The 72,089-nt window shown below is 37.3% G+C and overlaps 1 protein-coding gene across 1 annotated transcript; it reads right to left on the bottom strand.

The window, feature by feature from the left end:
• Positions 1-27,847: 27,847 nt before the first annotated feature.
• Positions 27,848-68,802, bottom strand: LGSN (lengsin, lens protein with glutamine synthetase domain). The gene is made up of 5 exons (XM_015449259.4): positions 68,726-68,802; positions 43,341-43,467; positions 42,087-42,275; positions 33,963-34,129; positions 27,848-29,581 (listed from the first exon to the last, which is right to left on the bottom strand). The coding sequence occupies exons 1-5, from the start codon at positions 68,753-68,755 to the stop codon at positions 28,382-28,384; spliced, it is 1,713 nt and encodes a 570-aa protein (XP_015304745.2). The 5' UTR covers positions 68,756-68,802; the 3' UTR covers positions 27,848-28,381.
• Positions 68,803-72,089: the final 3,287 nt, after the last annotated feature.

Raw genomic sequence — 72,089 nt, 5'->3', positions numbered from 1 at the left:
ATTTTAATGGGTTACTGGCTGCTAATTTGCCTGCAGCTCCTTTAAGCACTTCAGTTCCTGGCATTAAGGTCCAGGTGTGCCTGGGATGCTTTAAATATTTGTTTTTTTAATTTTGCTATATTCAAAAACAAGTTTGTAGAGTATCCTTCTAGATGCTTTTTTATTCTTTCCCAATTTTTGATCTTATTAAGAGCATTTAATAGTTTTACACAAATCCTTATGTTAAGCTCCTGTTGGAACCGAACTGTCGATTCCCTCCTGGGCAGGGGTCGCCGCGAAGGATCACCGACACGAGATTCACAGCAGAGAGTTATTTATTACTAGCGCGCTAGGGTCCCAAGCTCTAAGTTGGCCCTGGGACCCCAACTGCTTGTTACAGGCTGTTTATATAGGCAAACACAAGTTCAAACACAGCTTATGGCGCGAAATTCAAACAAAGCTTAAGGCGCAAAATGATTGGGTCTAGCTATGGCCTGAGCAAGGTGTCTTATGCTAATTGGTTAGAGCAGGACCTTATGAGGTTTTTTCCTGGAGTTGTTGATTCCGGGAACTTCGAAGCAGGGTGGGACCCCCGGAATTGGCAGGGTGGGACCCCATGAGGTTGTTTCCCGGAATTGGCAGGGTGGGACCCTATCAGGGTGGGTCCTTATCGAGGCAGGGTGGGACCCTATCCAGAGCCACCTGGTGTTAATTTTTTTATATGAGGCCTAGTTTCTAAGTTTTATGAGGCCTAGTTTCACTCCTAGGGTGGGCCATATCATTTGAGGCTGAGGTGTCACTATACCTCCATGGTTCCAGATAATAGGAACTTTTGCCATACTTCTTATTATATCTACCATATGACTGTTTTCTTTAGATCAGCTGAATATAGTGTGACTGTGGCATGCAGACTGAGAGATGCAATTCAAGCTAAACATCCCCTTGGGGGACCAATTAGTAATGATTCCATAGGAATCATTGTGCAGCACCTCTACCTGTTCTGCAAAGCAATCTTCCTAAACAAGTATATTCATTTTTTTCTAACAGGGTCCAATCCTGTTTACAAATAGGTTTTTGAGGGTGGTTTGCCCAATTATAGGAGCAGATTTATTATGGTAAATACTGAGATCAGAAAGCATGTGTAACTCTGTCATAGAGTGATTGCATCCAGGCATTATTACCAGCCCTTATTGAAGGAATACTCATGGCAGTGGTGATAACCGCTATCATAGCTACCATTAAATTATTCATTGTGACTGGTTGTCCCACTTTCCTCAAGTTTTCTTCTGCCATCTGTGACAGCTGCTTGATCTGTCCCCAGGTGGGTGACTGTATTCAATGTGTGTCACTCATGACAGTTGGGGTCCTCCTCAGCATCAGTCTCAACATGGCTGCAATCAGGGGGTCCTCAGGATCCTCCCGGAGTCTCTTCCTCAGCATCTAGCCCATGATAAGGTTTCAGGTGTCTTGATGGTATCCAAATTGGCTGTTGATTTTGGCCTGGAGAAATACAAGCATAACTTCTACCCCAAGTTACTATTTTACCTATTTCCCAACTTTTTGTTATTGGATCTCTCCACCAAATCAGTTGTTCTGTTTCTGTCTTTGCAGCTGGTTTTGTAGATGCTGTTCACCTGCTGATTACATCTGGCCTTTGGGCAGGCTCAAAAAATTTAAAGTTAATAATGCTAGGTTCAGTTGCATCTGTGGGGTTCCATATTCTCTGTCTCCCTTTTGCTTTTGCAACTGCTGTTTTAGGGAGAGATTCATTCTTTCCACTATGGCTTGTCCTTGAGAATTGTATGGGATACCAGTAATGTATTTAATATTCCACATAGAGGAAAATGTAGCTACAGCTTGGCTAGTATAGCCTGGGGCATTATCTGTTTTAATAGAAGCTGAAATGCCCATCACTGCAAAACACTGTAAAAGGTGACATTTAACACAGGCAGAAGACTCTCCTGTTTGGCATGTGGCCCAGACAAAGTGAGAAAAGGGGTCCACACATACACATACATGTACATAAGCTAGTCTCCAAAAGGAGGGAACATATGTGACATCCATTTGTCAAAGAGAGTTAGGTTCCAGTCCTCGAGGATTAATCCCTCCTGTAAAAGATGAGGAATGTACCATTTGGCAAGTTGGGCATCGCTGGATAATAACTTTAGGTTCTTTCCAGGTAATGTTGTGTCTGCGTTTGAGACCAGAGGAATTAACATGGGTTAAATTATGAAAGTGTCTAGCATTAGATATTGCAGTAGCAACTAGGCAATCAGCTGTTTGATTCCCTTCAGTCAAAGGTTCTGGAAGAGGTATATGAGCTCTAATGTGAGTGATGTAAAAAGGATACATTCCACTCCTAACTGCTATTTGCAATTGAGTAAATAAAGTCATCAGTTGTTCATCTGTATGAAATCATACCTGAGCATTTTCAATTAACTGTGTGGAATGAACCACGTGTGAAAAATCAGAAACCACATTAATAGGCATATCAAAAGCAGTCAATACCTCAATTACAGCTACAAGCTCCGCTTTTTGAGCTGAAGTATAGGACATCTGGAAAAATTTACCTTTTGAGCCAAAATAAGAAGTTTTACCATTACTAGACCCATCTGTAAAAACATTCTTAGCAACTTCAATTAATTTAAATTTAGTTATTTTAGGGAGAATCCAATTAGTTAATTTCAAAAACTGAAACAGCTTCATTTTAGAAAAATGATTATCGAGAATACCCACAAAGTCAGCTAAAAGGGTTTGCCAAGTAAGACCATTTATAAAAGCTTGCTGTATTTGTGCCTTCATGAGAGGGACAATAATTTTTCCAGGATCATATCCATGTAATTTAACAATCCAAGTTCTCCCAATCCCTATCATAATAGCGATTTGATCTAAATAAGGAATTAGAGTCCGTGAATTAGCATGTGGAAGAAAAAGCCACTCTACTAAGTCCTGTTCTTGGACAATAACACCAGTAGGTGAATGCTGAGTTGAAAAAATTAGCAAATTTAGAGTCTTCTATGGATCTATTCTATTTATCTGAGCTTTATGGACTTGCTTTTCAATCAGCTGTAACTCGACCTCAGCCTCCTTTGTTAATTGCTGAGGGTTAGTGAGACTAGGATTTCCTCTAAGGATAGAAAACAGATTACTCATGGCATAGGTAGGAATGCCTAGAGCAGGCCGTATCAATTAATATCCCCTAGTAATTTTTGAAAGTCATTTAATGTTTTTAGTTGATCCCTACATGTAGTTACTTTCTGTGGCACAATGGTAGTGTCATTTACTAGGGTCCCCAAGTAGGAGTAGGGAGTAGTAGTCTGAATTTTGTCAGGAGCTATAATTAACCCAGCATGAGAAATTGAATTTTGCAAGTGATCATAACGTTGGAGTAATATTTCTCGAGTGGGGGCAGCACAAAGTATATCATCCATATAGTAAATAATGTAACACTGTGAAAATTTTTTACGAGTAGGTTCAATTGCTTGCCCCACATATGTCTGGCAAATTGTTGAGCTGTTTGATATGCCCTGTGGCAACACTTTCCAATGATAACTTTTAGCAGGCTCCAGCTTGTTTACTGCAGGAATTGTAAATGCAAACCGTTCAGTCTTGCTCAGCTAAAGGGATAGTAAAGAAACAGTCTTTTAAATCTATGACTGTTAAAGGCCAATTTTTTGGAATTATAGCAGGAGAAGGCAATCCTGGCTGTAATGTTCCCATAGGTTGTATAACTGAATTGATGGCTCTTAAGTCAGTTAACACTCTCCATTTTCCTGACTTTTTTCTTAATTACAAAAACTGGAGAATTCGTAGGAGAAAACGTTGGAACTATGTGCCCATTTCCTAATTGTTCAGTAACTAATTTATATAAAGCCTCCAGTTTTTCTTTGATTAGCGGCCATTGTTCTATCCAAATTGGCTTACCTGTTAACCATTTAAAAGGTATAGGTTCTGGAGGCTTAACAATGGCCACCTTCAAAAATTATTTCCTAATCTTTGGCAGGAACTTTGTTTTTCCCTTGAAGTGGTTCTTTCAAACCTTGCAAATTTTTTTCTAGTCCCATACCAGGGACATACCCAGGGCTATATAATTGTTCTGGAATTAGAACTTGTGCTCCCCATTGTTGCAATAAATCTCTTCCCAATACATTTATAGGTACAGAAGTTATAATTGGTGGAATAGTCCCAGGTTGTCCATTGGGCCCCTCACAATGCAAAATATAACTACTTTAATATACTTCAGTGGCTTTACCAACTCCAACTATGTTAAGTTGAGCAGGTTGAATTGGCCACATGGACAGCCAGTGCTGCAGAGAAATGATGAAAATGTCTGCTCCTGTATCTACCAAACATTAAATTTCTTTCCTTAAATAGTTATTTCACAGGTAGGTCGTTTATCAGTAATTTGATTTACCCAATAAGCTGCTTTGCCTTGTTTATTTGTGCTTCCAAATCCTCCTGCTCATTTAATTTCACTTTTTTCCATTCCCACATATGGCACCATCAGGAGCTGTGCTATGCGCTCTCCTGGCTCTGCTTTCCAGGGAACAGAAGCAGATACAACAATTTGAATTTCCCCCACTGTAACCTGAATCATTGACTCCTGTATGTATTTGTACCCCTTTTAAACTCAAACTAGACCATCCTAAAAGTAATCCTATTGTCTCTGCTGGCAAGGGTCCACAGACTACTGTTGGGACCTTTTGCGGGGGTTCCCCAGGCAGAAGGCTCACAGCTTTTGTGCAGCATAAATCTACTGCAGCACTACCTGTTGTGGTAGGAGACAGACATTGTACAGGGGTGAGGGAATGGCCTGAGCTGGAAATGTTCCGGTTTAGAATGGGACCTGAGATGGACCCCTCATGGCATTTCCTGAAATTGGGTTCCCATCTTTATCAAACTTACAGTGACACTGACTAGCCCAGTGTTTTCCTTTTTTACATTTTGGACATATTTCAGGCTGAGCAGTTTTCTTTTTTTCCCTATCTGGTGGCCAGACTCACTGATTTTTTCTACATTCATTTTTAGTATGACCATGCTTTCCACAGTTAAAACAAGCTCCAGGAAATGGAGTATTTCCTTTATCTACTCTCAGTCCTGCCATTGCCTGTGCCAACAAGGTAGCTTTATGCAGATTACCTCCAATACCATCACAGGTCTTGATATAATCAACTAAATGTGCTTTCCCTCTAATAGGTCGCAGGGCAGCCTGGTAATCAGGATTAGCATTGTTGAAAGCTAATAACTGCAGCACTATATCCTGAGCAGCTGAACCTGCAATCATCTTTTTAAGAGACTCCTGTAACCGAGCTATAAAATCAATGTATGGTTCTCTGGGTCCATGCTTTATAGCACTAAAGGAAGGGTATTGTTCTCCACCTGAAGTGATTTTTTCCCCAAGTTCTAATGCACACTCCTCTAAGCTGTTCTATGGCATCATCCTGCATGAGCAGTTGTACATCTAAACCAGCCCAGCTGCCAACCCCCAAAAGTTGGTCTGCAGCTATATTAATTTGAAGTTGGGTGGGCATTGTGAGCAACCTGAATGGAAGTTTCATCTGTCCACCAACTTTTAAACCGTAAGAACTGAGCAAGAATTAGACAAGCTCGATTAAAAGCGTCCCAGTCAGTAGGAATCATCTGACTGGAAATAGTAACATTCTTTAATAGTCCCATTACAAAAGGAGAACCTGGTCCATACTGACTTATTTCTTTTTTTAATTCTTTGAGTTATTTAAAAGGAAAAGGCTCAAATGTAGCTGTAATATTTCCCTGTTGATATGGGGGGTGTATTCTAACAGGAAACTGCCAAGCCTCTAAATCACCCTCTTGTCTAGCTTGCCAAATTCCTGCCTGAATAGAACTAAGAGCGGTTGCTTGAGGTGCTGCTCAAACAGTCACTGGGGCAACTACCTTTCACCCAGTGTCCTCCAGAAAAGAAACATATGGGGGGTCATTTTCTTCAAAATAATGAGGGGGTGCAGAAGGGTATGGATGAACCTCTCCTTCCTTTGCCACTTTAGCTTTAGCTGGTAAACAAACATGTTCTGTAACCTCTTCTGTGACTTTGCTATACTCTTGTTCCTCCTCATTATCAGTGTGGAAAAGTTCCAAGGTGAAACAAACCAGACCCCATACCTGTCCCAATGTTACCCTGACACTTCTGAGCTCCCCTTCTTACTCACCATGGGGATTGCTTTAAGAGTACTCAGGTGTCCTCCAGCTAGTTTTCCATTCCAACCGTCACTCCAGCAACCCTTTGACCTGGATTCGAGCCCCTACGAATGGACGCCACTTGCTGAGACCAGCTCGGTTGGGGAGAGCTTAACCCAGTGGCACTAGAGGAATTAAAGACACACACACAGAAATATACAGGTGTGAAGTGGGAAATCAGGGGTCTCACAGCCTTCAGGGCTAAGAACCCCAAACAGAGATTTATCCACATATTTATTAACCGCAAACCAGTCATTAGCATTGTTTCTACAGATATTAAATTAACTAAAATTATCCCTTATGGGAAACGAAGGGATGGGCCGAATTAAAGGAATAGGTTGAGCTAGTTAACTGCAGCAGGAACACACCCTTAAGGCACAGATAGCTCATGCTATTGTTTGTGGCTTAAGAATACCTTTAAGTGGTTTTCTGCCCTGGGCAGGCCAGATGTTCCTTGCCCTCATTCTCGTAAACCCACGACCTTCCCGCGTGGGCATTAGGGCCGTTATGAACATGTTACAGTGCTGCAGAGATTTTGTTTATGGCCAGTCTTGGGGCCAGTTTATGACCAGATTTTGTGGGGCTTGCTCCTAACACTCCATGTTGGTCAGGCTGGTCCTTTGCCCTGACCAATCTATCTCAGCTTCTTCTGTGGTTTCTAGTTCAAAGTTTTCAGCATAAATAATGCCTTCTCTAGTATCTTACATTTTATTTTCTGGGATAATGAAAGACTATCTGTATCCTGTTTTGTTTTAAAATATTTTACAAATTGTAATTAGGGTATAGTTGAGTAGTTAGAAATGCTTTCATTGCCCTTATCCTATTTTTTTCTGCAGATTTCTTGTTTTCCTTAGATTTATAGACTGAACATGAGGAAAATAAAAAATAAGCAGAATACTTCAGGCATAGATTTCAGGCATTCACCAAAGCCTTATACTAGATCTCAGCAGGATCTTGTACTAGAAGCTTAGCAAGTGCAAATATACTAAGACAAGACATTAAACAATAAGTGCACTAGATGAAATAGCTGAAGAGAAATATCAAAAGTTTCCTCTGCCTGCATCCCCCTCTGGGTCTTTTAATAATGGACTTCATTAAAACCAAGATTAGTAATTTTCTATTTCAGCATATGACAAGGGGGCTGAACTAATAAGACTTTGAAGAAGACATTGTAATGTTGACATGGAAATTGTCTATATTAGATGTGAGAAAATGTTCACTGATTTGAGTCTGACTTAGGATGTTACATCAATTATTCACAAGATCCTGGTTGAGTTTGTGATATTCACAACATCTCCTCCTAATATGCAAGCTAGACCAGAAATTCAAAGCAACACACACACACACACACACACACACACACACACACTCACACACACTTTAAATGGAATGTGTGGCATGAAGGGAATAAAGGATAGAATGGTGATGAAAACATTGTAGCTAGCTTTAGAAGGACACAAGATCTGGACAGATAGAGATGTGGATAAAGGGCAGTTCAGGTGAAAGGAATACCAAGAACAAAAGCAGGTACAGAGATGAGAAATGCCAATTGAAAACAGGATTTGTAAATAGTTCCATTTTTCTGGGCTATGGTTTCTTCAAGGAAAATGCACACTGAATTAAATGTGAAGGAATATAAATATTGTGCTGTAGGCAGTTTTGAGCCATGGTTGTTTTTGTTCAGGATGTGACAGTATCTGAACTATACTTCAAAAAGATTAATCTGTGTGTAAGAAGGATTAATATCCATATTATTTGTGGATATATCAACAGTGAGAAAAAAATATGTGTATAATATGTCACTGCACAAACACAAGAAAACTTACAAGAAGGCATGCACTTATTTTGGCATCCAAGATCCAAAATAGGAAACACAGGACAAGAATTGGGCATTGGTTACCTAAGTTACTGCCCTATCAAAAATGACCAGGTGTACGCTGCCCTGGGAGGCCTCAACTGTAAGTAGACTCTTAGATTACTCATTATTCTGACTGAAAAATTCGAAGAACGCATGCATTGGAAAGACCTAAATCCTCCAGCCTGGAATAATCTGTCCTTTTGTTAATGATATGAATCTAATCTCAGAGCTATATTCTCTTGCACAAATAATGGAAGGCATTTTAATCTTCCACCCAACAAATGCTACTTGGCTATTGTGAAAAATGCCTAGCATTCTTAGCATATCCTAATGCATAATTGCTCTGGTCCATTCCACCCTGGTTGTCATTCAGAAATACTGTGAGAGTCATTAGAGATTGAACCACACATTGAAGCTAATTAGCCTACAATGCCAATAAAACACAAACTACTTTTAATAAACTATTCCCCATCAACATTGTATTAGGCCATTCTTGCAGTGCTGTAAAGAAATACCTAAGACTGGGTAATTTATAAACATAGGAGTTTTAATTGTCTCGTGGTTCTTCAGGCTTTACAGGAAGCATGGTGCTAACATCTGCTTGGTTTCTGGTGAAGCCTCAGGGAGCCTTCAATCACAGCAGAAAGGGAAGGTGGAGTAGGCACATCACATGGCAAAAGCAGGAGCAGATGAGAGAGAGTGGGGGAGAAGGTGCCACACACTTTAAGCCACCAGACCTCATGTGAACTCAGAGAGCTCACTTATTGCCAAGTGATTTATCACCCAAACCATTCATGAGAGATCTGCCCTATGATTCAAACACCTCCTGCCAGGCCCCACCTCCAACACTGGGGCTTGTAATTCAACATGAGATGTGGAACTAACATTGAAAATATATCAAACATTATAATGTAACACAACACTATAAATGTCCTTCATTACAGAGGTCAACTTGGAGTCTTCTTTTCTCCCCTTATCTTTGAAACCAGTTAATTTCTTATGTTTGTTTTGCACTGTAGCTTAAAGCTTGAAGCCCTCACACCATAACCTTAAGCTATTTTATGAAACGCACTGCTTCTGTTCTTTATCCCACTGGAGTTACTCACCTAGAGAACATATGCCTGTGGTTCTCACATCCCTATTACTACTGAGGCCTTGGTGGTCTTCTTTCCCTTATGAATTCTTCTTCTGTGCATTTCTTTATTTATTTATTTATTTATTTATTTATTTTATTTTTTAATTTTTTTCCGAGACGGAGTTTCACTCTTGTTGCTCAGGCTGGAGTGCAGTGGCGCAATCTTGACTCACTGCAACCTCTGCCTCCCGGGTTCAAGCAATTCTCCTGCCTCAGCCTCCAGAGTAGCTGGGATTACAGGCATGCACCACCACGCCTGACTACTTTTTTGTATTTTTAGTAGACACAGGGTTTCTCCCTGTTGGTCAGGATGGTCTTGAACTGCCGACCTCAGGTGATCCGCCCACCTCAGCTTCCCAAAGTTCTGGGATTACAGGCGTGAGCCACCATGCCCGGCCTCTTCTGTGCATTTCTAGGCCTGCGGTAGTAACTAACGATGCTTTAAAAAATAGATCACTAATATATACTGTGTAAAAAGGGATAGTTGTAGCATGACTTGCAAGTCTTAGAGGTATTGTGTGTTGGGGGTCATACTAAGAAAGGAGGAAATTCTGTTATACAGTCAGTGCCATATAAAGGCAATTCTGGCAATGGTCCCATAAGATTATAATATCTCATTTTTACTGTACTTTCTTTTTGTTTGTTTAGATACACAAATACGTGCTAGCACGTTAAAACTGGCAACAGTATTCAGTACTGTAACAAACTGTATGGGTTTGCCACATAGCTATATTGGTATATACACCCAACCATATATTCACAAGATCATGGTTGAATACCAACTAGATTGGTATATAGTCCCTAGGTGTGCAGTAGGCTATATGACCTAGGTTTATGTAAAGACTTAAATGATAAAATCACCTAACAAATAATTTCTCTGACTGTATTCCCATCATTAAGTGATACATTACTGCAGTAGCATACCTTCCTTATTCTTTCTCTCTTTCTCTCTCCCTCTCTTTCTTCTATCTGAAACTAGGCAATGAAGATAGTAGATGAGATTATTTCCTATTGCCAGATCAGGAGATATTTTAAGTCTTTTTGCTGTTTATAATCATAGAAATACAGCCAGTCTCCTGTTCACAAGGACTGTTCAGAGACCTAAATATATTAAAATTGATGTATCATGTCAAATAGATAGCACAGTTAATAAATATCAGAGTCAAATTTCACTTATTTTACTATAATTTGAGAGATTTATAGGGTTTTGGAAAACAGAAAGTAAAATACAGTATAATTAAGCCAAATTCGATCTTCTGGGCTATTTTGCATATCTAAGATCAAAAAATAATAATTGTGTGGATGATAATTATAATACTGGTGATAATTGCAAAGGTTTTTAAACAATTACATAGAAGATGCTAATGATTTTTTAAAGAAAATATTTCAAAATAAAATTGAATTTTTGAGACCAACTACATTTTTAAAATAATGTAATAAAAAGACTAAAATTAAAAACAATCTTGAAGTTTTAGTTTTTCTTTATTGGATAACAATTAAGGTTTTCGATTGTTCCAGGGTTGGTATACATCTGCCTAATTTTCCTTCTCTCCTTATAATCCTCTCTATATGTATTATCACTCAAATGTATGTATACATATATACATATTTATACATATGTATTTTTATAATATGTATATTATAAAAATAATGGCTGCCTCTTACAATCAGCCATATGAAGACTGTACTAGGAACCTTCCATTTGTTATCTCACAACAACCCCAGAGAAGAGACGGTGCTATATCCACTTCATAGCTAGAAACACAGATATCTCAAGTTTACATATTGGTAACTGGCATCTCTGGGATACAAATCCAGCTCTTTCTGCAACACTAGAGAGTTACATGATTGATTTCTACATAAGTCAAAATGAGAGGTGAAGCCAGTTGGGCTTCCTGGTCGGGTGGGGACCTGGAGAACTTTTCTGTCTAGCTAAAGGTTTGTAAACACACCAATCAGCACTCTGCAAAAACGGACCAATCAGCACTCTGTAAAATGAACCAATCAGCAGGACGTGGGTGGGGCCAAATAAGGGAATAAAAGCAGGCAACCCAAGCCAGCAGTGGCAACCAGGTTTGGTCCCCCAGGCTGTGGGAGCTGTGTTCTTTGGTTCTTCACAATAAATCTTGCTGCTGCTCACTCTTTGGGTCCTTACTACCTTTATGAACTATAGCACTCACTGCAAAGGTCTGCAGCTTCACTCCTGAAGTCAGCGAGACCACAAACCTACCAGAAGGAGGAAACTCCCCACACATATGAACATCTGAAAGAACAAACTCCGGACACACGATCTTTGAGAACTGTAACCCTCACCACAAGGGTCTGTGGCTTCATACTTGAAGTCAGTGAGACCAAGAAGCCACCGGAAGGAACCAATTCCAGACACAAAAAGATAGGTTTATAACTAAATAGTATTGAATTTACACAAAAATTTTCTCTTCCTTTTTTATATTCCCCCTATTCTTTTTCACACTTGGAAGGTGTTTTCCAGCATAACTTCCACTTCCCTGCACACTCTCCTCCCTGTCATCAACGAGTAGTACTAACAACTGAAGTTCCTATGAGTGCAACAGACATAAACCAGTAGAAATTAATTTAGTAATTGTCAGATGAGACAAATCTGTTTCTCAATGGTTGGCTGCTAAAATATCATTGAAAATGCATTTTTTAAATGCAAATTTTAGGAGCACCTCCTTCAAGTAATTCTGTTTAGGTGAGCTGGGAAGAAGCCTAGCAATTCTCTGTGAAACCTTCTAAGGTGATTCTCATTCACAGGCAGGTGTGAGAACCACTGGCTAAATCAAAAGCAGAACTGATAGTCAATACTTCATTAAGGCCAAGCTTAAGAATGACTCAGTTGCACATTAGAATCACCTTTTGACATCTTTAAAATCCTGATGTTCAGGCTCTGGCCCAGATCAATCACATCAGGATGTCTGGAGGTGGGGTATTTTTAAAGTTTTTTTAAAGCTCCCCAGGTAACTACAATATGCAGCCAATATTGAGAATCTCTAAGGGTGGAAATAATCAGTCCGAGTTTTGTTATCAGAAGCAAAGCTGTACAGGTCTGCAGCAACCTAAGTTCTTGCCTCCTCAGAAGAAAGAATTTGACTGAGGGGCATAAGGCAGAAGGAGAGACTGAGACAAATTTTAAAGCGAGAGTGAAATTTTATTAAACAACTTTAAACCAGGAATAAAAGGAAGTAAGTTTCACTTGGAAGAGGGTCAACTGGGCAATTTGAGAGAGTAAGTGTACAGTTTAACGGTTGACTTAGGGTTTTATACATTAGCATGATTCCAGGGTCTTGTGTTCCTTATCCCCCATTCTTCCTTTGGGGGGGGGGGGCTGTCCACATGCACAGCAGCCTGCTAGCACTTGGGAGGGGAGTATGTGCAGTGTGTTTACTGGAATTGTACGCATGCTCACTTGAGGTGTTTTTTCCTTACCAGTCCAGTGTTCCTAAAGGAAGGTCATCCGCCATTTTGCCTCTTAGTGCACATGCTTGTGCCCACTCACCCAACTCCTCAGATCTTCTCAGGAAGCTGCTGATCACCAGTTTCAGGTGTTTCTGTCTATTGGAAGACTGCCTTTCCATGGTGCTGCTGCAACCAATTATTATTTTAGAGAGACTGTGTAACAACTGCCTGACCATCACCTGATGGTTGCCTGACATTCCTGGGAGTTGGGGGGCTCTCTCCTGCCCTGCTCCTGTGTGACTAGCTACCTACCATTACAGCCTATTTTGGTTGTTTGTTCTGCAGTTCTCCTCTCTCTTTTCCGTATTCCACTCTCTGGGCTAGAGTTGCAGAGTTGTCACCCTGAATGTGATGACATGTGAACATCCCTCTTCATCTTGACTATAGCTCCAACAGGGAGCAGGGAACTGGGTTTGCAGCTTCTGGGTGGCTTGTCCTCCACTGGATCAAAACATTTAAGTGTTCAAAACTGAAATGTGAAAGAACAATGTATCCTAATTTCATTTATTTATCCAACAGTTATTTAAGCTGAATGTAAATATTACCTTTCACTCACTCAAAGAAACGTAGGTTATACTCTAACTTGCTTACACATATCCACGTACAAACGCTGACACAAACACACACACACAGAGTTATATAATCTCTATTGAAAATTTTTGCTTAAAACTTTGTCTCTGTGTATTTCAGAACCGTGATGGGAAGGCAGAATTGTTAGGCACTCTAGGGTCCTTATAACTGCCTGTTTTGTCTGTGTAAGAATGGACACACAGAAGATAAAATTAAAATCTCAAAGATTATTGATGGTTAGCAGTAAAGGTGCCAAAAACAGATACAACACTTTTTACACAGCATTTCTCTACTACTCCAATTCCCAAAGGGCATTGTTGGTAAAAGCTTTAAGTTGAGTGGGGGATAATTCAGATTCCTCAGAGAAAACAGGAAGCCGGTGTGAGCATCCAGGGTCAGGCAATCAAAGCTAATGAGGTGATAAAGGACTGGCAGGCTATGAGTCATCAACACCTGCTGGCATTTTTTTCTGGAACACGTTTGAATATACTTTTTTATCTAAAATCTACTTCCTGTCCTTTTTTTTCCCTAATGTGTTTGATTCTGGTCCAGTGTGCTCTCAAATCACCCCAAGGGTTGGGATGCTTTCCTCAGTGTCTGTCATAAGAACGTGAAATAAAATAGCAATAGTCTGCTTGGTGATTGGAAAGTAGAGAAAATTTTAAAATTACCTCCAGTTTATATCTAAGTCAATTTAAATCAGGGGATGGGATGGGTCCAAACTCCAGCAGGACAAGCTCAGAATTTTATAAGTCAACAGAAAATAAGTTTGAAAACAAGTTTAGAACCTAAAATACAATTTGATTCAAAATTTCTCTAGAAAATAAAAGACTTTAAAGCACAGCAAAATGCAAATAAAAGGGCAAATTCAAGGCTAAAAATATTTTACAAGTTCCAGTGACCACACACACACACACACACACACAAATCCTATTTAAATATGGGATAGTGGGAAGCTGACATTGTACAACAAGAGCAACAACAAAAAAAGTACCAGGCTGATCCTCATATTGTTTTAACTCTGTCAATAACTACGAGCCCTGAGGAAGTCATATACAATTTTCAGAACCTTAGGTTCTTCATACTTGAAAGAAAGGTTAGGCATAATTAGTATCTTCCACATCTCCAAAACATTTACTTCTTGATGTACTTGGAAACTTCAAACTTCGAACTGTCTAAAAGATCTACATGTTTGCTTTATAAAGAAAATTGCTTTAAAATTGAATTTGGTACTTACATTCCCTCCCCCTTTAGAAAACTAAAACCACCTGAATTCACCCTACTTCAATTTAGTCTATAGAAAATTAATAATGCTCTACTAAAGAGCAGGCATTTTCCATAATGGAGAAAATGTTTCAAGGTAAAACATCTTTATAGAAATTGTTTCCCCTTGAGATCGCGCCTCTGCATTTCAGCCTGACAATGGACTGAGACTCCGTCTCAAAAATAACAAAATTGTTTCCCGTTAATTCTACATCCCACAACTGTTTTAATTAAAGAAGACCGTGGGGCCAGGTGTGGTGGCTCAAACTTGTACTCCCAGCACTTTGGGAGGCCAAAGTGGGCAAATCACTTGAGGTCAGGAGTTCAAAACCAGCATGGCCATCATGGTGAAACCCCCATCTCTACTAAAGATACAAAAATTACCTGGGCATGGTGGCGGGCACCTGTAATCTCATCTACTCAGGAGGCAGAAGAATTGCTTGAATCCAGGAGGCAGAGGTTGCAGTGAGCCAAGATCATGCCACTGCACTCCAGCCTAGGCAACAGAGTAAGACTCCATCTCAAAAAAAAAAAAAAAAAAAAAAAAAAAAAAAAAAAAAGACCATGAAGTCAAGTAACACTCTCTGGAAAGAAAATAGATTTTACTATTTATGGATAGGATTTTTCAGTGTTTGACCAGCATACCATCCTCTTCCCTCTTGCAAGTTCCTTTTTCTTGCTGAATCCTTTTTTCCACCATCATCTTAGCTTCCCAAAACAGAAAGACTTCTCTTAGTTTTCAGTTTCTTCATGAGTTTGGTTCAGAAGATTTTCTTGTTATTTCCAGAAGATTTTACTTCTTCCCTCCAAGTGATTCCAACATTTGACATAATAGAGGTAACTACCTTTATTCTCGAGAAACTCATTAGATATTTTGAGGCAATCTTGCTAATGGGACTTCTTTCTTATCAAAAATGGTCTTCCTTTAGCTTTATTGTCTAATGTGATGGCAACCATCCAGCTTTAAAATGAATAAAGACTTCAGATTTACCATGCAATTCATAGAAGCTAAAAGGTGAATCCTATTGTGAATCTCCATTGATTTAAAGTACAGAGAAGCTTACCATGTAATTCTGTTGTAAAACGCTATTGATTTACTGTATGATATAGAAGCTCATACTGTAGCTTTATTGTGAGACTCCTATTCACTGTGTAATATTATGAAACCAACTGAGTCACTTCATGGTGAAACTCTGATTTAATATGGATCCCAAAGGATTGTATTATGTCGCTGTATGGTAATAAAACTTGAAATTGTGTTAATTCATCGTGAATTTCTCAGTAGAAGCCCTTCTGTAGCCTGAGACATGGCTTTAGCCATGCCTTGGGCAACGGCAAGCACAGTCTTACTATATGGAAGTCGTTAAAAAGCAACCTCAGAACATCTTCTGGCTTAAGACATGTGCATTACTAATCTTCCTCTTGGTAAGAAAGATGAAAGATTTTACCCTCATCAGGAAATTATTAATAACAAAGTTCATAGCATAAATATGCCCAAATCTGAGAGGGGAAATAACAGTGTGATCCTCTTTAGTGTTAATTCACTTTAAGATTAGCTATATTTTATAAATACTTTGAGATGGCTAGTGACTATCTTCATTTGCCCACATTTTATTTTCTATTTAGAAAAGTCTATTATTTGAACTACAAAACTAAATAAGATAGCATAAAATAGATTATTATTTAAGGAGTGATATTTTAAATTTTCAGGAAAAAAAGTGTATTGTGGGAGGATTTTCAAACTTGAAAATTACGTAAAAGAAGCCATAAAGTGTATAAAATTTTATTATATTTCTTGGTGTAAATACCATAGTTAATTGGGAAAGAGTTATTATTTTATAAGATTATAAATCTGTTACTTATTAGAAAAGGCTTACTTTTCTTGAAATTTAATAAAATAAGCTCTTTTTAGAAGAAACTCAGTATCAAACATCATTTTTTGTATATGTTGGGGTTTTGTCCTTTTTATAAATTATTCAAATCTGTCTTTTTCTTAACTCTGCATGTTTCTTCTCTAACTCATAAATATGTACTTAGTAGTAAGAAAATGAGTGAATAGCCCTGTATTTCAGTCCTATTGTTCAAGAAATACATTGTGATTTAGTGTGCTAGAAAGATTCTTTTGAACTTTATAGACAGATACGAATCTGTCAGATGTGTTCCAGAAAGTTTCATTTTTGAATGTTCTCATTTTCTTAAATGTATATAGAATTTAACTGTGAAGAATGATGTTTGAGGGACTGCTTGAATCTGATGTATCATTATATTTTCTGTCAGTCAACAACTAAATACCTCTGCAGTCTATTAAAAGTAATGAAGTAAATTTTTTTTAAAAAAATCACACACACACACACAAAGTACTCCTTTATCCTATCCAAAGCAATGAGAATTATTGAGAATGCAAAGAAGGAAACAAGCCAAGACATCAGAACATATTGAGATTAAAATCCTGAAACTGGTCCCACATTTGCTTCCTCCTCTCCCCACCACGCACACAGCATGTCTGCCCCCAAGGGAACTCCTTCTTTTAAGCTGTAGCTCCCAACTAAAGAGGTCTTAAACCGTATGGACATGGTAAGGAGAAATCCATGTCTTCTCTCTTGTCACAAAAGATTAAAAATTCTGAAGGTCTTTGGCAAATATTTAATTCCTGCTTCCTTCTCCAACTGGAATAGTTAAAAAAAAAAAAGAAAAAAGAAAAGAAAAGAAAAAAGAAAAAAAAGAAAGAAAACAGAAAATTTGAAAAAAAAATTAAATACGTGCTTAACAAATATCAGGCACTATTTTAGTAGTTCTGCATGCAGTAACTGATTGACTCCTCACATTGACTTTCGACGTTTTATTGTACGTCGTTTTATTCTCATTTTACCAATGCAGAAGCTGAGCACAGAAGGTAAAAAACAAAACAAAACAAAAAAAACCTACCGAAGACTCAAGAAATAGTAAGTGGTGGAGCTGAGCCTCCAACTCAGATAGTCTAATTCCAGAGACTACACCATGTAAGACTCCACACTCAACTTCTCCAATAAGCATAGTGACTATACTTTTTCAGGTTGTTCAGTTGTGTGTGTTTCTTTGTAGAGATTTCGATCAATTACAGGTAAATACATTATTTCCTTCTATCCCATTATACTCTCTCTTTCTCTCTCTCTCTCTCTCTCTCTGTGTGTGTGTGTGTGTGTGTGTGTATCTGATGTGAATAATGCATTTCAGAATTCTTTACAGTACTGTGGGCAAAATGCAATGTGTAAAATGTCCTTTCCTGTTGTAAGTACATATCCTGACATAGCTGTTTCTGTCCTATGAAAAACTGTGCTTATTATTAAAGAGAACAAAGAGGTGTTGTATAACACCAACCAGTATCAAACAAAAAGCATGTGATCTCTTGACATTGCAAGAATTTTCCCTCCTGGGAATATCAGATAGCTCAAAAAGGTTAAATGTGCTGCCAAAATTATATTCTTAAAAATATCCCAAAACAAATAAAACAGAAGCCATTCAATCAGGAACTATTTTCTATAGAATCTCTCTCCTTCCTAAAAGAAGTAAGTGATGAAGTGAAATGAGATCATTTACACGTCAAGAAGCTTTTAACTGTCTTCACTGCAAACTTGATTAATAGTCATCACATTGGACCTAATAGCGCAGCAGATAACATACATTTTTAAGCATGTAAAAACCTTCCTTGGATATTAAGAAATATTCTAGGTGTTAGAACACCTGTTTGGCTTCTGTAGCAGTTTAGAATAGCAAACGTTAGCCCGAAGGGCACACGAAACTATAAGCATGGAAGTGGCATCTTGAAAGCAGCAAAAGGCTCTGTGGAATTTTTTGCCCTCAGATTCAGGGCTTATGGAAACCTCCATGAACTATTGGACAGGTCTTGATCTTGCAGGACAGTGCTCCTCAAACTTAAGCATTCAGAGAATATGCCTAGAGCACTTGTGAAAATACATATTTCTGAGCCTGTCAGTTTGCATTTCTAAAAAGCTCAGAGCTAATGCTTCTGCTGCTACAAGGCCTCCAGTTTAAGTTGCTTTGAACAATGCTATTTCAGGGCATCCTGCAACCAGTGTGATTCCTGAAACTGCCACACTTTTTTTACTATTCTTTTCTTTTTTCTCATACCAGTGAGACAGAAAAACAGCTCTGGCAACCATAAGGTCACTGTGCAGCATAGGGCTTCTCTAACTGGGAACATGAGTATGAAAATTGAGTATTTCTAAAATGGGGGATCCGTTCTATCCCACCTTCTCCATGAGCTTCAACTGAGGCAGGTGACCTTGCCAGTTGAATTCTTGGTTGTTGTTTCATTCTATGAAGAGAAGCCATGATGATTTGAAGTACATGTAGCGTCCAATTCAAATGCTTTGTAGATTTCAGTCAAGATGTTTCTTTATTCTCCACTTGGCTTTAGGCTTCTGTTATTCCAACCCATAGCATAGTGGTCAGTTGAAGTGTTGAGTAATTAAATCATGCAATCACTCACTTAGTGTTACCTCTTAAGAGGGATGTCCAAAGAAGCTTAATGTAATACATTTGTGAAGCTTCTTAGCAACAGGATCTGACTTTGTATGTAGTATTTTTATGAAAAAAAAAAAAAGGAAAACAATTAGTGTAACAGACTTGTTATAGGTAAAAAGGACATCCTCATTTACTAGATGGGGGAATTGTGGTTCTAAAAATCAGATTACTTTTTCAAGAACATGTGTCAAGAACATTGACAGACAGACAGCAGGCCTGCTGTGTGCCACAGTATGTGGAATGAGGTGAAACTGTAGCTGAAGCAAGCTGCCCAGCGGGCCTCCTAGGTCCATCATTGGATGAAGGGCACAACTGAGGCTACAGCACCTACAGTGCCAGAAAGAGTTGAAGTAGCACTGAGATGGCAGAAGAGACGGATCTCGAGGATGCCCTCACCATGTGAAGAGAAGAGACTGCATGTCTCACCAGACCTCCTAGTCTGAAACAATAGGCGGCAGCAGATGACTAATTACCAGGTGTGACAAGGGACTTCCTGTAGAGAGAGGCCAGTGAAGACTCTAAAAATTGTAAAGAACCAATATGTAGATTTTTAGGCCAACAGAGTGAGGAAGAGGTCATAAATTAAACACCGATGGGTTGACTTTGAAATACCGGTGGGGCATTCCAGTGGATGTACTTTTTGAGAAACTAATTTGACAATCATTTGCTTATAAGTAAAAACTGAAGGTGTAGGCTTTACCATCACCACCATTGGGTTTTTATGCCATCCCACCAGGACTCCCCTTTTGCCTGTCCCATCCGTATTATAATAGAGAGAACAGCCATATTCACACAATGTGCCATCTCCCTTCCAGGTCATAGTTCACTGGATGAGGAGTGAGTACATTGCCCAAACTGTACTAATGAATTTGGAGTTCAGACTAGAAGAGACTAGCTTCAAACAGGTTGCTTGTTCAACATAAAAGACGTAAATTTGGGAAGTTGTTTCAGTAGGCATTTTCCATCATGTAGAGAAAGAAACAGAGAAAGCCAGTCTAAAGCAGAAGTGAAAGGATGATGTTGGCATGAGGAGAAACACAACAGAGGTGAGAACAGATAGAAAAGATGTCCTGGGTTATCTACAGTACTTCTGTTTCAGGTTAGATTCACTCATAACACCTAGATGCATTGAAGGTCTTAGGGTCCCTGAGGCACTCTTCTATCTCAACTGAAAAAATTCCTTATTTTGTTTAATCGAATTCAATTTGATTTCCATTACTTTTAACCAAGAGTCTTGGCCAGATACAGTGGCTCTTGCCTGTAATCCCAGCACTTTGGGAGGCTGAGGCAGATGGATCACTTGAGGCCAGGAGTTCAAGACCAGACTGGCCAACATGGTGAAACCCCGTTTCTACTAAAAATACAAAAATTAGCCAGGCTTGATGGTGCGTTCCCATCATCCCAGCTACTTGGTAGGCTGAGGCAGGAGATCCATTTGAACCTGGGAGGCAGAGGTTTCAGTGAGCCAAGATCACGCTACTGCATTCCAGCCCGGATGACAGAATGAGACTGTCTCAAAAATAAATAAATAAATAAATAAATAAATAAATAAATAAATAAATATCTTAATCCATAGAAAATAATATTAATAACAAATAGATGTTGTAGGGACAATTTTTAGAGGGAGGAAAGGACCAAGAATGGAAGGATCTTGAATAATAATCAACATCAAATTTCAGGCAGAAAAGAGGAATTCACAAGACATTGAAAAGCTGAGAAGTGGCCAGAGACAGAACATCTAGAACCTCTATTGTCTTGCAAGTCAACAGAAAAGGATTTTGACAAAGAGGTAGAGGTCAGCAGTTTCAAATTCTGTTTACTAGTCATAAAACATGAATCAGAAATATCCCCTGTATTTAACAAGAGGGAGGTTACTATTAATCTTAATGAGAACAGTTGGAGTGGATTGGTGGAGGTAGAAACCAAAATATTTAGGGACAGTGACAGGAAGCTATGGGGAGTAAATAGTAAGAGGAAGTAGAAAGAGCCAGGACATGTAACCTAACAAATAAGTTTGATTTTAAAGAGAAGGAGAGAAGTGAGAAGGGTACTTGGGGTTAATAGATTTTGTCCTTGTGTGTGTGAGCATGTGTGTGTGTTGCATTATGCACCTTGCAACCATGTCAACATGTTAAATTCTGATGGGAAAGAAACGGAGAGGGACATTACTGGAGATACAGTAGAGAGAGGGTATTACTAGCATTAGTGCATGAGAAGGCCAGAGGGGTGGGATTCTGACAACAGTGAGAGGCACCACTTGCACTGGAAGTAGAGAGAAAGTAGAAAGGTGATAAGTCTGATATAAGACGCCTGTTCTTTGTCAGGGAATTAAGGAAGTGTTGCCACGAGACACAGCCCTATTAGAGTTAGTTTTATCTGCCCCTTCCTAGCCACATTTCTTTCCCTTCTTCAAGTGCTGAGGTCATGGGGCCTTATAACCCTTGCCATCCTGTGAGAAAGGTGGTTGGAGCTAAGGAAATCTGTGATCCAGCCCAAGCCTTCGCACTGTTTGATCAGTGTCATCCTCCCCTATGCTGCTTTGTTTTCTCCTCACAACATAAATTCTATCCTCTGTCCATAGACATTTAGAAACACTTCTCTTAATTAAGTTAAAAACTCTTTGTGGGAGTAAAACATGTATTGTCCAGTTTTGTATCTTCCCCTTCAGTAACTTACATACAAATGGCTCTCAAAAGCAATTATTTCAAAAATTGAATAAAAATGCTACCTAGTGTCTAACTTAAACAATTCATTATCTATCTAATAATCGTTTTTCACTTCAAACACTAAAGTATCATAATTTCTGTTTACCTCATAAAAAGTGAATTGATATATATGTTTTCTAGTGATCACAGAAAGAAGACAAACACTTTGTAGCATTTATTTAACTTGTAGATATTGTAGAAGCTCTTATAATGTGATTCATTTTAATGAACCTCCAAAGTAACAAATTACTGGATTTTCTTTTTTTCATAGTTTATTAAAGATTTCTTCTTTAGTTCTTTTCAGATCTATTTATTTCAAATCCATTGCAGAGTCATCCAAAATTTAAGACATTTAGATTAATTTTAGGCATCACAGAATGCAGCTAATGTTTCTGCGGTTTTATATTTCTACATCTCTTGAATATACCCTTAAATATTGGTAATATCATATCCTGCCAACAATCCTTTCCCCCTTCCCCTCTGATATTGAGCCTGTATTTAATATCTATTAACCTAAATATATTCAAATGCAAGTCATGTGGTTGGGAATGCCTTTCTGCTGTTAGTATTTCTAATACATTTTTTCAATTTTCATTTATTCACAGTAACTAGATTTGAAATCCAGTTACTTTTATGTTTAATATTCAGCTTTGCACTGAATTCTGAGCCACCAACACTGACTGTTTAATGGTACGTTGCTGCCCTCTAGCTTATGTTTGAAAACTTTTCTATAATGTAACAATTTATCCAGTAGTCTCTTGGATATGCCCAATAAATTGATATTCATTTGTATATAATGAATCATATATTAGCGGTTTTATAAACATTAAATTTTTATAGTTATTATTTAAAGTGTTGTTTTTCTTTCCAGGTAAAACTGATTGTATTAATCTTAGGGAACATCTTAAAAAGAAAAGAAAAGAAAAAGCTTTGTTATGTCATTGTGTAGCAGGTTCTCAGCCAATTTCTTTTTGCCTTAATTTACACATTTCCCCTCCATGTAGGTTGGCTATTTTCAAAACTCAATGTGTTTTCTTATCTTTTATTTCTTAAGCAGCCAGAGAGAAGTATCAAATCCTTTATGCTCTCAATGAATGCTGAGTTCTTGTCAAATAATATTTCTTAAAATGAAACAAAATAAATGATTGGCACTATTTCAAATTCTAAGGATGGTCAGAAATTTCAGCCAGGTGTTTTTTGGTGTTCAAAAAAATTATGAAACTACTTAAGGCTTGAATTACTATTATCTGACAAAAGTTCTGAAATAATGTTATGGCATCATACTTTTGATAAGATCTTCTGGTCTGGATAGAGATATCAAGCACATATCTACTACCTACGTCTGTTCATTTTAATGCCTAGAAGCCTTAAAATTAAAATGTAATATTCAGCATAATTTTCGGTGTTGTACTCAGCTGAGTCCGTGTAGTGAAGGGCATTTTGGTGTAGCACAGAGACCATGAGACTGAGAGTAGAAACCTGGATTTGATTCCTAGTTCTTTCAACACAACAACTTTTTAGGGTCTTAAATCTCTTGTTTTTAAAAATAATAAGTATACCTTTCTCATAAAATTGTAGACAGCATGAAATAAGGAAATGAATGAGAAAGTGCCCACATGATGTATGTTATGTACTAGGAGCTTAATAAACCTTTGTTTAATCTGTATCTAGTATACACATTCAATTGTTCCTAGTCTTCTGATTAAGGGTAATTCTATCCCTTTCTTTCTTCTTCTCCCTTATCAAAGTTTTCTTGCTCGTTGCTTGTCTTTTTATATACTGTTTTTCAGTCAGGCTTCTTTTTAAAAATTCAAACTACTTTAAGAAAAAGGGAATTTTTTAAAAAAAAATTAGATATTTAATAGAATCTGGGAGGTCCAGAAAATCAGGTTCAGAAGCTATGCTTGACTCTTCCAGAGACCTGACAGCCACTGGCATTGGACAATAGCAAAACCAATGCCCCCCCACAATGCCACCCCAGGATGGCACCCATGGATGCCTGTCGCTGCTGCCTCCTTCAGGCTCAGCAGAGTGGAGTCCCTGAGGGTTTTATGACTGCATCTTGCATGGTCCTTGTACCATGGCAGCAAGAGAAACTGGGAAGGTGAGGTTCTGACTTCTACTTGGGAGACAAGAGCCCAAAGAAGAGGGATTCCACAAATGTAAGAGAGCTACTGAAAGGTTCCCCATGGCTAAAAAACATGACAACTTCACCTTGCTCTCTCTTTTTTTGTTTTGTTTTTGTTGTTGTTGTTGTTGTTCTTGTTCTTGTTCTTTTGATCCCCATCAAGCTAATCAAATGGTGTTTATTCAGGAGTTTCTAGAAGCAGAAAACCTGAAGAAGTTCTTCTAATGGCAGAAATTGTAGGATCAATGAAAAAACACAAACTGTTGGTCTTCTCCACTGTCTCTATTCCTCCCTCTCTCCGGATATGTGAATTTGTGTGTTTTATACTGAACAAGCACAGTATTGTATTATGCTAATAACATATGCATTGATTGATTGATTGATTGATTGATTAAACATTAATTGAATTCCAGAAAATATGCAAGGAACAAGAAGTATTAATGCAAATGTAAGTAAGATCTGTTCCTTTTATTCTTAGAATTCACATCCTAATTAGGAAGTATCATGCAAACCCCTAATTTTAGGCAGCATGAGAAGAGCTTTAATAGGGAAGGCACTGTGCACATAGGTAATGTTTAAAGATACAAATTCTAACCCCTATAATAGAAAACCCAGGGTTAAAGGTATTGTCCATTTATATCTATATCATAAACATATTGGTAAGTATATTTTGTCAAACAGATGACTGGAGATATGTCAATAGACTATTCTGTTTTACTGATAAGCTCAGACTTCACTGTATGCTTTCCATTTTTATTCAGATTAAAGTTTTTTTATCTTTCATTGCCTTCAAATAATCATTTCAAGCTTTGTTGTTATTCAGACACTGTAAAATGAAATTTTAGATTATAGAATGTCCTTGAAAATAGAAACTTGTTACTACAATACTAATGTTTTAGTTTCTAGTCTTAAAACATTATCGCTTTTAATTTACATTTTTTATGTATACTCATTTAATAACCAACTTTAAATTCAGTAATCACATTTTTCCCCTAAGCTTTGATTAGAACAATTATAGTAAATGAAAATAAGAAAGTAATTTTTGTAAAGCTATTAATAAAAAACCCTTTTCGAGCCATAAAGAAGCTTTCCAAATAGTTTTTTTCAGCATTAGGCCTCCAAAAAAAAATTATTTCTGTTCTGCTTAAGACACCCAGATCCAAAACTCTTTCATTGTCTGCTCATCTTTGTTTTGGTCTCCCCTAGTATAATGGCCCCCAGCAAAAGGCCTAGCACACAAATGGTGCTCAATAAGTGCTGCTGAATGAATGTCTGACCCTCTTAACCCAGCCTAAGAAGGTAGAAGCATCAGCAGAAAGTCCCTTCAACAATAGAAAGCCTATGAACAGATGAAAGAAATAGAAAAATAGGTAACTGATTTTGACATGTACCTACCCCAATTTGTCTTTGGCCCTGAACTCTGTTGGCCAATGCCTCTTTTCGGGTTGCCTTAAAGAACAAGAATATACATCAGCACACACCTGACTGAAATCTTGGTGGAGACTGCCACACCAACTTACGTTATCAACTGATTTGTAATCTATGGCTGAATATTTTCTGTTGACTCACTACTGTACACTTAATTCTGAAGATAATATATATAATGTCTTCACATGGCATCCTGAGTACTGTGTTTTAAGTTATGCTATTAATGTGAAAGGGGAAAAAAGGGCTTCAAACACTGTGATTAACAGACTTTTTACAGCATCTTTTACTTATTATGGTAAAATGAAGTCAATGCATTAGACACATTTCATTAAGGCCTATGGACTATAAAGGGATATGCCAGTTTATAGGGATAGGTTAGAGCCAATCCCATTTTTTGCATGTGTGGATCCCTTTGATTAACTCAGATTATCCTCTTTAGAAGTGGGATTATCCTCTTTAGAAGTGGGAATATTGAGGAAGTGGTCTTTCACTGGTTCTTATACCTTTTTTCTTTCATCCCCAAATCCCTCAAATGCCCCACTCATATGCACGCACGCGCACACACACACATACACACATTCAAAACACACATGCAAAAGAGAAAAATTTCATTGCAACTAACAAAGAATCAAAACCATTGTGGCCTAAAGAAGATAGAAGTTTGGTTCTCTCTCAGGTAAATGTCTGGATGTAGGCAAGTCAAACTGCTCTACAAAGCAGAGGTTCCACCTTATTACTGCACCCTGTGGAGCAAACCTTCCTTCCCAAGGACATTATCCTAGCCATATTATCTGTAGGCCAGTCAGCAGGAAGGGTGAAGGTAGCTAGAGAGAAAAGGCAGAGTACACAGCATCTGTCACTTAGAAAAATGTCCTAAAGTGTGGTAGGGCATGATGGCTCACGCTTGTAATCCTAGCACTTTGGGAGGCCAAGGCGGGCTGTTCACCTGAGGTCAGGAGTGCAAGACCAGACTGGCCAACATGGTGAAACCCCATCTCTACTAAAAGGCCAGGCATGGTAGCAGACACCTGTGATCCCAGCCACTTGGGAGGCTGAGGCAGAAGAATTGCTTGAACCCAGGGGGCAGAGATTGTAGTGAGCCAAGACCCGCCATTGCACTTCAGCCTGGGTGACAAAGTGAGACTCCATCTCGAAAAAAAAAAAAAAAAATACAAGAAAAGAAAAGAAAATGTCCTAAAGAACTTACATACAACACTTCTACTTTCACCTCTTTGCACTGAACCTAATAACATGACCACATCCAACCTTAATGAAGGCTCAGAAATATCATTTCATTTTTCATTGCTTTCAATGAACATATTGAGGCTTTATTACTGAGAACAGAGGGGGAAATGAATATAGGCAGACAACTAGAAAATTGGCATGAGAGTCTTCCTTATCCCTCACATGATGTAATGTGTGGGATTTCATTTTGGAGGTTTCAGGACAGATTCCCTTCCTTCCCCCACCTACCCTACACTATCTTTTTCTCTACCCCATATGCATCCATGAATTTTATTCTTTTCCTTTTTTTAAGACAGTGTCTCACTCTGTCCTCCAAGCTGTAGTGCAGTGGTGTGATCATGGCTCACTGCAGCCTCAAATGCTGAGGCTCAAGCGATCCTCCCTTCTCAGCCTCCCAATTAGCTGGGACTACAGGCACATGCCACCATGCCAGGGTTTGTTTTTTTTTGTTTGTTTGTTTGTTTGTTTTTTTTTTAGAAATGGGTTCTCTATGTGGTCCAGGCTGGACTCAAACTCCCGGCCTCAAGCAATCCTCCCGCCTTGGCCTCCCAAAGTGCTGGGAACTTTCTTCTTATGTATCCAAACACACTTCTTTTGTGTGTGGAGAAAAGAAGGGAGTAATTAGTGAAGGACAGACTGACTTTCACTATTTAAGCTACTGAGTACTAAGAATTTTAATAAGAGGATCTGAGCCAAATTCTCATCCTCTCCTTGTGTGTTTGCTATCTAAATTGAAACCACAGTCAGTTTTAATTGAACATAAAATCTGCTGTTTGATCCTAAGCAGTAGAACAACATTTTCATTTGCTAGTAAGTGGATTTTGGACTTCCTCCCAAAAGAAGCTAAACTTTAGTGATAGTTACAATATTATCTCATTCAAACAAAGGCCTGGAACATGTAATATTCTCTGGGGAGGTACCAAGCTCTGTGAGCAGCAGATTTAGTAATTTGAATAACAAACTTAAACTCCAAACAGCCCCGGCTAGCCGGGAAGTTGTTCTGACACTCCACAGAGCACGAGAGGTTTCAGAGGGACATCTAGTTTCAAAGAGTGAAGCAGAGTAGACAGAGCCCGCCTACCCTCACACACAAACTTCTTTCTATCTATACTTTATGTATCAAACTTCTATACGAGGCATTGTTTAAAGAAAGGCTTTAACTACTTTTAAAATCTGACCTCGTTGTTCCCAGCTCCAATTCTATTCCTTAGGGATTTGTTTCTTGAGGACATTATAACCTTGAAATTCATAAGCTTTTCAGGAGCTAGTGGAAAAGCGTGAAAAGAGAAGTGACTTAGGGGAAAACTGCCTACCTGTCATTATTTTGGCAAAAGTTTATTTAACTTGTTTAGAAAGACCATAATGATGCACACAACCTAGATTCACAATATTATTTGATTAGCAAGACTATATTAGTATATTTGTCTCCCTGGAAGTCATAACCTATGTGTACCATTAAAATTTTTCCTCCTTTTATTTTTTTTCTTTTTTAGTCATTTAAATTTGCTTTCTAATGCTTAAGTCTTTTTTTTTAATGTGCAAATATATTTATTGCCCCCCAAAATTGGATATTCCTATCCAGGTCAACATACACATAGGAAATAACTAACTGACAAGATCTGGTAAGTTTGCATATTGTAGCTTCAACACGACTTTGTTGTTTGTTTCTGTTATCAGAATCTTCTCAGCAGTCCTACTTCATCTGTCAAATATTCCATGGAGGAAAAAAAAAAAGTCAAAAGCATTCCTAGTCTTGTTATTGTTACTGTTGTTAATTACAAAAGTTCAGTCTTTGTTTTGGTAGATTAGCTTTAAGTAACAATTACATCTTTAAAGGAGTAGTTATGAGTTCTACTCTAAATAAAATACTCTAAGAATTTATTTCTCTCTGCAGCTATTTCTTCATTCTCCAACTCATATTTCTTCATGGCAACAAAATATCGAATAAAGGTTTCTCCTAGAGCCTGCCTCAGACATTGATCTTCTTCCAGTGCCACAAGGGCATCTTCCAGTTTTAAAGGGATCTCAGAAGTTTCCGCTTGGTAAAAGTCTGTGCTCTCATCTGGACCAGCCAAGACCTCATTACTGCTATGAAGTCCATCTAAGCCTGCAGCAACAGTTGCAGCCAGCACCAAGTAAGGGTTTGCTGTTGCTGAGCCTAGCTTATTTTCTATCCGGGCGCCTTTCTCTCCATGACACTTGATATTAAATATACAGCTGTTGTCATTGTATCCCCACGTTGTAGGCACACTGTCCTTCAGGTCTTTACGGTCCTTGGAATAACGCTTTCGGCAGCTAACAGTAGGCGCCATCAGGCAGCTGAGTGCGGCAGAGTGCTTCAAGAGTCCTGCCAACCATTTTTTCCCAGTGATCGTCAGCTGCTCAGTTCCAGAAGTGCTGCAAAACATGTTCTTCTTCCTATCGACATCCCAGAGACTATGAGACAAAATCCCTGAATTACAAAATCCAGTCTCAATGAAGAAGCTGGAAATGTAATTGTATTTCCTTGCCACTTCTTTGACACCTGTTCTGAGGGTAAATGCATTATCAGCTGAGCTAATGCCAAATTCAGGCAGGAAACAGATTTCCATCTGACCAGGCCTGGTAGAGGAGGAAAAACTCTCGACATTTGCTCCAGTGTGATACAAGCCATCAACAAGTTCCTGCATGAAGGGCTGATCATGGTTATTTAAAAATGTTGAAGCAGGAAATGATATAGTCTTTGAATTTAAAAATTCGGGCACACCAAAAATGCAGAAATCACAGATGAAAGCAGAAAGCAGGGAAAAGCCAGAGGCCTGCAGCTGGCTCAGCTGCCTCTTTGCAATGTACCTTGGGGAAGTCAAAAGAGGCTCACCAGTCACAGTGAAAGTATCACATATCACTCTTGCAGTTCTATCAGCCCATGGCAAAACGCTAAAGGTTGATATCTCTGGCATTAGGACTATGTCACTATTAAAACATGTGGCTCTTATGCGATTCATTTCACTGTCCTTAGGATTCGGTATCACTTCAAGATAACCTCGGGGCATGCAAACTCCATGGCTCACTTTCTCCTAAAGAAGGAAAAAAAATGAAGAAATTAGGTTTTGAAAACAAACAAAAGGGTTGGGGGAGAAAAAGCCTTGCTAATGAAAAAAAAAATATATATATACACACACACACACACACATATATATATATATGTTTAACATTTGTTGGTTAACACTAACTTGGTATCAGATAAATGTCAAATATTTTAAAATAAAACCCCCAAACAATGCAATGTTTTAAGCCTTGAAGGCCTTAAATGCTCTTAGATCTCAAAATAGCAGTTATAAATAAAAGATATAATGATAAAGAAAATCCGTTATAGCGAAAAATAAAGGTAAAGCCTTATGGAATTATTTGAAATTATCATCATCAAAAGTACTTCCTGAAGCACTTTTTATTTTATAGTACAGTTGTTAATTCTTCAGATAAGGCTTTATTTTTGCTTATTTTATTGTAACCCTGAGTTAACTGACCCTCAAAAGTCTACAGTAAACAATTCTCAATCCTTCTCAAATTGCAGACTACGGTCAATACTGTGGCACACAGCACATTTGTCCTAACACCAGGGGAGCCAGGACGCTGACAGCTGCATTCCTCTCTTTATTCACTCTTACAACCCATTTAAGAATTAAAAACCTCACTGTCTCAGAGTCCCAGAACCCTTGTCTGTGAATGTGGACCTGTAACTCCAAAGTTAGAGCTTCCAAAATGTTGTAACCTTCAAGTCAGCATGAACTGGTTGTCAACAGATCTGCCTTCTCATCCTAGCTCTTTCATTAATTGCTTCTGTGAATTTTGGCAAGTCACTGGGTTATGTGCCTCAGCTTCCACATCGGTAAAACACGTGTTAGACTAGACGATTGCTAAGGTACTTTCTAGTCGTTTATTTCTAGGTTTCAGTGAATTTGGTCATTTATTTAACTTTTGCTCTGTGCCAGGCAACAGGGAAGCGATAAGGTTATTAAGTTGAACAGACGCGTAAAACAATTTCTGGAAATTATGTATTAGATATATCAACAAGGTTGAAGGTTACTTTAATAGATGGAGAAAAATCACTGAGTATAAAAGGTTGGTTCCCATGAAGTCAGTGAAGATCATGAGGTTAATAAAACAACCTAGCAATCTGTAAGCCAGATGCTTTCCTTTTCTTTCTTTCTCTTTCTTTCTCTTTTTTTCCGCTTATAAACAACAGAAATTTATTCCTCTTTAGTTCTGGAGACTGAGAAGTACAAGATGAAGGCAACAGCTGATATGGTGTCTGGTGAGGGCTGCTTTCTGGTTCGTATATGGCTTCTTCTCGTGTATCCTCACATGATGGAAGGAAGCCAGATTATTTCTTATGTTACCTCCAGAATCCAAGAAGCATGGCTATCAAAGAGGGGCTGGTATTAGCCAAAGTAATTTACTGGTTCACTCTTCTGCATTTGCCCATGAACCACTGCCTCCTTCACTTTCCACCATCTCTACACACATTTTTGAATGCTATTTGACTGAACTGATCCAAGTCTACTTTCACTAATAATAAAGTTGAGTGAGCCAAGCACTATTTGGTGCCTACCTAATTTTCCAACTCACTCATAGACCTGTACATGTAAACTTTATACACACACACACACACACACACACACACACACACACACACATGCATACTGTGGGATATTTGAATACTATAGCATGGAATCCTTTAATTCATATTTTCACTATAAGCAATAATGTCATTTCCCTGCTTGTCAGTTTTTTAGTTTGAAATTCCGTATATTAGTTCTTTACATAACTAAAATGAGAAATAATATATTTTATTCATGAGACTTCTATGAGTTCCTGCAATTTAAATCTGTGTTTGTATTCACTTGGCTGTGAGTAGTAGAGAACAGCTGGGTTGCCATTTCACTCCAATAGTCCTTCATGAACTCAAAAAATAGTAAAAAGTCACACTTTATTCTTTAGATTATTTAATACGTATTTTTTTGAACACTCTTTTCTGGCACTGTAATTTGCTTTATTCTTTTTTTGGACATAAAGAATGCAAACTACTCTCTATTAGTTATGGGAAATATATGAATATACATGAATATACTCATGATAATATATTGTCTGAAGCAGCGTTTATAGATATAAAGCACTGGAACAACTTCATCTTCAATATAGATCACTATGGGCTCAATAACATGTTTGCAGAATAACTTAAATCCTTATCAAAAATGAAACTTGGACCATAGTAAAGGTTATCTTTTGAAATAAGCCAAGAATTAGTTACGAGTCTATAGCAATGTATCATGTTTTGGCTAGATCAAATATAGAAAGAGCCTACATTATTTGCATATAATTTAAATAAAAATCAACACTTTTGATAGAACAGAGATAATATAAGTTGGTTGTAAGGTTTAAACCTTAAACACCACACACACATGCAATGTTTAGGTTACTTTGCACAAATGAATTTTTTTTTTGAGATGGAATAAAGTACACACACACACGATATTTAGGTTACTTTGCACAGATGAATCTGTTTTTTTCTTTTTTTTTGGAGACGCTGTTTCACTCTTTTTGCCCAGGCTGGAGTGCAATGGCGTGATCTCGGCTCACTGCAACCTTTGCCTTCCAGGTTCAAGTGATTCTCCTGCCTCAGCCTCCCAAGTAACTGGATTACAGGCCCCTGTCATCAGGCCCAGCTAATTTTTGTATTTTTAGTAGAGACGGGGTTTCACCATGTTGGTCAGGCTGGTCTCAAACTCCTGACCTCAGGTGATCCGCCCACCTCAACATCCCAAAGTGCTAGGATTACAGGCATAAGCCACCGCGCCTGGCCTCTTAAACCTATTTTTAATGTCTAGTCACAGCAAATTTTCCAAAATAAATTATTTTGTCTTAAATTACAAATATTCATTGTGCTAATATCATTATTTATACCTTCACAAGTTTCAAAAATGAATTTAAAGTGGCTTCTTAAAAAAATATCGATACTCTATGATCATTAAATGAGAACAAAATAATAATAACGAGGTAATGAAATAGTGAAGTTAGTTATTAGGAAACTGGGACTAAGAATAAATATAGCCATTGAGAAGGTGTATAATGAGTTACATTAAAATTTTCATGATAGACAAACTTTTTCTCTAGCTAAACTCTAGAAAAAAAAGTGTTTTTTATATGTGGGATATTGAACAAAATAGTGAAAAATATTTTCAGTAACAGTTGGATAAAAATAGTATGCAGAATTTTTCTCTTTGTGTCAATTATATCAATCCTTAGCAAGTATAAGCAGCATACTGTTTTATTTTTGTAAAAGGATTCCACTGAGAAACTAGAGTAATGTCCTATATATGGACTTGTAGGTGCCATTAGTAAAATAAATGATTAAAATTTGATAAAAACTGAATAGCAAACAGTTTTATATTGAGGTCTTTGGCAAGTACTTAAAGTGCCAGTTACTTTTCCTTATGATTGGAAGAGATTCATTTGAATTATATTCTGGGCCTGTCCACAAGAAAATCCACATTTTTTATAAAAATTAAACAACATATATTCTTGCCTGGATGAAGAGGAAACAATATCTGCAAGCAGCTCCAAATAATTCCTTAAGAAACAAGTTTGAATCTGTTAGAATTCTTTAAAAAGTGTTTTTGAAGATGTCCAGTTTTTCCCAACATGAAGCAAATTTAACAATTAGAATCTGATATTAATGTGATAAAAGTATAATATTTTAAAATAGTTAAACCTAGAGGATGCTTAACTTTCACACTTTCTTAAATAGTACTGACCTGATGTCCCTTGCTAAGAAATTTGATATTTAATTAACACAACAACTCAGTCATCAAAATAAACACATGACAAAAACTGATACAAAAAATTAAGGAAGTCTCAAAACAACAAAAACACAGTATTTGTTGATATCATCATTTTCAGGAATTTAATAATATTCATTAAGTCATCCAACAACAATGGACTATTTTCTTATCAGAATTTGGAGCCGAAAGGAATATGTTTTTTATCTAGCAAATTATTTCTATTTAATCATTTTTTCCTCTTTATGTTTGCTCTTGGGTCTTCTGTTGCAATTTTCTTGTGTCAAATAAAATACAATCTTCATAATTGCAGTAAGGGAGAAAAAATAATTCTGTAGAGCAAAATTATTCAAGGCAGAAGGACTAAATTTACCAGTCTTAATTAGTTTTGTATTTCTATTGGGTAAAGAAATTGCTGTTTGAGAGCCGAGAGTACACGTTTAGCTCCTTGGGGAGCAATAACATGTTTGGGAGGAACAAGGGAAGAAACAAAATAAGTTATTGATTTTCAGCTTGAATTGCTGTATAGATTACAAGAAAATAAGAAACAGTAATAAGAACCATTTGCCTGCTAATGGTCATGAAATTACATTCAGTCACAACTGTGTGTTAAACTCACTTGAAAAAAGTGTGCAGGGATAGTCTTAGACCTGGACACGCCATGGAGGTCTGTTGCTTCAAATCGTACAAACTGGAGGCGATTTTTGGCCATGGCTTGTCTAATGTGTTTCATTCTAGAAGAGAGTTGAGGTGGGGCCAGAATTTGACTGCTGTCCCTCATGCAATCTGCAAAATAAAAAAAAATAGGTTCTAACTCAGGAGATCATGATGGACTGAGAAGCAAAAGGAGATTACAGAGTAGTGAATTAGTCAATATTATTAATAAAAACATTAATATTCATCATGTCACTGGCTTACAGTTGGATCTCTTACTTTTCTCATTCTACCCTTACCATCTTCCCAAGAATATTGTGTCTAAACAACCTGAGATCATTTATCAGTTAGGACGAGGTCAAAATTGACATTATTTGCATAAGGATATAGCGAAATCTTATGTAGATACTTACTGAAAATCCTTTTGCTTATGGAAATTAGAACATATTTGCATAAGTTCACAGCAAAAAAGGGACCATAAAAGCCTGTCTGTAGGTGACTATTATTGAACATATTTGGGCTTCTTGAACTAACTGTTAATTTCTAAATTTAAATTTCTATGTGATTAAAAGTGAATTTGGTTTTATTTTCTGGGGTTTTGTCTCATTCTGGGAGTTTTTTACCCAAAGGGCTTTATATATTTTTAACGGCATCTAACTCTAAGAAGTCTACACATTTCTGTCAAATTTAAAACTTGCTTAAATAAGCAAACAAATGTGTCTTTTTTTTTTTTTTTAAGAATGAGCATGTAGGAGATTAAAAATCTGGACTGCGTACTCAATTTAAAATTAGAAACATAAAAAATGTTCTTTTCAAGAATTTAAGATAGTTTGCAAATTCCAACTTCAGAGCTAGAAGAGAACCTTGGAGATAAATCATTTAATCTAACCAACTCGTTAGCTTGAGTCCCAAAGTGGCACAATGAGTTACTCCAAACCACACTATCAGTTCACTGCAGAACTGAAACTAGAATGCAGAGTTTTGATTCACGCTGGGTGGTTTATTACCACAAATTAAATTAGTATGTCTATAGCACATAGAATTGTCAGGCAAATAGTATACATTATAAATGTTAGTTGCTGTCAGAACTTTTAGGAGAGGCAGCAGAGTGTAGTTTGGGTTAGCACAAAACACTGAAGCCCATCCACCTCCATTCCAATCCTACCTTTGCCCTAGCAACAATCTTATCCTCTTTATGCCTTGAATTTCTCATCAGTAACATATGACCTACTTCACAGGCTTGTTAGGAGGATTAAACAGGTTATTAACAGTTACTGGCAGACAGTAAGCACCATATAAGTGCTACTTAAATGCATAAAGTGAGTACAAGTACTCTAGCCCTAGTAAATGGTATCATGATCAAGTCTGCAACCAAACACTCATCAATCCGTCACATCATTGATGTTGAGCAGCTATAATTCTAAAGAGATACCTGAGTATTCTTTTGCAAGATATAATTAGGCTTTAAAACTAAGCATAAAGATTGACAGTTTAGAAACATAGATTAAGTAGATTTTAAGTACACGAAGCATGGGAAAAACAAATTACTGGTTCCATATATGCAAATACATTAGTGATAATGTGCTATCACTGATACATTTGGCTACTCTGAAACTCTGGAGGCTTTATAACTACCTTCCATTTAAAACAAACAAACTGTAGCAATTAAAGTGTTTCATGCTAAATTAACACTTGCTGTATTCCCAACCTACTCTGAAATATTAGGTATTCAGCCCAAGATGAATAATGCTCCTTAAAGCAAAATTGATAGGCATTTTAAAATATGGAAATTTGGGTCATGCGCGGTGGCTCACTCCTGTAATACCTGCAGTTTGGCAGGTTGAGGTGGGCAGATCACTTGGGGTCAGGAGTTCAAGACCAGCCTAGGCAACATGGCAAAACCCTATCTTTACTAAAAATACAAAAATGTGCTGGGTGTGGTGTTGTGCTCCCGTAGTCCCAGCTAGTCAGGAGGCTGAAACACAAGAATTGCTTGAGCCTGGGAGGTGGAGGTTGCAGTGAGCCAAGATCGCACCACTGTACTCCAGCCTGGACGACAAAGAGAGACTGTCTTAAAAAATAATAATAATAATATGGAAATTTTTAGATAATGAATATTCTAAACATAATAAGAAATTATACATAAGCTATAAAGAAGACATCCCTTTAAGGAGAAAGGTAATTTTATTGGTTCACCAGTAATAGGATAACAGGTAGTCTTACTAGCTTTTTGCTTTATCTGTGTCTCCTAAACTTTCTACAATGAATACATATTATTTTAAAATAAGAATAATATTCGGCTGGGCACAGTGGCTCAAACCTGTAATCCCAGCACTTTGGGAGGCTGAGGCGGGTGGATCACGAAGTCAGGAGTTCAAGGCCAGCCTGACCAACATGGTGAAACCCCATCTCTATAAAAATAAAAAAAAATTTTTTTAAATAGCCAGGAGGTGGCATTCGCCTGTAATCTCAGTTACTCAGGAGGCTGAGGCAGGAGAATCTCTTGAGTCCAGGAGGCAGAAATTGCAGTGAGCTGAGATGGTGCCATTGTACTCCAGCCTGGGCGACAGAGTGAGACTCCATCTCAAAAAACAAAAATAATCAATAAAAATAATAATAATATTCATTCACTCAACATAGATATTTTTCATCATCACATACTATTCATACTGAACGTGTATCTGGGAATCAGCCAGGAAGAGCCCTACCCTCACAGAACTTTATATTATAAAGTGGGGCAGGTATAGATAATAAACATGCCATCAAATGCAAGGGTGGGATAAGTTCACACAGTAAAAGGGCTGAAAAAAGAACAAAACAAAACCATAATCCCCTGAAGTATTAATTGTATGAGACTTGATCACAACATAGACAGCTCTAACCCTTGATTCATTTTGAAGTCTCTAAGTTGCTCTGTGACTGGACAGTGAGTAGAGTACATGTATTAGTTTGCTAAAGCTACTATGACAAATGCCCCAGACAGGCGGCTTAAACAGAAATTTATTTTCTCATAGTTCTGAAGGCTAGAGGTCGGAAACCAAAGGTGTCAGCAGGATTGCTTCTTCTAAGGTCTCTCTCCCCTTGGCTAATAGACAGCCATCTTCTTCCAGCACCTTCACATGTTCTTTTCTCTGTGCATGTCTGTGACCTAATCTCTTCTTCTTAGGAGGACATGAATTATACTGAATTAGGGGTCACCCTGCTGACCTCATTTAACCTTAATTACCCCTTTAAAGAGTGTACCTCCAAATTCAGCCACATTATCAGGTACCGAAGGTTAGGATATCATTTTAACAATTTTGGAGAAACACCATTCAACACATAACAGTGTATCATTCTGTTTCTATTATCTTCAGTGTCCTTATTGACACCTGCCACACTGTATACTCACATGTTTCTGTCATCCCCCATTGCCTATCAGCTCCTTGAGAGCCAAGGCTTAGTTTTACCCGCTGCTGTTTTCTTGGTACTTGTAGCAGTATAGGCATCTCATAGCCATTGGACAAATATTTTTTAAATAAGTGAGTGAGTGAATGAATGAATACATCCTGTGTGATTTGACCTTGTCTAATTGATAAGTAAAAGTTGTCATCATATATTTTAGTATATATCCTAAGTATCTATTTTTCATTTAAAAGTTTCTTTCACCAAATATGAGAAACCTATCCAATCCCATTTCATTTTCAAGGCATCGACTGATCTTGCTGCATCATTGTCTGAATTTTTCTTCAATAAATCATACTTGTTATTTACAATTAAACCTTTTGGTCAGCCTTTCCCAGTTGCACAAGATGAATAGCTGGCAGATAATTGCCAGTTCAGGAGCTCATTTGTTTTTCCTACAGTGTGGTTCCTGGGAGATTTTCTTCTTTTCTATTCCATCAAGGGATTAATAAATTAAATCAATGTGTTTTTATAGAAGATGTTTTAGTGCTGTGCATGTTTAGGGAAAAAAATAAGAAAACATTTTTTTAAAAAAAGTCAAAGCTCTATAGCACCTAGTAGGCCTTGGAGAAATTTTGTCCGTGTTCAGTGACAATAAGGACATATATCAGTTATACAGAACAAGCCATGGTCACTTATAAAACGGAGATTGAAGAGACGTTTTGGCTTCAGAAACACCAATTCAAAGAAAGGGAAAAGTGCATTTGAGAGAAAACCCTGGAATACATTCAGCTTACTGCACACCTAGTATAATGTACCATGCTGTTTCAAGGTCCAGCCATCTTTCATCATTGTGGCTATGGTGAGAGTCACCCTGTTTGTGCTACCTTCTGCCCACATCATATTAGCGCAGACATTGTTGGAAAGCCCAGGTGGCAGAATAACCAGGTACAAAGCGGGGAAAAAAAGCAATACAATAAAAAGTGGGAGGGAAAGGGGGCTTTTCTTTGAAAAAAACAAAGTATTATTTTTGGAGAAACTCAGAGAAGTTATTCCAAAGAAGCAATACCATATCAAAATTCCTTACACTTATTTTTGGGGTTTATTTTAAAATTTTTTTTTAATTATGTATATGTATTGGTTTGTGTTTTAAATTTTTGGTACTGAGGGCCTATAGAGAACTTAATACACTCTGGGCCAAAAAGGGAACTTCTGAGCTAAAGAAGTTGAGTTAGTAACGGTACCCATGCCCTAAGTCACAACTGACAGTGCAAAGAGAGCTCACGACACAAGATCTTTCTCCAGATTTCTGGCTTAAGACAAAGAAATGGAAAATCCATCTCTCTTTTGCAGCTAAAACTAGAATATATAAAACAATGACCATAAGCTCTGGAGGAGCCAGTGTGGCCAGCAGATGTTATCTGATTAGTCTTCCCAGTGTTCAGAAACTTTTTTGAAATAGTGGACAGCACTTCATTATTAGAAAATTTTATGTAAAAATCTTGAGTTCAAATTTATTTTGAAACTAGATCTGGCAACCCTGGGTAGGTATTTCTCCACAGCAACAACTAGTTGGAACTCTGAGGTAGTCTAGATGGGCAGGCAACCTCTACTTAACGGGGTGGCAAACATTTTCTGTAAAGGAACAGATAGTAAATATTTGAAACCATGTAGGCCATATGGTATTCGTTGCAGCTACTCATTTAGCAAAATGTCATTTCAGCACAAAAGCAGCTATAAACAATTTGTAAACATTACTTAGAAAAACTGACCAGCAAGCTGAATTTGCCTTTGGGCCATAGTTTGTTGCTCTCTGCTCCAGTTTACCCATGACCAGAACCACTCCCTATGTTCTTATACCAGCCCATCTTTTGTATTAACTGTCTGGCCCCTGTGGACATTTGTATCAACAGCTGCCTGATGTTCAGAGGTTGGTAGTGCTCATGCTCTTCACTTTGGATAAATTCATAAAGCCAAAGTAGAGAGAAATTCAGTTATGAAAGATGGTGTGGTAGTGAGATGGGAGAGTTCCCTGACCTCCTCGCGGGGCTTGCCACAGGGACATGACTCATTTACTCGGCCATTGCACTCAAACCACTTATGGGAGGGGGGAACGTGCAGGTGAGCCAAGGTGAGCACTTTCGGGTTGCAGCCCTATGGCAGTGTTTAGGGGTGTTACCATGCTCTTTTAGCTCTACCACCCACGGACGGCTAAGTGTTAACCAGCTCAGTGGAAAGTCCGGGTAACAGCCTTTTACACCCTATTCTCTAGGTACCCGGCTCCTCGTCCGGAGTCCAGGAAGAATCAGGTCACATGGACTAGAAGGACGGCAAATGTAGGGATTTTATTGAGTGATGGAGGTGGCTCTCAGTGGGATGGTTGGGGAGCAGGAAATGGGATGGAGTGGGAATACCATTTTCCCCTGGAGTTTGGCTGTCCCGCGATGGATCTCCTCTCTGACCGTCCCCAGCTAAACTCCTCTCCACCTTCAGATGCTCCTTCTCTGCCATGCTGTTCTGCTGCTCTGTCAGTGGAGCTTGGGGTTTATATGGGCATAGGATAGGGACATGGTGGGCCAGAGTGGTCTTGGAAAAGGCAACATTTTGGAACAAAAACAGAAATGCCTGTTCCTATTCAGGGCCATGGGTTTCCAGGCTTGAGGGTGGGGCCTTTGCCGGGGAACTGCCCTCTTCTACACAGTATTTCCCTGCCTCCTCTTGGTATCAGTAGACAGAATAGCCCTACGAAAATTCCTACCATACCTAATCTCTGGAACATGTGAATATGTTAAATTGCATGGCAAAAGGGACTTTGCAAATGTAATTAAGGTTATGGACTTTAAAATAGGGATATTATCTTGGATTATCCATGTAAGCCCTTGAAATTAGATGGCTTTCTCCAGCTGAAGGCAGAAAAGGGATGTGGAAGAAGGGGAATTCAGAGAATTTCTAAATATGAGAAGGATTTGAGGCATTGTTATCTCTGAGATTAAAAAAAAAAACAAAAAACCGAGAGAGGCTTCTGGGAGATAAGGGTCACCCCAGCTGACAGACAGCCAGGACACAAGAACCTCAATTCTACAGTCACAAAGAACTGGATTCTCTCAACAATCTGAATGAACTTGTAAATGTACTGTTCCCTGGAGTCTCTAGATAAGAACCCAGATGGCAATACCTTGACTTCAGCCTTGGAAAGCCTGAAACAAGGAAACCAGATGAACCAACCTAGACTTCTAACATACAAAACTGTGAGATAGTACACTTGTATTTTCAAAAAGATAGTAAGTTTGTGGTAATTTGTTATGGTGGCAATAGAAGACTAATACATATAGAATTCTGATAGTGTTTATTTTCCAGGCTGTAGCTTCTCCTCAGGCCCTGTGTGTACTAAAGGATTTAACCTTGCCCAAAGAGAGCTGTGGTCTCTGCCCTTGGTCCCTTCCAAACAGTTAGAATGTCTTGCCTGACAAGAGTGTCTTTGTTTACCAAGAGGTTCTAGGCCACGCCAGAAACTCTAACAATGTTATTTATAGTGGTGACTTCAAGTCATGCAGTAACTGCTTGATCCCCAAAGGGGCTGGAGAGTGAGGTCAGCCAAATGCCCAGTTAACCATGAAGCCCCAGTAAAGACTCTGGACACCAAGACTCAAGTGAGCTTCCCTGGTTGGCAATATTCCTCATGTCATTGCCAAGAGAATAATGCTGTCTGTCCGTGTCTCCACTAAGAAAGGACAAGTGAACAAAGAACAAGTGAACATTCTGTGCTTAGAAGTTGCCTGGACTGCCCATGGCAGATTTTAATCTCTATCCTTGTAGTGTAATAAACCATAACCTTGAATATAACAGCTTTCAGTGAGTTCAGTGAGTCCTTCCAGCAAATTATCTAAACTAAGGTTAACTTGGGGAATTCCAAAACTTGTAATTTGTGTCAGAAGTGAGGGTAACATGGTAGACACTATCCCTCTAACTTCCCACTCTGGTATATTCTCATCTTTCCAAATCTTGTATGTTTAACCCTGTCATTATAGATTTCCTTTTTTCTGAGGCGGGTAGTGGGGTAGGGTCTCTCTCTGTTACCCTGGCTGGAATGCAGTAGCACAATCACAACTCACTGTAGCTTCAACCTCCTGGGCTCAAATGATCATCCTACCTCATTCCCCTAAGTAGCTAGGACCACAGGCATGTGCCCACACACACAGCTAATTTTTTTATTGTGTAGAAACGGGGTCTGCCTATGTTGCCCAGGCTGGTCTCGAATTCCACTTCTCAAGTGATCTCCCCACCTCAGCCTCCCAAAGTGCTGGGATTACAGGTGTAAGCCACTGTGCCTGGCTTTTAGATTTCCTTTTATAACCAATTTCCAGCATTTTCATTCAAGTGAGTTTTAATCAATACACTCATGTACCAAAATAGTTACATCACTATCAATCAGCCAGAAACTTAGAATAATAGGATTTTACTTTTAGAAAAGGCAAGACATCTTCCATTGCAACCCCGCTATTTTCCAGATGAACAGCCTAAAGGGTAAAGAAAACTACAAAGCATTTTATAAAAGATAGGTATAAAAATCTTTGTAAGTGTTCTGACTTCCAGGCTAGTATTCCTCAACCAACATTACATTCTCTCTAATTCAAATACAGACTTAGGGTTAGGGGCTAGAACCACATACCAGTTTGTTCCAGAACCCTTACCAGTAAATCCTTACCAGAGTTTGGGTTAAATTCACCTCCAGGAACATTGGTGGTTGTTCTGGGGGGCAATGGTGTTATCACTGTTGTCTCATCCTGAGACTCCTTGTCATGATGTGACAGATGAGACTCATCAGAACCAGGTCCCATGATGGGTTTGCTTGTATTCCCTAATTTGTGGCACACAATTTGGTTTCTGATCCTCTCTGTAGTAATAAGGAAAAATGTTAAAATATGTTCCCATTGTTTTCAGCTGTCTCTTAATATAATATGGAGAGGAATACTTGAGAAAATAGTATATTCCTAGCAGTGACATATTAAATGAGGGGCAATGGGAGTGGTCTACCCTAGTCACTGGCCAAGAAAGTGCATTGCTTGTAGAGAATTTAAAAACAGGCCAGGTGCAGTGGCTCATGTCTGTAGCCTGTAATCCCAGCATTTTGGGAGGCTGAGGCAGGTGGATCATTTGAGGTCAGGAGTTCGAGACCAGACCAGCCAACATGGTGAAACTCCATCTCTACTAAAAATACAAAAAAATTAGCCTGGCGTGGTGGCATGCCCTGTAATCCCATCTACCCAGGAGACTGAGGCAGGAGGATCGCTTGAGCCCGGGAGACAGAGATTGCAGTGAGCCAAGATCATGCCACTGCACTCCAGCCTGGGTGACAGAGTGAGACTGTCTCTAAACAGATAGATAGATAGATAGATAGATAGATAGATAGATAGATAGATAGATAGATAGATAGATTCTACTAAAATCTGATTTCTTTTTATTATAATCATATGCTGGGAATTCCTGGGGACACAGCGATTCCTAGGATTGAGCCTGTCGCCCAAATTAACTTCTAGTTTTAGCAGTGTCTCAGATCTGTTGAGATCTAATTGGAGTTCCAAAATGTGTTATGAAAACACCTTCCATACCATTCTTATGGCCCCTCAAATCCTCTGTAATGATTCTTGTATTCATTTTCAGAGCAGAAAACTGTCTCTCTTCCTACTCATACATTCCTCTGTTTTGTTCTTTTTTTTTTTTCTACTACTATCATCCTAATCCTAACCCTCTTTACATTGTAAATATTTTGATTGGTTATTTTTATATATTCACATTGTAAGCTTATATTTGCCATCTTTTATGACACCTATATAGGAATAAATTTTATTTGTCCTTTTGCTTCTCCCAAAAAAGAAATGAAGATGTTTTATGAAAAGAAAGACCAAATGGAGATTGCCATTGACCACACCATTTCTGAGGGCTCAGAGTAGTTAGATACCATTTGAATTGGACATATCCATTTCTCCGACTTCAGTGGAACAAACACGTGGTTTAGTGACTTTCTTCCTTCTTAATTTATTCATGCTGTTGTCTTCAGTCTCACTGCCTTCATCTCTTGTTGAGTCCTGTTGATAATTAATAAACAAAAAGCCAAATAACAGATTATTCAAACAATGATATCTGGATGTCAAAAGAGTATATTTGAATAGCTCAATTTTTTAATGCGCATAGAAGACTTTTATAATGATGAAAATTTTGTCACTTCCACACTCACCTGAATAACTCAAAATTTAAAAGCCCAACGTTGTGCTGATAGGCCAGATATTCTCTATCTCCTTTTATATGTGGTACAGAAAATATTGTTAAGTTAATTAAAACCTTGTCTAATTACTCAAGATTTCTATGTTTATTTTTTACTTGGGGAATTTTATATTATTTATTCCTAAATATTTTTGCAAAACCTATTTTAACTAAAAAGTTTACTTTTTATGATTTCTATTTTTTAGGATTTCTAACCTTTTTGTCTGAAGGCATAGGCATCTGAAGAATTGTGTTTTCTGCTCTCTTTTTCCTTATGTAAAAGGAAAAATTAATAATGCAATTAATAATTGCATCAATATTTACTTCACTGCAAAAAAGTACTTGAGTTCATGAAGTGCTATTTTGTGACTGTGTTTTATATGTGTAAAACAAACATCATGACCAAACCATTTTATAGCTTAAGAAAATCTAAGGAAATGCATTTAAAACAAAATAACCTAGCTTTCACAATCTAGTTATAATCTTCGACATGAGAGGATGTGCCCAGTGGGGAGCTGGGCAGTGAGGCAAGGGCTGGTGCTGGGAACTCAGGAATCTCAGCACTAACAGTGCACAGAGTCACCCCTGCAGTCCCAAGACACAAAAGCTGTCACTGAAAAAAATATACCAAAAATTTTGAAAAAGCTGACACTGATATTTTTAAGGTTTTTTACAAACCCCTCATAGTGGTTTGAAGAGAGAGGAAAGTGACAGGGTCAGGGTCAAAAAGCATGTCGTAAATGCTTTGAGCTTAGTATCTTCATGAAAAGCAGCCTCCGAGGGGGTTCACCTCTGTAGGCAAGTTATATAAATATATGTTGAGTAGTTGCTGGGGAGCAACTGTATCAGTTTACCTATAAAACCAGTTCATCCTCCCAAGGCTAAAACAGAAAAAGAAAGATTTTCATTTTTTGCTGTTTGTATGTAATTATGATGCATTGCTATTATTGTTATTAACAAAGTTATATTTCCTAGAACAAAGGCTTTTCTGTAATTTTAAAGTTTCACTTATTAGAAAATTGTGGTCTTTTTCACTCCACATAACCTTATATTTGGATAATATGATACTTAATATATGATATAATAAATAATTTTGTAAGTAGTTTAGGATTTAATTTCAATATTTGCATAAATTTTCCCAACACACTTCTGATAGAATCTGGCAGAAATATAAAGATTTATTGTACATGTTCACCATGTCTAAAATTGTTTTGCTAGAAATGCGTAGTCTATAATTTTACTTTTGTTAAATTCGTATGTATATATTTATTTTTATTTATTTATTTATATAGTCTTTTAAAGAAGTATTGTTTAGAAAATGAAATACTTAGCCAGGTATATAATTATCAATGCAATATGAGCAGACTAAATTTGTCTTAGCTTGACCCTTTCTCATATATAATCTTTTCATATATAAATTGAAGGAATCGGGTGAGATAAACTTTAACATCTCTTTGAGTTTCAAACTCTAACCTCCAACTGAATAAACAATTAAATAACAATGTGTTAAAATTGAGCACATTGTCAAGCATGTTTTCTCATGGTACCCCTTAAGTTAATAAAATCTCACCATTTTACAAATAAGAAAAATGAGACTCAGAGTAACTTGCCCCAGGCCACAAGAGTGAATGAAAGATGCAGTTTCTAAAAATACCTTGTTTTTCAACATGCCATTCTGCTTCCTAAAAGCCAGAGATCTAAGACAAAAGAAAGGTATTTTTAGAAACATTCACTTGCCCTCATATAAACCAGATCAAAAGGGAAAGTTTCTTAAGGAAAAAAAAAAAATGTTCCTAGTTACTAACTGAGAATTTTACCAATAAGAGCCCCAAAACGGCCGGGTGTGGTGGTTTACGCCTGTAATCCCAGCACTTTGGGAGGCCAAGGCGGGTGGATCACGAGGTCAGGAGATCGAGACCAGCCTGGTCAACATGGTGAAACCCCATCTCTACTAAAAATACAAAAATTAGCCAGGCGTGGTTGCACGTGCCTGTAATCCCAGCTACTCGGGAGGCTGAGGCAGGAGAATCGCTTGAACCCGGGAGGCGGAGGTTGCAGTGAGCCGAGATGGCGCCATTGCATTCTAGCCTGGGCAAGAAGAGTGAGACTCGGTATCAAAAAAATAAAAAAGCCCAAAAACTAAGTTGTAGTACATACCTTTTACTTCATAAAAATGCTCAAAAAAGGGAGTGGGAGTTTCAAATGAAGAATACATTTCATTCAATCCTTTGGTTTTCTTTTACATACGAGGGTGATCAGCATATAAACATATCTATAATGAAACAAATTTATTGGATCCCTCATTTATCCCACCTCCAGTAGAGTATTTTTATTCTCCTTAATCCTTAATCTTTTAATTGCACTTAGGTGCAATGTGAATGATGCTTCAGTAAAAAACCTACTAGCCCAGATGATTGAGGTTTGTGTTGTAATTCTGACCTTTCCACAAAGTAGCAAGTCCTTCTAGAGCCTTGGCATTCTCATCTGTAAACACTAATATAAATACAATCATATTGTTAAATTTAACTGAGCCTAGAGCTGCCTCCTTACATATTTTAAGCTTGACTTAAGCATTCTAAGCAGACTAGAAACTACTCTTCTACCAATCACAGAGTTTCAGCCAATCACAGGTGGCCAATTGTTCAAAACATATTCAAACACTGTTTCTGTGTCTCATTTCCATCTTCTGCACCAAGATGGAAATCTTCTGTACATCACTTTTCTTTTCCTGTCCATAAATATCATCTGACCATGTGACAGTCTAAGAGTCGCTCTGAATGTATTCTGGTTCTGAGGGCTGCCTGACTCTTGAATTGTTCTTTAATTGAATTTAAAATTTAATTTTTCTAAAGGTTTTCTTTTAACAGATGGCCTCAGAAGTGAGATTTGAAGTAGAGCTTCCAGCAACCCCCAGGAGCACGGAGTGATTAAGCAAGGTATCCACCAGTTCCATCGTGTCCATTGCTCTCTCGAATCAACAGGGGATCGTGGGTAAGTTGTCTCTCCAATTATGGAGATACTTGTGTTTGTGTTTTGATTATTTAAATTTGGATGTGCACATTTTTTATCTTAACTAGGTTCAGAAGTCATGACAGACACTGGACTGGGTTAGACTTAATAATTAACTGGTTTATATCCAGTTAGAAGTCTTAGATAGCTGACTGGTCAGACAAACTGGCAATAAATGGCAATACTGCAGAAGGTGTGAACTCTGGCTTTCAGAAATTCACCAGGATTTTGTGTTCTACAATGCATTAGGTAGGGAAAAACCTTTGGCTTAGTTGATCGAGATGTGAGAGCCAAAACCAATATTCAACATAAAAATGGGATCCTTAATTTCTGAAGAATGGAGCACTCTACTTTTGTCTACCCCATACCTCTACATGTATAATTATTAGGTCCTACGAGCCACAAATACGTACAAAAATGGCAGAATCTTATAATTTAAAATTATAGTGGAATGGTCCAAATAACACCAACACCACACTTTAAGAAGTGCATTTAAAAATGAAGGCTCCCAAATTAGGCATATCCAGGGACGCCTATTGATGTGCAGAACCTTCTAAAAAAGTTAGTATTTCTATTGCCTCTTTAAAAGTCTTTCAAAGGGCAAATAGAAAGCTTAAGCAGCTAATTGACAAGAAAAATTGAATCTGCTAATCTTTTGGCTTAGTTACTATCCTGCCCCAAAGATAAAAAGCGAGTTATATAAAGTGTTCATGGAAGGTAGGCCCTCAAGTAAAGTAGACTTTTTTCTTTTCTGAGCTATCCATGCTGAGACCACACATAGAGAATTGTTTCCTGGCCTTATTAATTAATAGACTCCAACCTGAACTCAGTAATTTTAGCTAAAAAATAGTGGCTAACTTAAAAAGACTGCCTATTGAACTAAATTGGTCTCCAAATTCACCTTTCTGGCATTTAGCTGGCTATTTTGAAACACATTTTTAAAGGAAATTTACATCTGTAAAGGAGACCTCCATTTTTAAGGGTGTCTGCCTCTGTGCAGTAGGAAGAGAGGAAAGACTAAGTTACTAGAGACTCTTATCATTGACTTAGATTTATGTAAGAAGTCTCACCTCTAAAGTACCTTTTCCTATCCATCCTGTCTTTACTGGGCATTTATCCACATCCTCCTTCCTTGATTAGTGCAAAAGATGGTACAACACGTAGGCCTAAAGTCTCAGCTGTATGCATTGAGAGATAAAATTTCTACATTATTTTACCTAAAAGTCATCCCTTTGGAAGTGAAATTTTAGGATTTTCTAGCTAAGAATTGCTTAGAACAATGAAACAGGTAATTGGAATGTTGATAGTCTGAACTGGGGGAAAGAAAAACTATTAGGAAACTAGCAAATGAAAAATTTTTCTGAAAACTTTAACTTCTGCTCTTGTCTGTGTGTCTGTCTATATGTATATATCTGTTATGTGTATCAGATGTTTCTTTCTGATCTTATATAATATTTGGCAAATGAAGCACGCTTTTATATTGTTGGCAAAATAAAATACGAATATCTTCAGAATTGCCAATACTAAATATAATTCAGAATTTTTTTTTCTGAGTCTACTGGTCAGAAAGGTTTATGCTGTTTTGCTATATGTTTTTTTTTTTTTTTTTTTTTTTTTTTTTTTGAGACGGAGTCTTGCTCTGTCACCCAGGCTGGAGTGCAGTGGCCGGATCTCAGTTCACTGCAAGCTCCACCTCCCGGGTTCACGCCATTCTCCTGCCTCAGCCTCCCAAGTAGATGGGACTACAGACGCCCGCCACCTCACCTGGCTAGTTTTTTTGTATTTTTAGTAGAGACGGGGTTTCACCGTGTTAGCCAGGATGGTCTCGATCTCCTGACCTCGTGATCCGCCCGTCTCGGCCTCCCAGCTATATGTTTTAAGGTCATAAAATTGCTGCTTCCGTAAAATTTTGATATGTGCTTGACTTGTCTGTAAGCTGACACTGAAAAGGCTGACTACTGGGCTCCCCTGAGGCCTTTCACACATCTTACTGTGAGCTTATGTCTTTGATTTTGAGCCTTTGAGTTCTGAGGCATGGAGAGGTGGTCATGGTGAGGCCTGGAGACATGTATGTCCACTGTACCTGGGCCACCAGCTGCAGGGCACAGCCAAGCCCAATATTGTCCTGCCCTCCCTCCTCCAGCTTTGCCTCCTGGCCATGTTGAGAGGGGTTGGATCCTCCAGACATCTTTTTCATAGCTCCATCCTCTGTCCTTGACTCTACACTTGGTGTATAAATTAGGGACCCAGATGGGCCCTGGCCTTCCTAGCCATCCTAGGTGCCACTCAGGACCCATGATGACTGGGAAAGACATTAGGGAGAACACTTATGTTATTTTTTCAAAATTATTTTCAGAAACTTAAAATCTTAAAGCCGTGTTAAATTCAGAAATAGGGAAAGGAGCAGTGGTTCACTCCTATAATCCGAGCACTTTGGGAGACTGAGGTGGGAGGATCACTAGAGCCCAGGAATTTGAGACCAGTCTAGGCAACATGGTGAGATGCACTCTACAAAATATATAAAAATTAGCTAGGCATGGTGGTGTGCATCTGTAGTCCCAGCTACTCAGGAGGCTGAGGTGGGAGAAAGACATGAGCCTGGGAGGCAAAAATTGCAGTGAGCAAGATCATGCCACTGCACTCCAATGTGGGTGACAAAGCAAGATCTACCTCAAAAAATAAAAATAAAAAATAAGAATAAATTCAGAAATAAATACTCATTAAATATCTGAGTCATTTCTAAGTAAGTTAAAATACTGAAATATTAATTATTAACATAAATTTATGCTTTAGCATCTTATTTTATATGATATTGAAAAGGTAAATATATTTAGATCTATTAAAAATAATTGAGGAAACGTCTTTCTAAAAAATTATGAAATGGTTTTCATCTGCAGATACTGATATAAAACACTTCAAAATCATTTACTTTCTAGGTTTTACACTGGAAGTTAGAATTATTAAGAGTTAAATTTAAGTTAATATATGTAACTATAACTACTAAAGTAAATAATTTGGCTGGCCATGGTGTCTTATGCCTGTAATCCTAGCACTTTGGGAGGCTAAGCTGGGAGGATCACTTGAGGTCAGGAGTTAGAGACCAGCCTGGCCAACACAGTGAAACCCTGTCTCTACTAAAAATGCAAAAATTAGCCAGGCATGGTGATGCACACCTGTAACCCCAGCTACTAAGGAAGCTGAGGCAGGAGAATGGCTTGAACCCGGGAGGTGGAGATTGTAATGAGCCAAGACTGCACCACTGTGCTTCAGCCTGGGTGACAGAGTGAGACTCTTGTCTTAAAAAAACAAATAAACAAAATAAAATAAATAATTGCATATGCAAAGTGTACAAGAAAAGCAAGATTGTCTTTGACGAGAAAATGAAAATGTGTGTTTTTTGAGAAAAAATAATTTTGTCTAGTTTAGAGGTTTTTTAAAGGTTCTTTCAAAATGAAAAAATGACATATATAAAATTTAATGGATATTCAAGTTTGAGGGAAAATAGAAAAAAATGTAAGAGGCTATAAAAAGGTTTATGGAAATCCTGTGTGTTCAAAAGCTGATTGAAGGTGAATGTATTTGCTTATAAGGTTTTATTAAAATTAGCTGTAGTATTGATTATACACTAATACAAAGTCAAATTCATATTTCTCTGCAGAGTTCACAGGGGAAAAAAGTAAAATTCTGTTTTTTCCTTTGAATAAGAATTTATTGTAGTATTAATAAGAGTGAAAGATTTTCATCCACCTTTTGAGTAAAATGCAAAGAAAAATAGAGGAGAGACAGATTTTGTTTTATGCTGTCTTTATTATGTCTTTTGATTAGGAAAACTGAGTCTCCTCTTCATCAAAGAATAAGGATTTTTGCTTTTGAAAACCTTTTAATTATCAGTTAGGCTAAATGAATTACTATTATTTTGCCATAATCTGCGATTCTATTTTAACAGTGTTTAAAACCTTTGGCATATTTGATAGGCTTCCTAAAATCAAATTTCAAATTCTAAAATTAAGTCTTTTTTACTTCAAACTAACTTTAGGATGTTCCAAAAGGTCCCTGAAGCATCCAAAGAAGAGATAATAAATAAGCTTCTTTGATATGGTAAATAAAATGGAAAGCATTGTAAAATAAATGATACTTAACATTCTCTGAGTTATATTTTTATGAATATATTGTGAATATGTGTTTCAAAATTGTATGTGACTCCTAATATTCTGATATATCTTAATATAGTTATCAGTAATAATTATGTTTATTTATGTCAAATTATTATAGGATACAGAAACAGCCAAATTTCCTTTTAACCATAACCATTTTAAGTCTTATTGACAGTTTATGAATTCTGATGAACTTTCTGAAAGCCCATTACAATCAAGTAAAATCCTAAAATGTTGTGTCCTCAAGGAGGTTCATGGAAAGGTTTGAAAGAATGCTCATAAACACTCTTGAATACAGGTCTCTGATAACTCTAGAATTATATCATTTGGACGGGATAGGAATACTAAAAACTCTAATGAAGAAGTTGACCAGTTTATAAAATTGCTAACTTAAGTAGCACAAGAACTAATTGAATACCAAGGAAATACTTTGGCAGATTACCATGCTAGATCAGCCAGTACTGAAATTGTTAAAATACACCATTTGAATGAGGTTCGTGGTTCAAGTCAAGTTGCCTATAATAACCCATTTAACAAACAGTGCTGTGCACCTGAATTGAAGAAACAAAATTTGTATTTAAGATAATATAAATTCAGTGTCGAGTGTGGACTCATGGAGAGTCTGGAGAGCTGCCTGGTCCTTCTTGTGTGATTAAAACTTCCATCATTGAAAGCTCTACACTTGGCCAGGCATGGTGGCTCTCGCCTGTAATCTCAGCATTTTGGGATGCCAAGGTAGGTGGATCACTCGAGGTCAGGAGTTCAAGACCAGCCTGGCCAATATGGTGATACTCCCATCTCTACTAAAAATGCAAAACTTATTCAGGCATGGTGGCACACACCTGTAATCCCAGCTACTTGGGAATCACTTGAACCCAGGAGGCAGAGGTTGAAGTGAGCCGAGACTGCGTCCAAATTATATTTTTAAAATTTTATTGGTGTCATGACTATTCTAAGTTGCCATATAAAGTGGTTTATAAATAAACCAATAAAGTGGTTTATTTTGTTTTGTCAAATCCATAATCCCAGGAAGACAATAAAAACTTCAGGACATTTTTGCTACTTGATGGGCCATTTGAACATTTACACATGGCTTCTATTCAATTGTTATTTGTAATGCATGTTTTCTAGTTATACACAAGCTTTCTTCATGCAAGAAGGCTAATGCAATAACCATAGCTAAAATAGCTTAACGGTTACCAAGAAATGTGTTTCTGTCATGGGACATTCCTAGAGAAATCTCCAACAATAAAGGTACTTGTTTCACTGGACAAGTTGTAAAACATAAGATGTTACAGATATAATAGAATTAGGCAAATCTAACTGAATGGACTGAATTGTCTTGGTCAAAGGTACTGTAGACTGATGACAATCAGTTCCTCTTCCAATCAAAACATGAGTTGACTATTTATGAAACGGTCACTGCAAGGCCTCTAATAATAGAACCTTATGTATCTTCTGCACCTAAATTCTCATATGACTAAATGCTACAATGCAGGCTTTAATGCATTGTGCCAAAGTGTATTTTCATTAGGTAAAAAGAGCTTTTTATGATCCACTGACCGAGTACAGTCAAACCCTTCATGGTCTAAAACTTAGAGATTGGGCCTTCTGGAAACACCATCAGAGAAAGACTTCCCTTGCCACCCACACTGCAATAAAGTGCTGGGACTTTGAACCTTGAGTCTGTAATATTACAACTCAGAAGGCCCATCCAGCCTCTTGAAACCAAATACTTCTTAGAGACCTTAAGGTAAAGCTAACCAGAGAAATTTCTCCCTAGAAGCAGATGGCATCCTAGACATAGAAAGCTTTCCCAAGATCATGGAACAAGACTTCTCTCCCATCATAAGATTCCTAACCTTTCTTAACTTTTTCCTTGCTTATGCCTCTTTGAACAACAGAGTGGGAAAAGGGGCCTTGTGTGTACCCATGGAGTATATTTTTATTTGTGTTAGATTTCACAGACAACCTTATACATGAGCAACCTTATCTCTTGACGGATGCAGGATGAAGGGCCAGTGTAGGCTAAGAATTTTAATGACACTTTTGTTACTCCATAATCAGTCAGAAATAGAACATCAGTCCACTTCTCTTAACCTACATCCTAGGTTAAATAAAACATTGCCAGGAGCCTTCCACTTTCTTGATGGGCATCATTTGTTAGGTCCCTTTTTCTATGGCTTAGAGTAAATGAGGTAATGATTAGAAATGTATCCCTTACAGTAGTCTCTATAGCAGATTTTACTGCAAACCCTGTGGCTGTGCAGCAGACTTCTTTAAATTCTCTTTCTAAAGTTGTGCTAGATAGCTCTAGATTACCTACAGGCTGAACAGGGAGAAATCTGCACAGTGGCTTACACTTCTTATTGTATATGAACACATTGGATTTTGTAGAGATTCAGTTACAAGAGATTAATGAACAGGATCCTTAATTAAAACATGTAGACTTTTCACCTGGCTTATTCTTTGAGCTATTTAATTTTAGTTGATTAATAGGAACCAATAGGAACCCTGGCTAAGGAGCATACTCCAAATTCTTGGTATGCTCCTGCCAGTCACTATAGTGGTCATTATCATTTTCATTCTGACAGTCACAACAGTATTCTCCCTGGTATGCTATATCTCTCCAAAGTTTTAAATGTTTGCAGACAGCCATGTGTAGAATGTCAGATGGTCTCTTTGACGGGAATGACAAAATCTCAAAGAAATGCCTGATCATGAGGACACTATAACCTAACAATAACAGAAAACCCAAAATAATGGTAATATGAAGTAGCACCAAAGCCCTAAGTTTTGGTCACACTCTCATCTAGGTGAGAACCTGACCAAAAAAAGAGAATTGTTAAAATTATGGAAGACCATTGTTTTGGACTGAACTCTTGCATTAGGCCCCAACAGAACAGACCAAATCAAAACAAAATCACTCATGCTAATACAACATAATCACAGTGAAACTTTAAGGAAGAAGATAGATTCCAAAGCAGAATAGGTTTTTTTTTCTTCTGAAAACAGGAGATACCAGCATAATAAAGAAGTCCCCTCTGCTCTAACCTTTACAAAAAATTAATCTAAAGTAAACAATCAGGTTATTTTTCCCTCATTCTGTTTCCATATTCCCACCTTACAAAATCCACTGTACTGCTATTTCCCAGTGGAATTTGAGACCAAATAAGTCCATTTACAATGGTGTGAGAGTGACGTCAATGCCTAAGGTTTCGGTCAACCTCTCAATCTTAAGAGGTTGACCCAAAGGGAGGAATTATTTACATAAAGCTGCCTCTTTACATATCTTAAGTTTGGCCTAGAACTTTATAAACAGACTATAACTTACTCCTGTACCAATTAGAATTTCAGATGCCTGCCAATCACAGGCAGCCAACTGTTCAAACCATGTTCAAATAAGGGAAACTCCCAGCTGTAACTAATTCAGCTGTTTCTGTGACTCATTTCTGTCTTCTGTACATCACTTTTCTTGTTCTGTCCATAAATGTTATCCAACAATGTGGCAGCTTCAGAGTCTCTCTGAACCTATTTTGGTTCTCAGGGAGGCCCAATTCTCAAATCATTCTTTGCTCAATTAAACTCTGTTAAATTTAATTTGTCTAAAGTCTTTTAAATAATATCCAGCCAAGTGTGGTGGCTCATGCCTGTAATCCCAGAACTTTGGGAGGCTGAGGTAGGCGGATCACTTGAGGCCAGGAGTTCAAGACCAGCCTGGGCAACATGGCAAAACTCCATCTCTACAAAAAATACAAAAATTTAGCCAGATTTCGTGGCACATGTCTGTAGTCCCAGCTACTTGGGAGGCTGAAGCATAAGAATTACTTAAACCCAGGAGGTGGACGTTACAGTGAGCCGAAATTGCACCACTGTACTCCAGCCTGGGTGACAGAGTGAGACTCTGTCTCAACAACAACAACAAAAAAAGTCTTTAAAACAATACCTATAAAAATATTAACATTTTAAAAGCATTGTCATATCAAGACAATATTTTATATTTCATCTAATACCCACAACATACAGGGAGTATTTATTATTACCTATATTTTTTCCAAAGCAGAAATAGGCCCACAGGGGTTAGGTAATTTGTCCAAGGTCATATCTGAGGAAGAATGGGAATTCAAATCCACGTATTTTGTTTGAGGTTCTTCCTACATCACCAAAGCTTGACAATTGACTTAAATGGAATTCTGTTTTTATGATATAATGTTATCTGTGTAACTCATAAAACTTGTTTAACTTCTTCAATTATATATTCTTTTTCAATTGTATTTTTATAACTCTTTTCTATATAAAAGTAAAACCCATTTTAATTCAGATCACCACCAGTTTAAACTTCATTTGTCCCAAGAGTGAGGATGTAACCTAGTATGGATAAGGCAAAATCAAAGACATAAAAATAAATAAAATATAAAACATGATTCACAAAGAATATTACAATCTAGTAGAGGCAATAAAGTGTTGTTGTGGCAGTTAAGGGCCTCCATGTTCTAAAGAAAGAGATATGATTAGGTTAGCCTAGTTCACGGAGAGCAAACTCAAATACCAGACAGATTACAAAAAAACACAGTGGGCTGGAGGGCAGACACAATAGTTGATACCCCTTCCCAAGAAGGAGCCAAAACAGGAGTCCAGCCAATTGTTGCCATATTAAAACGTGGCCCTCATGTCGCCAGTTTTACAAATTTTCAAAAAATGCCAGAAATATGGATTTTTATTTGAAATTTTGTGATTGTTAAATACTGTCAATTGATTTAAAATATAAGGTAAGAAGTAAAGAAATAAACTTTCTCAACTACCACACAACTAGGTCTCAAAACTACTGGAATGCTGTTTAGAATATGGAGCAGCTCTAGAGATATGAGGCACAACTGTATCAGCAGTGACCACCTGTCTTTTCCCCAACAGTGGTATCTAGCGTGGCACTGAAGGGTGATAGTGACAACATTTAGCCATCAGTACATCTAATAAAAATAACCAACACTTACATTGCGCCTATTATGTGCTAGATCTCTTCTAAATGCTTTACATGTCTTAATTTATTTAGTCTGAAAAAGATCCCATGTGATAAATATATTACCATCCTGTTTCAGAGATGAGAAAAATTGAGTCAAAGAAAGACTACTCAACTAACCTAAGCTCACAAGTCTCATAAGTGACAAAGCTAAGATTTGAACCCAGCCAGTTGGCTCCAGAGCACCAAGTACTTGGCACATTCTTGATGAACACTGTCATCAGGATATCCTCCCAACCATTGCTGGGGTGCTGGGAAGCTGTAGCAAGGTCCTGGAGGACCCGTGTAGGGCCAGGTACTAGTTCTTTAACTATTTAACTGATGGGTTGTGGACAAGTCCAAGAGCCCCAGGAAAATGCTAGGACAGGTAGAAAAGTTTGGGTAGAGTAGACCATTAAGAGGCTCTTGTTAGCCACTGTTTACCAATTAGTTTAGAAATATTTGACCATTTATCAAGTACTCAGTGATACAGTTCTCCCTGGTTGCAACATTATGTTGGAAAAGCAATGCCTGATGCATAGTGAGTACTAAATAGAGGTCAGCCAGAATTATTACCTAGGCACCATGCATTACTGAGGACTTCCCATGGAAAGATAACTCATTCTAGATTACCTCACAGGCCCTGAGCAGCCTAGAGGTGATTTTCTTTGGGTCGGGCTCTATTCCCTTATCTAAGAAGTTCTATATTCTAAACACAATAAAATAGGGTAACCGCTCAGGATCCTGAAGGCATATTAAGCAGTCCAAGGATTCTCAGAGTGGAGCAGTGTGACCCAAATAGCCTTGCTTGGATTCTACAGTAATGCTATTACTGCACAGGCAGAATATTTCAGTCTTCAGATAGGCCAAGCTTAAACAGAAGAGGGAGCATTTGAGCTGAAGATAGAGAGAGAGGTAAACCAGCCTGGAAGAATCATGAGCCTAAGTACAGATATGCAATTTCATTTTGATTGCATGGCATACATATACAAATTTAATTTATGCTTAATTTAGACAATCCCAAATTTCTCCTACAACAGGTTGATTTTCATTCTTTTGATATTTTCACCAGAGCAGCTTTTCACAATTTCAAAATGTTTTCACTATTGTTTCGTCAGATGGCTCCTTTTTGTCTCATACATGGGAATGGCCATAAAGAATGTTTCCTTCTTACATTCAAGTTCATTACAAGACATTTTTATAATTCGTGTTTTTCTTACCATGGTGATTCTTTTGAAATGGTGTTTATATGGTTTAATATAAGTTTGTCATTTTGCATTTCAACTCAGTGACTTGATCAAATTAACCAAAAAATGCTTAACCTAAAGGAATACTGCCAAGCATTAAATGTAGACCCTAATTTGACCTAATAAATTTATTTCCAATATAATAATGTGTTATTTAGGTTCTAAATATCACTGATTTTATTGATTTACTTTTAATTTTCTCTAACAGTTACCTTTTTAATGTCAATACTAAAAACAAAAAACAAAAACAAAAACAAAACAAACTTTTTTTGACCCCTGTATAATAGTTATAGTCTGAGGTGTAGCCATTAATGCATTTGCCAAACACTCTGATTTTGTTAATGAGAGAGGTGCATGGAAACGCAAACAAGCAAAACGAAATTTCATCAAGTTTTAACCTCTGTTAGAAATAGTGGAAAAGGGGATCAATAATTATCAAACTTAAAAGAATATGTCAAAGATGAAAGAATGTGCCTTCAGTTACCTTGAAGTATCTTCTTCAAAGAAAAAAGAAAACGTGCTTAAAATATTTAGAGAAGTGTTATTTAAAAGACTACATCACACACTTGTATTAACTACTTTTAAAATACCCATACCTATTAACCTTGTATTCCTACTCCTAGCAACTTGGTTTAAGAAAATAATCCAAGATACATCATGTATGTTCAGTGCCACCTTCATTATAATAGTAAAAATGTGAAAGTAACATACAACAAACTAGAAAGAGTAAATACACATGGCAATTATTTTCAATTGATTTAACATTTAAAAATAAATGTTTCTGGCCAGGCATGGTGGCTCATGTGTGTAATCCCATCACTTTGGAGGCCGAGGCAGGTGGATCACCTGAGGTCAGGAGTTTGTGACCAGCCTGGTCAACATGACGAAACCCCGCCTCTAGTAAAAATACAAAAATTAGCCTGGTGTGGTGGCAAGTGCCTATAATCCCAGCTACTCCAGAGGCTGAAGCAGGAGAATCACTTGAACTCGGGAGGCAGAGTTTCAATGAGCCAAGATCATGCCATTGCACTCCAGCCTGGGCGACAGAGCAAGACTTTGTCTAAAAAAAAAAAAAAAAAAAAAAAAAGCGTTTCCATTTTCCATCTTTTGTCACCTGAATTGACACAACTTTTTTAATATCTTGTTTTTTGATGTGTCTTTTTAAAACTGCCCATTTTTATAGGATTGTCTAATGGGTTTTTTTTTTTTAGCGTTTTCCTTTAATTTTTTAAAGTGACAGATAAAATTCTATGTATGGTATATACCACATAATGTTTTAAAGTATATATACATTACAGAATGGTTACATCTAGCTAATTAAATATGCATTATCTCACATAGTTATCATTTTGGTGATGAGAACACTTAACATCTGCTTTCTTAGCATTTTCAAGAATGTATATTATTAGCTATAGCCACAATGATGTGTAATACATGTCTTGAACTTATTCTTCCTATTTAACTATAATTTTGTATCCTTTGACCAACTCCACAATCTCTAACCATTCTCTGTGCATCCAATGTTACCCTTCTTCTATCCATCCTTCATACTACTGCCATGTTGTTTCTCTATAGCACAGTTTTGGTTTCGTTATTTCTTTGCTGAAAATACCTCCACAATTCTCCCTTCACCTTCAGGGAAACTGGTATTCTCTAAGGCTCTGCATAATCCAGCCTCTCAACAATCTCTCCAGCCTTCACAGCTGGGAATTTTCACGTACAAACCCTATCTCCATCTGTACAAAACTAGTTTTATCATTTCTTGTGGCCACACTGTTTCCTTCTTTCCTAGGCTCCTGTTGATTCTCTAGCCTGTCCTGGTAAGACAGTTACCTACTTTTCTGGCCACAACCAAAAATTAACCTGCAGGGTGGTTTGATGTAGCCATCCATTACAAAATGATTAATTTTCTTATCTGGGGAGAGAAGGGCTGCAAAAGGTGATCTGGATCTCCTTTCCTTTTAAAATGTTTATTAATTTTAATTGACAAGTAAAAATCGTATATATTTATGGTATACAATATAATCTTTTGATATATGTATACATTGTGGAATGGCTAAATCAAGCTATTAGGATATATATTATCTCCCATTTCTTGTGGTGAAAATACTTAAAATCTATTCTCTCAGTAATTTTTACATATACAATATGAGAGTATGTCAAAAAGTTCATGGAAATGGAATTAAAAGATAAAAACATAAAATATAAACGTTATTTCTCAACATAAGCTATATCAAGGTTAATACACTTTTGTAAGCAATCATAGCAGCCATTTAGTGCATCCTTTTAAAAATGAGCATCCTGGAATTTAAACATATTAATGTAGTCTTTTTTACATTATTAACTAAAGAAAAATGAATCCCCTTTACAGATTTTTGTAAGATTAGGAAACAAAAGGAAGACGGAAGGAGCCAAATCAGTGTTGTAAACCGGATGCTTATGATCTCCCATCAAAATGCTCACAAAGTTACCCTTGTTCGATTAAAGGCATGAGCAGGAGCATCATCGTGGTGAAGTAGAACTCTCTGGTTAAGCTTTCCTGGGCATTTTTTTGCTACAGTTTTGGCTAACTTTCTCAAAACACTTTCCTAATAAGTAGGTATCATTCTTTGGCCCTCTAGAAAGTCAACAAGCAAAATGCCTTGAGCATCTCAAAAACAATTGCCATGACTTTTGCTCTTGACTGGTCCACTTTTGCTTTGACTGGACCACTTCCACCTCTTGCTAGCCATTGCTTTGATTAGGCAGTATCTTCAGGATCATACTGGTAAAGCCATGTTTTTCTCCTGTTACAATTCTTTGAAGAAATGCTTCAGAATCTTGATCACACCAGTTTAAAATTTCCACTGAAAGCTCTGCTCTTATCTCCAGTTGATCTGGGTACAATGGTTTTGCCACACATCAAGTAGAAAGTTTGCCGTACTTTAAGTTTTCAGTCAGAATTGTGTAAACTTAACTAATTGAGATGTCTATGGTCTTGGCTATTGTTTCTGCTGTTAAAAGCCAGCCGTCTTCAATCAAGACATGAACAACTAGGGCAAATTGATGTGGAAGGTCTGTCACTTCAAGCTTCATCTTCAACATTGTTTAATCTCTTCTCAAAAAGAGTCATCCATTTCAAACTGCTGATTTATTTGGAGCATTGTCCCCATGAACTTTTTATAAAGCATCAAATATTTCACCATTCTTCCACCCCACCTTCACCATAAATTTGATGTTCATTCTTACTTTGATTTTAGCGGAATTCATACTGCTCTGATAGACGCTCTATTCAAACTGATGTCTTATGCTTAGTGCCTCAAACTATATCCTGTTCAGACACGTTATAACAAATTAGCCTGAACTTACTTTGGTTCAAAAAGATTTTAAAATCCATGTACAGTTTTTTTTTATAATACGCATTTTCCATGAACTTTTTGAGGTCCCCTTATATATTAACTGTAGTCACTATGTGGTACAGTAGATCTCTCAAAACTACTCCTCTTTCTAAATAAAATTTTTTATTCTTTGACCAACATCTCCGCAATCCCTCCACCACCTACCCTCTGTTAACCACATTCTGCTCTCTGCTTCTCTGAGTTCAACCTTTTTACACATCACATGTAAGTGAGATCATGAAGTATTTGTCTTTCTGTGTCTGGCTTATTTCACTTAACATAATGTCCTCTAGGTTCATTCATGTTTTAACAAACAACAGAAAATTTTATTTGGCACTTAAGAGATCATAATGCCTGGGCTAAGCTAATTATTGCCTGTTTAAGGCTTCCTTCCTTTTAAAGGCTGAATACTATCCCATTGTGTATATATATCACTTTTTCTTTATCCATTCATCTATCGCCAGATGCTTAGGTCAATTCTATATCTTGGCTATTGTGAATAATGCTGTAATACACATGGGAGTGCAGATATCTCTTCAACATACTGATTTCACACCCTTTGGATATATATCCAGTAGTGGGATTGCTGAATCATATATAGTAGCTCTATTTTTAATGGATGATTGATGTTCTTAAGTCTCCAATGAAAGTAGAATCCTTATTAAACTTTATGTCCTCTTCAAATAACTCATAGTTATGTTGTCTTCATTATAATTAGTAAATTATATAGTCTCCCTTTGGAGATCTCACCTAATGCTTCATTAAATAACTTTCAGTATCATTAAAGTAGAGCTTTCGTCCATCTATAAGTTTTTTTTCTCCAAACTAAAAGGCATTAATTACTTTAGTCCAGACATTATGATCTCTTAAGTGCCAAATATACAGTTAAGTGTCCCTTGTAGAATTGAGAAACACTACATCTAGGTCAGGATACTATAAACCAAGGAACTTTTTATATCTGTAATACCCACTTGGGTAATCTAGAGTAGAGATTACATTGATCTGAACTAGGAGAATAGCTCTGGAGTAGGGGGCGAAATGAGCATAGTGCAGACATACTTGGGAAGTAGATTTCGCAGTTTGGTATCGGGCTGGATATAGGAAGTGTCAGAGACAGAGGACTGAAAAATGACAGTCACATTTCTACTAGGAAACCCAAAAAGCAAAGACTTGAGAAGGGAAATTATGAGTTCTATTTTGAGCATATGGAATCTAAGGTGATTGTGTCACCTGGAAGTGTCCAGCAAGCATTGACCATAAGGGTCAAAATGCAAAAGCGAAATGTAAGGAAAAAATAGCCCTGACAGTGGTTAGAATTATTAAGGGAAAGAACAGGGACTGAGAAAATAAGAATTCTAAAACAGAACTGAGATGTTCATTTAAATGGTGTATAGTAAAAATAATAAATAAATAAATAGAACTGAAAACCCACCATATTTAATGAGCAAACATAAAAAGGAAGTACCAATGGACCAAGCTACTGAAATGATAAATAAGGTTGGTATTAATACTTGCCCATTGTATTTTGCAACCCAAGTTACTGGAGGCCTTGGTAAGGACAGTCACAGTGGAAGCATGTGAGCAGCAGCAAGATCCAGTGAGTTGAAGAGGAATGTGAGTTGTTTAGCCCAGGATCTATACCCAGTAAGCACACAAGAAATATTAACAAATGAAGATATGAAATATAACTCAAAAGTATGAAGAAGACAGAAAAGATGTGTACTAGCGGAGAATATAGAGGCTCAAGAAAAGTTTACGTTGCTTTTAGGTAGAGAAGACTTGCATATATTTAAATGCTAAGACAGCCAGGCGCAGTGGCTCACACTGTAATCCCAGCACTTTGGGAGGCCGAGGCAGGCAAATCACTTGAGGCCAGGAGTTGGAGATGAGCCTGGCCAATATAACAAGACCCCCGTCTCTACTAAAAATATAAACATTAGCCAGACATGGTGGTGCACACCTGTAATCCCAGCTACTTGGGAGGCTGAGGCACAAGAATCGCTTGAATCCGGGAGGTGGAGGTTGCAGTGAGCCAAGATTGCACCACTGCACTCCAGCCTGGGCAACAGAGTGAGACCCTGTCTCAAAAACAAATAAATAAATAAATACATACATATATAAATACATGCTTAATGAAAGGAACCAAAAAAGGGGATGTAGGATTGAGTAGAAAAAAAATAAATGGAGGTCCTGGGAGGACAGAAAAGATGGAATCTGAGGTTGAAACAACAGAATTAACTTTAATACATTTTCCTCTATCAGAGGAAGAAAAAACGTAGATTGTTAGAAGAAAGAGCAGAGTTAAGAACGGCATGTTTGTGTCCCCCACAGTCCATACAGTAAACCCTAACACCTAATGTGGTGATATTAGGAGGTGGAGCCTTTGAGAGGTGATTAGGTCATGAGGCTACAGCCTTCATGATACAATTAGTACCCTTACTGGGGGGGGAAAAAAATAGAAGAGTGCTTACTTCTCTCTCTCTGTTCTCCACCATATAGGATACAAGAATATGTGCATCTATAAGCCAGAAAGTGAGGCCTTACTAGATACTAGATCTGCCAGATGCTTGAACTTGGACTTACAGCCTCCAGAACTGTGAGAAATAAATGTTTGTAGTTTAAGCCAGCCAACCTATGGCAATTTGTTATAGCAGCCCAAACTGGCTGAAACAAGGAAGAGAAAAAATGAGGAGGAGGAAGAGGACTATTAGGAGGAGAAGGAGAGAAAGAAAAGAATTGTTAACATTTCATGAGTGCCTTTCAGATGAGATAACTGAGTCTCAGGAAGGTTTTCACCCAATAAATGGTAGAATTTCAATCTAAAACTGATCTTAAACCTTAATCTATCTTACCCATTCTGGATAAGAAAAGGTGGAGAGTTGTGGTGCTTCCAGTTGTCCCTTTAGGGTAAGAAGTGCTCAGATAGAGTAGGAATATGGAAGACTAAAGGCTTAAGGAGAATGGAAATTGTTTGACATAGTTATAGTGGAGACTGAGAAAGAGCCGACTCAGGAAAGAAAAATATCAAGGGCCCAGAAAGAATTGGAGGCTTTAAAGTTGTAGCGACACCAATCTGCACAGGTAATTATTTTCTCTAGCAATGCTCAGCTGGAAATGTGAAGACACCATGGTTTAAGATTTTATGAGGTCACAAACTCAGAAGGACAATGGCAAAAATAAGTTGAGGATTTGGGCAAGGAAGATGCTAAAATAATAGGATATGGAGCCGGGGCACGGTGGCTCATGCCTGTAATCCCAGCTCTCAGGGAGGCAGAGGCGGGAGGATAGCTTGAGCCCAGGAGTTCGAGACCTGCCTGGGTAATACAGCGAGACCCTGTTCTCCACAAAAAGGAAAAAAAATAAATAAATAATAGGATATGGAATCCAAGACAGATGGGATAGGAAGTAAAGTCAGGAAAGGCTGACAAGAAGAACATGTCAAAGACTGAAGATTCTTAGAAGGTGGCATTTAGATGTATCCTTGTGCCTAATATATTGCCTAGCATAAAGTAGTAATTGAGTAAATAATTTCTAATTAATTAATTACAAACAAGACCTACCATGTTGAAGTATAAGGCCAGAAAGGACATTTGACTCAGACATCTCCTTTATAAAAGATTCTGAATGAGACTTCTTTGGATGTCAACAAGACCTGATGGTAACCCAGTAGGATGATTCAGTCAAAACAGCTTTCCTAGATAAAATATGGCATGGCATTCTTCAAAGTTTTCTCTAGAAAGGCTTAGACCTGTGCTTCTTCACTTAGATGGGCTTGTGCTGGTGAAAGTCTGCTCTACAATGCCTCTGTAGCTTTACTCTATAAATTTTACCTTTTCTTTAGGGTTTTTTCACTGTAGTTATCCTCAATATCAGCCGTTTTCCCTAGGGTTATGATTACCCCACTTAAGATACTGAGAAAACATTATTTCTCATGCTTTTCTGAAATAGCTAAAACGTTCTCTCTCTCTCTTTCTCTGTCTCTGGTGTGTGTGTGTGTGTGTGTGTGTGTGTGTGTGTGTGTGTATGCATGCCTTCACTCTCTATATATCTATATAGACACATATATACATATATTTATATAAATATATATATATGTATATATATTTCAGTGAGGCAGCTGAGGATCTGATAAATACAGCAACTTGCCTGGCTTCATACCTAAAACATAGCAGAATTAAAATATGTGTGGTTTGCAACTCTTATTTCATTTTTTCATGCTGCTTAAAAACTTTATATGTGACAAAATACTGAAAACTAAGGAAATCCAAGTCTTAAAAAAAAAAAAACTCCACACTTCGAGTGAGAGTTCAATAGTATCTCTATCTTTTGAAGTAAAACAAAGCACAGAAGGAAAATCCAGATAAATTTCTTGGAATTTGCAAGGAATCAGAATTTTACTTAATATAATGGGCCCAAAATGGAATGGGTTATTTGTCAAAGTGTTGAGTTTCTCATCTCCAAGCACATTTGTGGGGAGATTAGATAGCCAAATGTCAGGGTCAACCTGGTTAATTTCCACTCTTACCATCAAATTTTCACTTTCTGACTTTTTAATTCTCATTATTATTACAAGATAATAACCTAGATCTAAGCTGGTGGATTAGGTGGAACATTGACATGTGACCAAGAATGATAGAGCAACAATCATTATTGAGAGCTCTGTGTGAAAGAAGTATCAGAATGTAAATGATATAGCTGCTTCCATATGAAACGCTATGAGTCTCGTTTTTATTCCCAACAAATTGGCAAATAGTCAACAGTGGCATCAACCCATAAACAAATCTCACCTCTATGGGCAAGTTATGCAAAATCTACAATAGAAGTTCTACACAAGAAAAATATACCTAACCAAACATTTTCAGAGAAGGAAAAACATAATTTTTACAAAGGTCTAACACCATGTGATTTTGATAATATGAAGCTAAATAATAAAGAAAACTAAAATAATAAAGGAAGCAAAAAGTTTTGTTTTATTTAGTATGTTCATAAGTATATCAAAAAATTCTCCATATTTTTTAGAGAAATTAAGATTGTATGGCTAAAAATATATTTATCCATGCAGATGGACAAAAATAATTTGTGAAGACTTTGTGGGTGAGCAGAAAAGCAACAAAAATGTTTCAAAGGTAAAAAGACGTGGAAAAAATTTAGATATTCATGTATATATAATATATATTTAAGATAATGGGCTCTGTAATACAGTATGAAAAAGATCCAAGAACGTTATGGAACTGTTAGTGAAGATATCAGCTAATGGGCTGCTGCAGCATATAAAAATACTGTAAATATGAATATAAAAATACTTTAAATATGAGAGGGGAAGGTGTTCTATCCTTTTAAAAAATTATAATATGCCTGTAACTAGATTGTTAAAAATAGTTCTAGTCATTGTGCCTTAGGAAAGCCCTTATAGGCTAGAAGTGGATGGATATATGTTTATGTAAAAAGGTACATTATATATAATTGTTATCATTACTATCATAAGCAAATACATTCCATCATGTAAAGGAAAGCGTAAAACTCTTTAAGTCTGTAAAAATGAAAACAGGAGAGCTATTAGAGGTCAACATAACAAAATAAAGTATATGTAATGAATGACTCCTTTTTAATGAGTTCTCACTATATTGTAAGCACAGTTCTAAGCATTTTGCATGTGTTAACTTATTTAATCTCCACAAAATCTCTTCCTGTGGACACTATTAATGTCCCAGTGAGGTACAGAGAAGTCCAATAATTTGCCCCACATCACACAGCTAGTAAGTAGCAAAGCCGAGATTAAAATGCAGGCATTCTGATTTCAGGAAGTGCGAGCTTAACCCACTGCTCTTGAAACTCTCATCTAATTTTTGTCTTGTCTCTCCATTGAGATTTCTTAAATGGAGAGCTAGTTGATACACTGGAAGTAGGCAGGTTTGAGGTAAATAATTATAAAATGAACTATAAACCTTGAAATCTTCAGAAGACAAATCTTCTGAATTCTAAAAGACAAAACAAATGGAAAATATAAAACAAGAATCAGGTGTTCTCTAGAGTCACACAGACAACAGCATAAAGCAGGGAGAGTTGGGGTAGGTAAACCTCTAGCCTCTTGAAGCAAGCCTCTAGAAGGTCAGGCAGAGCCTCCCATGGGGCTGCACTTCATGCCCCCAACAGATACAGGCTGCAGAGCTGGATGGATCTCTGACTTCACCCCAGATGACATTCATTCCTTCTGTGATATGAAAACGTCAGAACTGTGTCTACCTGTGTCAGTGTTCTCTGTATTGAGTTATAAATATCTGAAGGGCGGAGAACAGATCTTACTCACTTGACATATTACCCAGCTCAGAACCACACACAAGGTTCTTGATAAACAGATTTTAATTGTTATGATATGCTACTCTTTCACTCAACTTCTCAACTTCATACACCCCATAGGGTCTACTATAAGAAATAAGAATGTGTTTTCAATCAATTTTTTGTTTGCCACTGCTAAGAATGTGGCTGAATGCATGACTTTACATCATTGTTTTAAATAGAGAATCTCAGTAAAATATTCTTTAGGGAAATACCAAATCTAAGATTAATAACTGTTCATTTTACTGAAGATTCTAACAAAGAATTTGTTCAGGTTGGGGAAGTAATTATTCTGAGAGATTTTCTCCATACACACTATCTGCCTTTCGGAATCCATTGAGCTTTTGTTCAGGTGCTGTGTTTTGTAGTTTACTTCATGCTGCTCTTGCTCACGTTCCCAGAGCATCTAGTATGAAACACAATCTTCTCCTTTACCAGACATCAGTTAGCTGGAAAAGGAATGTCACATGTCATCTCCCTGCCTCCTTCCATATTCTTTCACTTCCTGAGATTGCGACCCTATACAGGAGAGTATAAAAGAGCTTACTCAGTGGAGTTGGGTCAAGTGGACAGTCAACATTCACCGTTATAACATCTAGTAAATACAATGCTCTATTCCAACTCCAAAGGAACTTTCCTCAAAAGACAGAAAATGTATCTTGCTGTGAGAATTGTGCAGTTTAAAAATCATGTTGTTCATTTTTCTGCCCTCCTAAGAGTAAACAATCAACATTTGGTCTAGACTGGTCTTGAGGAGGGCATGGCTTTTAAGGGCTTTCGTAGGAGCTGCATCACCTGGAATCCTGGGCTAAAATTGTGGGAGCTGAGGAAGAAAGCAGAGTTCTTGCTGTGGGTTCAGAAGTAGTAAGTAAAACCTAGTCCAAGAAGTTACATAGTTAGAAATCGAAAACCCCAAAAGCTAATAATGTACATGCTAATCACCCTTACTTTCTTTCTATAAGCCTTCATTGGCAGCATGAATTTACTTTTAGCTAAATTCTTTATAATCACACAAACCACCATTTGTTGCCTACAACAGTGACATGACAGTACAGGATAAGCCACACCTCCACCTCAGGCAGTCCCTTCTTCACACAGCCTTGCCCAGTTTCCTTATGGAAAGTGCATTTGTTCTTGTCTCTTTCAAAACAACTGCTTGTATTCACTGTACAGATCAGTGAACCCATTCTTAGATGTTAGCGATCTTCTACACTCCATGCATAAGTGGGGACCAGGTTTGTTCTCTATATGCTACTATTTCATACATAATGCACTGGTTTTCACTGCACTCTTCACATAGTAGGTATGCTTCTTGCAATATATTTTCTTAATTTAATAAAGATAACCCACATCCTCCCAAATTTTACCACAACTTGCCTCCAAGTCTGTACTTCAGTCTTTCAAAATGGTCGGTCAGAAATACAAGAGTAAAGGTTGGGTACACACACATTAAGAAGTGAGGAGAAATGCTATATGCTGACAACTGATTATTTTAATATATGCTAGACCCAATGAGTGGCTATCACTATTCATGCTGTGCATTTCAAATATAATTTGAAAACAGGTTTCCACCTTTAGTCATTTAATCTCAAAGCATATTTGTTAGAATGAGGCCAAAGCTTTGAGAAAAACAAAACATTATTCTCTCAATAACAACCAAAATAGAAATAAAATTTTTTATAGCATACGTATTCTTCTGAAACTTGGTGCCTATTGAATCTAAATGACTATTCAAACCAAATGAGCTTTCCTAGATTAATATTTTGAACTGTTTAGTTTTCATTATCTTTATAAACTTACTGTGTAGTAGAGAAGGGCAATTCTTCATTAACTTCTCCAAAGTGGACATATAATAAGTACAATTATGCTACACTTATTCTTACTGGCACTCAAATACTTCACATTTTTTAAAAGATTTGCTGTCAATATTTTAGTTAAAAACATTTTAATGATTAGCTTCATACCTTCTGCAGAAAGTCCTCTTCATTATTCATCTCAATACTTTTTATTTAAGTTCAGCTTTAGAAACCACAATATCCTCAACGAATGCGTTCAACATGTATTTATATATGTACCTACAACAAAGACTGCAGATGATGAATTCCATGGAGGCTTTTCCAGAGAGGTCTGGCAGGTAATAAAAGATAAACATCAGACCCTGATGTGTCATGCCTAAGGCACACTATGCTAGAAATGCACTAGAAGAATCGAATGACAAATGCTTGTTTATGCCTGAATCCCTGCAAACAAAAGACATAGAAAGCTTAAAATTGTGTTGATTGACTTTTTTCTCCAGAATACAGAATCTTTGTTACATAACAATTGTATTCTGGAATGATATCTATTGTCAGATTCAGATGCTGAAACACTTATTAGACAACTATGCTATCAAAGCCCACAGACAAAAGCACAGATGGAAAAATACAGCTATAAGTGACCCAGATTTTTACCAATGGCAAAGATCCACTCATTAGTAATTCTCATTTTTATTTTATTTTCTGGGTCCCTCTGGCCTCCAGATTAATTTTGGACCTTCATTATAAAACTTAAATATCTTTCCTTAGCCTTTTCAATTCTCCAATGTCAGTCTAAGACAAATCCCAGACCATCCCCACTGTCCATAATGAATATGGAATAATACACAGGCTGCCCCATAGGGTCCCATAAACAATCCTAACTCAGTAGAGGAAATAGGGAATGCTTTCTCTTCACTAGTAAAGGGAGTTTGAAATCACACTTCTGCTGCCATCAACTCAACTTCAAGTATAGTTGATAAAGGAGAATATGGAGTTCTTCTGAACCAAACCAAATTCTCTCTAAGTATTTTCCACGTGGAAGTGTATAGTCTCCATGGCTAATCACTTCTGTCCAGGTCTTCTGGGCCTGAGGAAGGCCAAGCCAATACTATAACCAGTCAATCCTGCCTGACTCTCTTGGCCCATTTCAAAAGCCCCATTTCCTAAAGACAGTAATTAACTATTCCTATTTCCATTCCGTTGGTACTGGTTCCAAGACTGACTCTAAAGCTTCTGCTCTGTGTAGCCTGATCTACCACCAGATCTTGGATTTGGACCTAGTTCTGATGCTGATACCTGAAACTGCATCCTGAATATGGCTGTTTTGGATTCTTGAACCTCTCCAAGAAAAGGGATTCTATCTCCTATTCTAGTATTTGACTTGCTTTTGGTGCTTTCCCCCAGATCTCTAGTAGGATGTTTAATTCCCACAATGTCTTATACCAGAGTCTTACCTAAGATTTTCTGAATCCTCTTCTGAAACCATGTTTACTTCCACTTTTACAACTTTTTCCTGCATGTGCTTGTCTCCGTGCAAAACAGGTGCCATTGAGGTATGGAAAAAAATGTTTTGTGAAAATTTCTTTTTTGTTTATGAAATGTTCCCTTTCCTATATCAAAGAAAAGAACTCTAAGCTGGTTTACATATTCAGTTACGTATTGGGACACGTTAAAAAAAATCATTTCTTCATAGTATTACTTACCCAAATTTTCTCCTAGGAATTTTATTGTTATTGAATATGCAATTTGATTCATTTTATCTTCTTTTCCTTACCTTATTTGGACAATCTCTTCTTCTCAATGTGTATCCATGAGTTTTTTATAATATCCTTTCCAGAACCCTTGATTTGCCCATTTTTGTAAAAAGTGTTCTAAAGCTTGGTTGGACATATGGTATATAACCTAATTTATGATATTAGCATGATACATATTTTAAAAGTATTACCATTATTTAAAATCTGTTTTTCCAAAGAAGAAACCAAATGTCAGTAAAGGGCTTAACAAATAGATTAGAAAAACAATAAATGGTCAATAAGTCTATATTAAACATTTTCATTCACAAGCACTTGTTCAATACATACTATATCCAGAAAGCTATCTTTGTCAAAAAGAATGTAGCCATTGAGCCATGAATGTAAATGATACAAGCCTTTCCCTTACCACTCTTCTGAGACAACATATGGAAAGACTGTTCAACTCAAGTACTTATCTTGCCAAAAAGTTGTAATCTAATTGAATGGATCCAGAGAAGAGTAACTAAAATGATTAAAGGAATTATGGGATTCATTTCACGAGAACAGATTGCAGAAGCTAAAGCTTACTAAGTACCAACAAGGGGAAACAATATGTTGTTTACCACTAAGTTACTGCCTTCTGATGAATTATTGAACAGGATTGGAAGAGCAAAGGATGCAAATTAGGTAAAGGATTAAATCTATTCTTTCATTGTGGGAGAAAATGAAATCACAATGAATTTGTTTTTGTTTCATATTTATGTATATTATATGTTACAGTACAGTGTATAAAATACAAAGTTCTTGTCTTCCCAGCACTAACTGATAAGGAAATTGGGTGAAAACATGCCCAATGAGACCAAGAGAATAACTGACTTGTGAGAATAATAGATAAGTTCAGTGAAGGAAATAGTCTTTCTTATGACCTTCATCAATCACAAAAATGTGGTTTCAGGTCAGCATAAGAATGTAAGAACCATGACAGAAGGATACTTCCACTCTATCTTTCCCCTAATTTGTTGTTCTAGAAACTGCATGGGTTTGTTCCTCCTTTATATGCATCTAATTATGACATACATAACTGGAAGGCTACATTGACACCCTTTATTGAAAAGAACGTCATACAAAAATTATGAGGAGTAATATTTCAGCTTCCCTAGTGGTTCTAGAACTCCTGTTCACAAAGGCCCCCAAAAGTTCCTTTCATGAATCCAGTCCCCACCTCTTTTCAGTTCTGCCCAGAAATAGCTCATTTTCTAAGAAAATGGTAGATCTATTTACAGAATTAAGATTTAAAACCGATCACTAAAAAAAAAACTGGAGTGAGGACAGGTAAAAAATCAGTGAAATCAGGGCTGAGCAGAAACCCACATTGGCAGGGAAACTGAAGAATATTTTTGTGTGTCCTTTTCATTTGTTTTAGAAGGGGAATTTCTCCTCTCATCTGCCCCGTCGATAAACCTAAGTAAACAACGAGTAGAAAACAGCATAACTCTCTGAAAAAAAATTTTTTGTAAAGATGACACAATTTAAAACTAGTTTAAAATCATTTTAATTTAGCATTTTCAATGATTTCCACATATCCTTAAGCATTTATATATTTAGCACAAGCTTCATAAAGTTAAATGAAGTTAGTTGTGAAAGTGAAAGCATGAAATTCTGAATTCCAAGGCGCATAAGGAGCTTGCAATCACATATAATAAGTTAAAAATTATTCCAAAACAGCCCAAGCTATTTTTAGAAGAAGGAGAGTGCCACAGAATACATTTCTTTTTATTTGTAAGATTTATGGAGTCCAA

This window comes from Macaca fascicularis, chromosome 4 (assembly GCF_037993035.2).
Source record: "Macaca fascicularis isolate 582-1 chromosome 4, T2T-MFA8v1.1".
Classification (NCBI taxonomy): domain Eukaryota; kingdom Metazoa; phylum Chordata; class Mammalia; order Primates; family Cercopithecidae; genus Macaca; species Macaca fascicularis.
The sequence above is the reverse complement of the archived record's forward strand: the minus strand, read 5'-3'. Positions and strand labels throughout refer to the sequence as shown.

Excerpts from the sequence above, each read along its gene's own strand:
- LGSN (XM_015449259.4), bottom strand. The coding sequence starts at position 68,755 with ATGAATAATGAAGAGGACTTTCTGCAGAAG. Across the intron at positions 42,276-43,340 it reads GGATATGTCCAATTCAAATG|AGAGGATCAGAAACCAAATT; the intron begins GTATCTAACTAC and ends TTATTACTACAG. Across the intron at positions 34,130-42,086 it reads TGAATTTAACCCAAACTCTG|ATTGCATGAGGGACAGCAGT; the intron begins GTAAGGATTTAC and ends TTTATTTTGCAG.